Genomic DNA, 72089 nt, shown 5'->3' with positions numbered 1-72089 from the left:
TTTACAGCAAAATAATAAGTCTTAAGATTTAAAAACATCTTTAGAAGATGGAGATTGCAAACTTGAGAGAATGCTTTCTGAATTGTCCCAAATACATTTGTGTGCAAGGAAACTTTAGGCCACCAGGCCTCTGAGGCAGTAATGATACAGGGTTTTTGGACTGGAATACCCGCTGTTCCCCTGGGAAGGGTGGCTTCCTGGGATTCTTTGTCATGGGAGTCGAAGAATGAAACCATGGATGGAAGATGGAATAGCAAAGGTGGAAATTTATTGAAGAACAAGTACAGACTCCCATGTGGGGAAGGGGAAAGAATCTCACAGCACAGACTTCCGTGTAGGGAGGGGGAAAGAGTCCCACAGAGTTCCTCCTTCCATGGTTTATAAAGGCTGCAGTTCCTATGTCCTGATATCCCCTCTGATTGGTCAACATTCCCTTTGATTGGGTCACTATAGCAATTCCTGAGCTCAAATGTCAAACCTCACATGGGGCAAGTGAGGCCCTCCTTCTTTATTTTGTAAATATAGACCTTTGGCTTTTCCCAGTTCCGTTATCTTATGGAAATGTAACTTCTGCTGCTCCCTGCTTCCTTGTCTTATGGAAATGTAACCTTTGTAGCTCTGTAGCCCTGTGTTTCTTCCATGAACACCTTTAATTTTAAAAATTCCTTAAACCTGCCTTTTTCATCTCTAAAAATTCCCAGCTTTTCCCAGATGAAGTGTGGCAGACACAGGCGAGGCCCTCTCTCAGGGGAGTTTTCTGTCTGATGTTCCTACAACGTACTTTTGCCCAAGTTCCTCCTCTAAGTGTTTGATCCTAAAATTGGAGTGTCGTGTTTCATTTCATCCCAATTTTGACAGATTTGAAAATACGTTTTGTTCATGTATGAGTTGCCTGTATGATGAAATGTATTTAACATACATGTTTAGTGTAATCAAGACCCTTTTAATCTACTGATTGAGAAGTATAATATTTCAGTTAACTGGGTTTCTAGAGAAGCAGAATAAGCATTGGCCCATTTTATTAAAGGCAAGAAAATGAATTTACCACCAATGCTTTATCTTGTTTAATAGGTGGATTAAAGGATGGCTTTATCTTTTTTGGATAATTCATAAACAATTGGGGGACCAATTATGCTACAGGTCATCTTTACTCACAATAATTTACAGCAGCAAATAACATTCCTGACCCTTGTGCATTCTCCATGGTTATGATCCAGCCTTCAAGCTGGGGCAGAGTGGAGGTGCTGACAGCTCTCTCCCAGGACCAGCCTGACTCTGCTGTGGCTGCAGGAGCTTCCAGGAGAAACCTTCCACCCTAATTAAATGCATATTTATCTCCCATCCTACAGACCACTTCCTTTTCTCATAGCTGCTTCCAGAACAACGACTCTTTTAGGTTTGATTCTTTTCATGTGTGTTAGCCAACAATGTGCATTTAGTTCTCTTTCTGACCAGAGCTGCTTGGTGGGTGCACTGCATGCTCTCCCAGCCACTGTGCGCTCTCTCTGAGGACTGCTCCAGGGGAGCCTCCCATGCCTGTCACACTCTACACAAGCCCCAGAATGCCTTTCTCCCTCTTGTCCTCTGGAAAGTGTCCTTAAAGACCCAGCCTTCTCTGACCTCCCAAGGAGGCATCCTAGTCCTGTCTTTCCTGCCATGCTGGGAACTTCCTGAAAGGTGAGACTGTGATCTTTCATCTTTGTCTGCCTGCAGCTAAGACATCACAAAGACTCAATGATTATGCTGATTTACTCTTTTCTTTTTTGTTTGTTTTGTTACTCCTCCTCACTCCAAGGATATTTTTCCATTGGTCTTTAGAGAGAGTGGAAAAGAGGGGGTGAGATAGAGGGAAACATCTATGTGAGAGAGACACATCCATTGGCTGTCCTTGCATGCACCCTGACCCTGGATCGGGAATGGAGCCTGCAACCAAGGCATGTGCCCTTGACTGGAATGGAACCTGGAACCCTTCAGTCCACGGGCTGATGCTCTAACCCCTGAGCAAACCGTCCAGGGCTATGCTGCCTTACTCTTTCAGTGGTGAGGCCATGACTCTGGGAAGGCAGGTGGCTGGAGAAGGAAAGTGGAGTTATGGGCACAGGAAATATCGTATGTAATAAAAGCCTAATATAATAGGTCCGATCATCTGGTCAGCCATTCAACCAATCAAAGTGTAATATCTATACTAATAAAAGGGTAATATGCTAATTAGACCGGGAGACCAGGAGACCGGATGTTCTTTTGGACAAAGCCATGGTGGCAGGACCAAGGCAGAGGTGGTTAGGGGTGAGCAGGCCAGCAGGGGACAGTAGGGGCACAGCCAGGCCAGCAGGGGTCAGTTGGGGGACAGCCAGGCCAACGGGGGGATAGTTGGGGGGTGACCAGGCCAGCATGGGGACATTTGGGGGGACCAGGCCAGCAGGAAGGCAGTGGGGGGCAACCAGGCAGGTCGGCAGGGGGGCAATTGGGGGACGACCAGGCAGGCCGGCAGGGGGGTTAGTGAGAGACGACCAAACGACTGAACAGCAGGCTGTGTGGGGTGACCAGGTTGGCAGGGGGGGCAGTTGGGGGGTGACCAGGCAGGCAGGCAGAGGTGGTTAGGGGTGATCAGGCAGGAAGGCAGGTGTGCAGTTAAGAGCCAGCCATCCTGGATTGTGAGAGGGATGTCTGACTGCCGGTTTAGGCCTAGGATTGGGCCTAAACCGGCAGTCAGACATCCCCCAAGGGGTCCCAGATTGGAGAGGGTGCAAGCTGGACTGAGGGGACTCCCCCAAGCATGAATTTTGTGCACCAGGCCTCTAGTGTTAATGATATATTAAGGCAACTTAACCGCTAGCTATGACATGCATTTACCACCAGGGGGCAGATGCTCCAACTGGCAGATTAGCTTGCTGCTGGGGTCCGATTGATGGGGACTGAGTGGAATGGACCAGACATGCCCTGGAGCCCTCCCATGATCCCTCCCTGTCTGGGCAATCTCCTGTGTCCCTTCCCAGCCCTGATCCTGCACTGGTTGGGTCCCTCGGCATGGCCTGTGCCCTCTCTCAATCCGGGCTGAGAGACACCCCCCCACCCCAAGTGCACGAATTTCGTGCACCAGGCTTCTAATATATACGTATGTCATTAGGGGCTCCTATGGTTCCCCCATTTCTGAAGCAAACTGTGTTATTTAACCTCAGAAGGGAATGACTAAAGTCTTTTTCATTCTTTCTTAGAGGAATCCCTCCATTGGGCACAGGAGGATGAGATAATTATGGTTCCTGTGTCAGACAGAACCTAGCACTGTTCTTAGCTGGCAGGGATGCTCCGGTGTGCTGCTGTGAAGGGTCCTGGGAGAGGCAGGGAGAGCAGCTTCCTCCAGCCTGTGGGAGAGTGAATGAAGGCAGAATGGGATTCTTCCTAAGTGCCAGTCTCATGGTGTGGGGTGTGGGATATGCAGCCTTGTTGGCGCTGTTCCCTGCGTGCCAAGGCCTTCCATAGCCCCCACCAATCATCTCTTTGCAGCAAAGGTAGCTGCAGTGACATCTGTCAACCAGGGATCCTCTGCTCAGGTGGCTGCTGCTCACCAGCTAATAGGTGATTATCTAGCCTGCCCTTGTGGGGCCCAGTCTTAATAGAATTTAATACCGTCCTTATAAATGCATTTACCAGAATAAACCTGCTCCCAGTGTGCGCAAGCCCATGACTGCCCCGGCCCTCGGGGCAGCAACGAGGGCATGCAGGAACCACCTAAGAGACTGAAACAAATAAGGAACGCGAAGAACGGAGGCAAGACAAGGTTCTGATCAAGCCTCGTTTTTTTATTCGAGTGTTGCGGTATATAAGCACTCAGGAGGGGAGGGGTAGGATAAGGAGTTGCCATGGGATGATTGGTTGGGGACTGGGTATCTGTCCTAGCTGATTGGTTATTCTGATGTGGGGGGTTCTTCTGGCCCTTGGGCACATGGGCTTTCTTTGTCCTTGCTCTTTGTCCTTGCTCAATCAGGAAGTAGGGCTGACCAGGAAGTAAGACCAAATTCTGCTTTTATGGCTCCCGGCACATGACTCTTTGCAGAAGTGCATGGTCTCCGTTGGTGTTTTGTTTAAGCAACAAACCAACAAACAAAACCCCTTAAATTTATATGAAAAGCTACCCAGAGCAGCGATCACATTCCTAGTGAGGGTATGGATAGGTTGACTCCCCAGAAGCCAGCCACGAGGAGGTGATTCTAACACCAGGAAGGCAGGGCAGTCACAGGACAAAGCTGGGGAAAGAAAGGAATCCTCACTGCTATTGCCAAGGGCCTTGGAGGGGTTTTCTCATCGAATCCTTACAACCCTCTGTAATAAGTACCACTGAGCCAAGTTGGCAGACGAGGAAATGACTTTCAGAACTGACAATATAAAAAGTGAAGAAAAGAGACAATATATTATGGAGTAGGAAGTTTGTCATTAGTCCAGGAATTATTGAACGGCTTCTGACATTACATAATAACAGCCTCAGGCTGAAGATGAGCATGAGGGAAAGGGATTAGGCCAGGCCTTTGCCCGTTCCTGCCTTCCCCGCTTCCACACAGAATCTCACTGAATGTTGCTATAGCTGTTGGATGAATAGTGTCACTGGGTTGGGGTCCTTCGTGCATTGAATTTATTCCTAAACTAAATCAGCTCTTATAATAATAATTATTATTATTATAGCTCATAATGATGGGAGCAGAGAGAATCAGTCAATGTTAGAATTCAATTTCCCCCCCAGGGCTAACTTTAGACAGTTAATTCTCAATAGATCTTTTACCTGAAATCCCACCCACCCCTCTAAAAAAGTGATGTGAGCAAATGCTTTGTTTTTGCCACTTTAAAAAGAAAAAATTCTTCCTTTACCTCTTGGCTGCTTAGTAAGAATTGGACCCATCTGCTCTTTCCTGAACATAGACCAGCCTGGGCTCAGCCAACTGTGGAGAAGCCCAATGGTGCTCCCTCTGGAATGTGTCTCCACAGGACAGAGGGAATGTATGCACCCTTAGGTGACAATTTAAACAAAAATCAATATAAAGAAAATTCCTATTCTTTTTTTAAAAAATATTTTTATTGATTTCAGAAAGGAAGGGGGAGGGAGAGAGAAACATCAATGATGAGAGAGAATCATTGATCAGCTGCCTTCAGCACGCTCCCTACTGGGGAAATAGCCTGCAACCTTGGCATTACCCTTGACTGGAATCGAACTCGAGACCCTTCAGTCCACAGGACGATGCTCTATTCACTGAGCAAAGACAGCTAGGGCAAGAAAATTCCTCTTCTTTACTCTCTTGATCTCCACAATCATAAAACAGACACATAAGGAAATACAGGGAAAGCAAAAGATTTAGCAACAAGATTTCCTTTTGACTGTCTAAACTCTAAATTGAAAGAAACTTTGAAGCTCTCCTCTGGTCAAGTTTGCATAATAGGATTTTCTTGGAATTTTTAGTTATCATGTTTAAATAAGTTGAAATTCCTCTGGAAAGCCCTTTTCTTGTCAACTGTAATACGCTTTTAATTAGCTTTCCTGAGCCAGAAGCCTCAGTGCCGACACTCTAATAGAGACCACAGATATTTTCTCCAAAAGTGGGAAGCAGGATTCCAAGAAGAGAAGGGTCTGTGCAGCCACTTAGGCTGTGGTTTGTTTGTGTTTATTCCGCACGTGCTGCCAGGCCAGGACTAAGGGCCGCAGGTGCTGGGAAGGGATGACCCTCAATTTAGAACGTTTAGTGTGTCTTTGCTACTTGCTTTTTGAGACATTGGAAACTCTTTAATGGCTTGCGGCGTGACCAAGTCACTCTTCCTTCTCTGGTGTGCCCCAATGATTGGGTCTCACTGTGTGAATGGAAGCTGTCAGCCTTAGGTGAGTGAGCACATTGGCAGTTCCAGTGAAGCCAAAGCTGATGTCCTATGTCATTCGTTCTAACTCTGATGGCTGCCTGTCTGGGGCAAGGGTGTGCCCAGGAGAAGGAGTTGAGAACAGGTACTGGATAATTTATCCCAACTAAAACGGCTTACTTCCTCTCGCTCTTCCCGTCACTCCGCTATCCTGCCCAGCCTTTCTGAGTCTCTCCCCTTCTCTATTAAAGCTGAGGCCAAGGCTGTAACCGAGGCTGCCTCAGCCACCAGCCTGCTGTCCTCAGGGATAATTCATACCGTGGTTTTCTACGCTGAGGGGCTGCGGTCACATGCTCTCTGTGTTCAGCCCAATCTTGTGTAGATGAGTTAGGGGGGATGCAGGGCTTGCGTCTGAGGCCTGGCTCTTCCAGGCAGCGGCCCAGAATACAAGTAAAACTACCACATGCTGAGCATCCACTACGTGGCAGGCATTGGGTTTTCTTCTCCTTTCAATCTTCACTGTCACCCTTGTGTAAGTGCTGTTTTTGTCCTCACTTAACAGATGAGCTCACGGAGGTTCAGAGAGGTTAAGTGATTTGCCAAGGGTCACAGAGCAGATAAATAGCGGAGCTGGCACCTGAGGCCGGGCAGTCTGACTCCTGCAGCTGCTCCAGTAGCTGCCTCATGGGAAGGATGAAAACGTAGGCGCACGGATCCTACTTCTCCTGGCAGGAGCTTCGGTTTCCAGGCCACCAAGCCCAGTCCTTCAGGATACCTCCTCCCCATGGCATTAGAGCACTCATAACATAGACTAAATCTGATTATATTTATTCAGCCATACAAGTCCCTGGCAAGGCATTTCAGAATATGCTCCACCACTTCACTTCCATGGCTTTCTAGTTTTTAACCTGCTCGCACCTCAATAGCCCATGAGTATACAGTGCTGTATTGCGTGCCTGATTCACATGTGTCCCAGCTGCCCTGAAAAGTGTGTGGGCCTCAGTGGGTCTCCCGGGCCACAGGCCGGGCATTTGTTATAGAATCAGGGAAAGGAGAACACTCACTGAATATTTGATATTCTTATGGAAAATTTATTATTATAGTTTTAGTTGTGATAATGGTATCGAGGCCTTTTTTATTTAAGGAATCCTCTTTTACAGATTCATATAAAAATAATTTGGGCTGGGGCGGATATGAGACGGGGGGAATAGATGAAATGAGATTCAAGTTCTGAATCAGCAAATGTTGAAGCTGGGGGAGGCCTTCATGGGAAGGAATCTAATACACTGTTTTCTCCCCTTGTGTATGTACACAAAACTTTCTGTAATAAAATATTATTTAAAAAGGTTGAATCTGACTGAAAGAGAAACCAGAGTGGTAAGCAATGTGCTTCAGACGCTACAGTGGGGGCAACTGCAGAGGTAAGAGCTCTTTTTCCCAACAAAGACCCAGAGACACATGGAGCGCTGTGACAGGTGAAGGGCCTTTCATTCAGGCAACTCACTAAAACTTTGCTCCACAACGTGGCAAGGTCAGAAATAAGGATACAAAGCCTGAGCTGTGTCCACATTCACACATTTATTTGTGTAGAGAGACGACACAGATAAAATACTTAGATCATACACAAGTTTATGTTTGGTAAGAACAGGTTGCACATGTTTATATTTTATCCTTTTTTCTTTTAGTAATGGAATAATGCTGGGGAGATTATTCCATTACTAATGTCCTGCAGAAATACCGTTTGGGAACACTATTTGGCACACGTAGCTACCGTGTTTCCCCGAAAATAAAACATCCTCCGAAAATAAGACCTACTTACAGGTTTCCTTCTGAGTGAAATATAAGGCATCCCCCAAAAATAAGGCCCCCAGGCTCTGTCTCAGAATGAAAATTAATTTACCGTAAACTGGTCGCTAGGGCCACCCCGACTGGCGTCTAGCAACCAGTGACTTTACGCGGAGTCCTAACATCACTGCTGTGTGGAGGCGGAGCGGAGGTCTGAGTGAGCGGTGAGCGCGGGGCAGGAGAGAGGAGGAGACTTTCGCAGATGCGTGTAGAAGAACAGGAGGATTAGAGCGGATGGAACGCGGCGAAGGTGGTGAGTGCTGGTCTGTCTCTGGTGACACTACCTGATGCTCGTGGCCGCCTTCATGATGACTGAAGGTTCTCAGTCAGTGGCAGACCCTGCTCCAGCCCAGATCCAGGCCCCAGCAAGCCCAGTGACAGTCCCCAGGCAGGCCCCAGGGGGTAAATGTCTGATAAAGGGGTAGGGGGGATGTCTGGTGAAGGTGTTCAGTGGCACAGGGGTGGGGGGAGGGGGATCACTTAAAATGACACAGGAGGATCAGAGGGGACAATCAAAATGACACAGGAGGATCAAAAGGGTTACTAAAATGGTAATCCCACTCTGATTCTCCTGTGCCATTTTGATTCCCCCCTCTGATCCCCCCTGTGTCATTTTGAGTGATCCCTCTCCCCCCACCTTGATACCCCAATTCCTTTTTTTTTACCCCTAGAAATGAGCGAAAAAAGAAAAAGCTACTCCTTGGAGTACAAGAAAGGAATCATGGAAGACTCTTGGGGCCAAAATCTTACTGCTTTCTGCAAAGAGAAGATGTTGAGTATCGGATTGGTCCGAAAATGGCGAGCAGAGTATGGTAACCTCATTGAACAAGTGGACAAGGGAAATGCTAAAAAGCGCAAGTGTGGATCAGGTCGGCAACCATTATTTTCTGAGCTGGAAGACCTGATCTGTGAATGGGTTGTTGACAGGAGAGCAAAGGCTTTGGTTGTGAATAGGGCTCAGATTCAAGAAATTTGCCCTTGCAATGGCACCACAGTTTGACATAGCCCCCGAAGACTTCAAAGCATCACAACACTGGCTGGATAATTTCCTTCAGCGAAGTGAACTGTCTTTAAGAAGATCTACAACATTGTTTAGGTTGGAAGATACTCAAGTTATTAAGCGAGCACTTGCATTCAAGTCCTTTATTGATGATGCTGACTTCTCTAAATACAATCTTTCCAACATGATTGCTATGGATGAAACTGCAGTGTTTATGGGCCAATCATCTCAAACAACAATTGAACAGCGGGGTGCCTCCTTGGCTTACATTCCCTCCACTGCTTACGAAAGCGCACGTGTTTCCTGTATTTTGGCAATTCGTCTGGATGGCACTAAAATCCCACCTTTAATCATTTCTAAGGGCAAGAAGGAAAAGATTGAACGTGTTTTGGGCGTTTTTATTCTTGAAACTGAAAAAGCCTGGGCCACACAAGCAGTTATAAGGAAGTGGGTCGATTTAATGCTGCCGCTTGTTATGCGAGGGAGCCAAAGAGGTCTGCTAGTCTGGGATGCAGCCAGCACTCACCGCGCTAAAGACATAAAGACATTTCTTCACGAAAGAAAAATAGATCAGATAATGATTCCCGCAGGAATGACGGCCTATCTCCAGACTCTTGATATTGCAATAAACAAGCCATTCAAAGACAATTTGCGCATGGAAATTAATGACTACATTGAAAATAGAATGGAGAGAAATCAGCGTGGAAACTTTGTGAAACCTAAACTGCAAGTAGTTGTGACTTGGGTGAAGAATTCATGGGAGAAAATCACTGACAGTTGCTTTGCAAATGCACTGCGAGCAGGCTACCTTGACAAGAAGTACTCATTTAAAGACGGTGCTATTGCTAAACATGAGAGATTTGGTCCACTGATTCTGAAAGAAATGGAGTCACAAGAAATTCACCAGGAAATTCAGGAATTGGATTGTTATGATGATGTTCCAGAAGATGATGACATGATTGTCATTGAATAAATGAGTAAATTCTTGATACTGTAGGATTCACAGTTTGTCTGGTTTGTGTTGACAACTACCGTACTACCGTACCATATACAGGTAATAAATTTCCTTTATTTTCATTTAACAATAAACGTGTACCGTATTCTTCTTCATGGAAAAATAAGACATCCCCTGAAAATAAGACCTAGCGTGTCTTTGGGGGCAAAAATTGATATAAGACACTGTCTTATTTTCGGGGAAACACGGTAGTGAGCCTTTAGCCCAGATCCAACACTTGCATCTGTGCCACGCCAGCATGGCCAAGGGTGAACCTGAGGAGGGGCGGTGAAGGATTAAAGCAGACAAGAGAATACAGCTGGGGCTAGGTCGGATCACTGTGCCTGGATGAGGAAACAGTGATCCAGCCTGCAAGCCAAAGCTTTATTTTATAGTCAGAGCACACAAAGCAAAACAAGGGAAGAGGTCAACATGTTTACAATGTTCTGGCAAGTTTCACCTTGTTTTGGCAGCACTTGGTGGCTTCCCACAGCCCATTAGCTACCTAGGAAGGAACTAGGGAGGATTATAAGGTCAAGCTTAATTATGCTAGGAGGGCTCTGCCTTCCAAGCTGGGACTTGTTTGTGGCCCTGCCACAGGTCAGTCTGAGGCTTAACTCTTAGTGTCCCTATGTGCATCCATTTGAAATCTAGCTGTGCAGGGAGGCCTTTGTCCTCCATCCCTTAGAATACTGCTGTTAAACTCATAATCATAGAAACCTTGTCTTGCATGATGCCCATGTCACTGGTTATAAGTTTATGTATGAATATGGGGCTTCTTACTATTCATTTCCTGTCCTTCCACTTATTAAAATAACTTTTATTGTCTTAAGTCTCATGGAAGTGAAATATTACTGATTAGCTGACTATATTCTGATTTTATCTATTCCTGGTCAACCCTTCTGGCAAGTTTTGAAAGAATTGTTAAAGGTTTAGGATTCCCAAGATCTGGTTTTATGTCCCATTTCTTAAACTGTGTAATTCTCAGCAAACGTATTAAACTCTCTAATATGTCATTTCTAATTTTGTTACTAAGCAAGGCCTTGCTGCCCAACATACATAGAAGCCAATACCATTGTCATCACTTTTAACAAAAGAGTTTGTTGCCCTAGCTGGTTTTGCTCAGTGGATAGAGCATCTGCCTGCAGACTGAAGGGTACTGGGTTTGATTCCAGTCAAGGGCACATGCCTGGATTGTGGGCTCCAATCCCAGTAGGGGGCAAGCAAAAGGCAGCCAATCAATGATTCTCTATCTCGCTCCCTCTTCCTTCCCCTCTGAAATCAATAAAAAAAAAGTTTGTTGTTGTTTTTAATGTTACTTTATTTTTTTTATCTTTATTGTGAAAGCATTACACCTTTCCCTTTTCTCCCAATGAACTTTTCCAGCCCATTCCCATCCTTCTCCCCACCCTTACCATCCTATTGTCTGTGTCCACAGGTTATGCATATATGCATACAAGTTCATTGGTTGATCTCTTTCCACCTACCCACCCACCCTCCCCTGCCTTCCTGCAGTGGTTCTCAACCTTTCTAATGCCGCGACCCTTTAATACAGTCCCTCATGTTGTGGTGACCCCAACCATAAAATTATTTTCGTTGCTACTTCGTAACTGTAATTTTGCTGCTGTTAATGAATCGTAATGTAAATATCTGTGTTTTCCGATGGTGTTAGGCGACCCTGCTAGCAGTTCTCAACCTGTGGGTCGCGACCCACAGGTTGAGAACTGCTGCTTAGAGCCTAAGACCATCGGAAAACACAGATATTTACATTACGATTAACAGCAGCAAAATCACAGTTACAAAGTATCAACGAAAATAATTTTATGGTTGGGGGTCACCACAACATGAGGAACTGTATTAAAGGGTCGCGGCATTAGAAAGGTTGAGAACCACTGCTTAGAGGTTTGACAGTTTGTTCATGCTTCTATGTTTCTGGATCTATTTTTGTTCATCAGTTTATTTTAGTCATTAGATTCTACAAATGAGTATGATCATGAGATACTTTTCTTTCTCTGGTAGGCTTATTTCACTTAGCATAATACTCTCCAGGTCCATCCATGCTGTTGCAAATGGTAAGAGTTCTTTCTTTTTTATTGCTGAGTAGTATTCCATTGTGTAAATGTACCAGTTTTCTTATCCACTTATCTGCTGATGGGCACTTACGCTGTTTCCAAATCTTAGCTATTGTAAATTGCGCTGCTATGAACATAGGGGTGCATATATTCTTTCTGATGAGTGTTTTGGGATTCATAGGGTATATTCCTAGAAGTGGGATCATTGGGTCAAATGGCAGTTCCATTTTTAATTTTTTTGAGGAAACTTGATACTGTTTTCCGTAATAGCTATACCAGTCTACATTCCCACCAGCAGTGTACTAGGGTTCCCTTTTCTCCACAACCTTGACAACATTTGTCTTTGGTGATTTGTTGATGATAGCCGTTCTGACAAGTGTGAGGTGATATCTCATTGTCATTTTGATTTAGATCTCTTGGATGATTAGTGATTTGAGAATTTTTTCATGTCTCTTGTCTGTATGTCCACTTTGGAGAATTGTCTATTTAGGTCCCTTGTCGGATTTTAAATTGGATTATCTTCCTTTTGTTAAGTTGAATGAGTTCCTTATATATTTTAGAGATTAACCACTTCTTGTTTGTATCATTGGCAAATATGTTCTCCCATATAGTGGGCTCTCTTGCTATTTTGTTGATGGTTTTTTTTGCAGTGCAAAAGTTTTTTATTTTAATGTAATCCCATGTGTTTATTTTCTCCTTAGTTTCCATTGTCCTAGGAGATGTATAGGGAAACATATTGCTACAAGATGTCTGAGATGTTGGTGCCTATGTTTCTTCTAAGACTTTTATAGATTTACATATTACATTTAAGTCTTTTATCCATTTTAAGCTTATTATTGTGTAGGGTGTAAATTGGTGGTCTAGTTTTATTTTTGTGCACATCCCTGTTCAATTTTCCCAACACCATTTATTGAAGAAGCTGTCTCTGCTCCATTGTAGGCTCTTACCTCCTTTGTCAAATATTAATTGAGCATAGTGGCTTAGGTCGATTTAAGGGTTCTCTGTTCTCTTCCATTGATTTATATGCCTGTTCTTGTGCCAGTGCAGGCTGTTTTGAGTACAGTGGCTTTGTAGTAAAACTTGGTATCGGGTATTGTGTTCTTCTTGTGTTCAATTTTGTCCTTCTTTCTCAAGATTGTTGCAGCTATTTGGGGACTTTCTTGGTTCCATATAAATTTTTGGAGTATTTGTTCTAGGTCTGTGAAATATGCCATTGGTATTTTAATAATGATTGCATTAACTCCTTCGATTGCCTTGGGTAGAATGGACATTTTAATGATGTTGTTTCTACCAATCCATGGACATGGTATAGTCTTCCACTTGTTTATATCTTCCTCCATCTCTTTTTTCAACTTCCTGTAGTTTTCCTGGTATTGAAATTATATCAAGTATTGTCTCAGACCACAATGGCATGAAATTAGAAATCTGTTACAAGAAAAACACTCAAAAACAATCAAACACATGAAGGCTAAATAGCATGATATTAAACAATGAATGGATACCAAAGAGATCAAAGAAGATATAAAAAACATCCTGGAAACAAATGACAATAAAAACACAACAGTCCAAAATCTATGATACACAGTGAAAGCAGTCCTGAAAAGGAAGTTCATAGCACTTTAGGCCTACATCAAAAAAACAAGAAAAACTGGTAATGAGTTATCTAACACTACAATTTAAGGAATTAGAGAACAAGAAAAGCCCAGCGTATGTAGAAGGAAAAAAATACTAAAGATCAGAAAGGAAATAAAGGACATAGTGGAAAAAAAAAAAAAAAAAACAATACAAGAGATCAATAAAATCAGGAGCTGGTTCTTTGAAATGATAAAGAACATTGATGAACCTGTAGCCAGACTCACAAAGAAACAAAGAGAGAGGACCCAGATAAACAAAATCAGAAACAAAAGCGGTAAAGTAAAAACTGACCCCACAGGAATACAGAGCATAAAAAAAAAAAAATACTATGAATGAATGCCTTTATTCGAACAAATGGGACAACCTGAACAAAATGGGCATATTCCTAGAAAAATACAACCTTCCAAAACTCAATTAGTAAGAATCAGAAAATCTGAAAGTCCTGTAACTACTGGTGAAACTGAAGCAATAATAATAATAAAAAAACCTACCAGCAAACAAAAGCTTGGTCCAGAGGAGTTTCACAGGGGAGTTTTAAAAAATAACAGACCATCAAACTTCAGAGGGAAGGTGGTGGTGGGGGAGGGCGTAAGAGATCAACCAAAGGACTTGTATGCATGCATATAACCATAACCAATGAACAAAGACACTAGGGGAGTGCGGGCTAGAGTTGGGGGGGGAGGGTGGCGAGGGGCAGGGAGAGGTCAATGGGGGGGAAAGGAGACATATGTAGTACTATATGCAACACTTTAAACAATTTAAAAAAATATTCAAAGAAGAACTAGTAACACCAATTCTCCTCAAACTACTCAAAAAAATTCAAGAGTAAGGAACATTTCCAAGCTCTTCCTATAAGGCTAGCATTAACCCTAATTCTAAAACCAGATAAAGACACTAAAAAGAACTATAGGCCAATATTCCTGATGAACATAGACGCTAAAATCCTCAACAAAATTATAGCATATCGGATCCAGAAATACATTGAAAACATCATATATCATGACCAAGTGGGATTTATTCTGGGGATGCAAGGCTGGTAAAATATTGACAAATCAATAAATGTGATACAGCACATAAACAGATTGCAAGACAAAAATCACATGGTTATATCAATTGATGCAGAAAAAGCACTTGACAAAATCCAACACCCATTTTTGATAAAAATTTTCAGCAAAGTGGGAATAGAGGGATCATATCTCATCATAATAAAAGCCATATATGACAAACCAACTGCCAACATCATACTCAATTGGCAAAAACGAAAATCATTTCCCCTAAGAACAGGAACGATACAGGGATGTCCTCTTTCACCACTCTTGTTCAACACAGTACTGGAAGTCCTAGCCACCGTGATCAGACAAGAAGTAATAAAAGAGATCCAAATTGGGAAGGAGGAAGTAAAACTCTCATTATTCGAAGATGACATGATACTGTACTAGAAAATCCTAAAGACTCCATGAAAAAATTACTGGATTTAATAAATAAATTCAAAAATGTAGCAGGATACAAAATTAACACCGAAAAATCAATGGCTTTTTAATACACCAATAATAAACCAATAGAAAGAGAAACTAAACAAAAATTCCATTTATCATTATAACAAAAGAATCAAGATACTTAGGAATAAAATTAACCTAGGAGGTAAAAGAAAGAGCTTTTATTTGCAAGTTGACTTCCAAGAAGACAGGAGTCTAGTGCCAAATCTGTCCTGCTGGTCAAGGGGCAAGATTTAAGGGGCTTCAGCAGTAGATATTCCTGGACAATAGACACTTTGCTTCAGAAAGGGTTCTGGGGTTCAGGTTCTAGTCATATGGGTACTTTGGATCCATGGCGGGTGGAGACCAGTTACTGATGCACAAGTGTTACTTGTGAGTGATGTTTACCTGTAAGTGGTGTATCCAAGGTTTAAACTTCATTTCGAATCTATTTAGAAACAGCATAGGGCCAGTTTAAGCTGGTTCTGTGGTCACAATTTCTTAAAATGAGAATAATAATAGCATCTTCTCAAATAGTTAACTTAGCCTGACTACCTTAGCCTTATATATAATAAGCAAACAGTTACTATCAATTGATGCGTCATATCTACATCCAAAGTGAATTTCTGTTGTCTCTCCTCCAACAGCCCCACGTTGATGACAATTCCATCATTCCAGGTGTTTTGGCCAAAAGCTTTGACTCCTCATTCCCTCACACTGCACATCCACTCTGTCAGGAGATCCTGTTGGTTCAAAAATATGCGGATTCCCAAAGCTTCCTAGTGGGTTCCTTGTTCTCTTCCTTGTTCCTGCCAGTTTATGCTCAAGCAGTGGAGGTGAGACTTTTAAATGTCAGGCAGATCAGGTTTACTCCTCTTCTCAGAATCCCACAGTAGTCCCTCAATTTCACTCTGAGTAAAAGTCAAAGATTTTTAAATGGCCTACAAGACCCTATAAGATCTGCCACCTCTTCACTTTCCTATTACCTCTCCAGCCACATCTCCTGTTACTCTCTTCCTGCTCACTTACCTTCAGCCTCATGGGCCTTCATGTTCCCCAAATATACCAGGCATGCCCCTGCCTTACCGCTTTGGCACTGGCTGTTTCCTCTGTTTGGAACAGTTACCTCAGGGAGCCTCTTAACCCCTTCAGACCTTTGGTCAAATCTTATCTTCTCCATGAGACCAAGCCTTACCAACTTCTATAATATTGGAACTCTTTTCCGGCCAACCTTTGTCTTTGTTACAGCACTTTTTAATTACTAACATCTATATTATTTACTCATTAGTTATGGTTATTGAGTATTGTCTGTGCTTCCTCACTAGAATATAAATGCAGAGATCTTTGTCTCTTCTGTTTCTAGCATGTCTCATGCACCTGGAATAGTACTTGGCAAATACCACTGGAATAATCCAACTCCAGGGGAGTTTGGGACTGTTGCTAGACTTCTGGATCTGGTTTCATCAGATTTGACTGATTTCCTGCCCAGAAAACTGCTGCTAGTTCCCATGAGGAACCGGGAGGAACCACTGCCTGTCCACCAGGTCCAGAAGCCCCATCAACTGGAAGGGATTCCTGGGGCATTTCTGGGCGCTGTAGATTAAATGCAAGTCCTGTAGAATTTGAGGTCCTTCCTTGAAAACTTCCAGACAACTGTTTCTTCTTTTTAAAAATAACTTTTCTTCCAAATTATTGTCCTTTTCGTCTTTAGATAGAGGGAAAATATGGACACCAGGCAGAGGTATTGTAATTTGGCTTGGAAATTAATGTCCAGAGTATGATTATAGAGCATGAAATGGAGTAACAGAGGAAAGTAACATAGAGGAAAAGGGCTCATAAGTTTATTACTCCCAGGGATATTGTTTTTGATGGTACATGGGCAGTTCTAACAGTAATGCTAGCTGTCAAAATTAATAGAGTTTCCACTAAGAAATCTGTCATATTTTTCAGATGGTATTTCCTGTTTGCTTAACATGTGGTAAAAGGTGGAAGAGATTTAATGTCATCTTCAGACCATCAGTACCTAATAAGTTTTACAATATTTGTGTCTTTTCTGGGTATTTGGGAGACTTGGGTTCATCTCTGCCTTTAACTAGAAGAAGGATGGCCTTGAATAAGTTGCTTTAACCTCTGTGAACTTGAGACAATTTACCAGTAAAGTGAGATTATGGCACTATATTATGTCTGTCATTAAAATAGCAATTAGAGAAGGTTTTATATACCTAAGACTGATCCTATAATTTTAATACTCCCACACACAGTAATATGGCTTTATGTATAATTCCATTATATTTTAAAATCTGTTTTCTCTTTCTATTAACAGTAATGGAAAAAAGCTGCATATCAACCTCAAGTAGATGCCCTAATGATATTATTATGTTCAGTTCAAGGAACTGAATGTGTATTAACATCTTAATAATTCTAATGCCTATAAGCTTCCAAATGTACCCAAACTATCACATTTTTTAAGTCAAAAACATAACTTATTTTTAAAAAGTCTTACATTCTGTTCTGCCCATGAATAAATAAATTGTGGAAGAATGTCACTCTTGACAACTGCTTCTGCTTGGTCGTCATTATAACTAGCCAGTCTCCCAAGAGCCCAAGCAGCAGTCTGTTGAATTGTTGGGACCATGTCCAGAAGAGGCCTCAGCAAAGACATTACACCTGTGTGAAATTATGAAAGCACACACACCAGCAAAACTTAAATTAAAAAGCAAACCCTACAATTCAGTATATATGCAAATAAGACAATTAAGGGAAACAATGAGCAAAAATAATTAGTTACTAAGACACAGAATAATATAACCTGTAATTATCAAAGCAGCAGCATAGTGTGGAAATAAGAATGGCTGTGGGGCTAGAGAGGATTTTAAATGCCTGATTTGTAAATACTAGCTATGTGACCTGACAGGGCAGTCAGGAAGAATGAGGAATGAAAAGAAAGGTTGGGAAGCACACAGTAAAATGCCTAGCACCTGGTGGGGGAGGGGGCTGATTCCTGGAAGTCCACCCCAGCCTTTGCAAATCCTATCTTTCAGGGCTCAGTTCAGATCCTTTCCTCTCAATGAAGTTTTTCTTTTTGTTTTTTTCTCTGACCCTAACTGTTGGGATTTTTCTCTAATTCCAAATGTACTTAAGAGTTTATTACAGAAATTTATCAGGAACTATCTCAGGACCAGGGGAGCAGGAGGGCCATTTGGCTAGGACCTAACATTCATGAAGGGCTGCAAATCATATTTCTGACATTATCTCCAAAAAATAAAATCTTTGATATAAGAAATTGTATCGTATTATCAGGTCTCAAAAACATTCATTTTAAAATTGAATACAGAGTAGGAAAATCAATAAACGTGATATATCACATAACCAAACTAAGAGACAAAAATCACATAATCTTATCAAGTGATGCAGAAAAGGCATTTGAAAAAATCCAACACCCTTTCCTGATAAAAATTCTCAGCAAAGTGGGAATAGAGGGATCATACCTCAACATAATAAAAGCTTTATATGACAAACCTACAGCCAACATCAAGGGGCAAAAACTAAAACCATTTTCCCTAAGAACAGGAACAAGACAGGAACAAGACAGGGATGCCCCTTTTAACCACTCCTGTTTAACAGAGTACTGGAAGTACTAGCCATAGCAATCAGATAAGAAAAAGAAATAAAAGTTATCCAAATTGGAAAAAAAGAAGTAAAATTGTCATTACTCGCATACGACATGAGATTGTACATAGAAAATCCTAAAGACTCCATAAAAAAACTACTAGAATTAATAAATGAATTAGGCAATGTAGCAGGATACAAAATTAACATCCAGAAATTTATACCTTTTTTATACACCAATAATGAACTCACAGAAAGAAAACTAAAAAAAATAAAATAAAAAATCCCATTTACCATTGCAACAACAACAACAAAAAAGATACCTAGGAATAAATTTAACCAAGGAGGTAAAGAATCTGTACTCAGAAAATTACAGGATGCTGAAAAAAGAGATAGAGGAAGACATAGACAAATGGAAGAATATACCATGTTCATGGATTGGTAGAATCAACATCAATAAAATGTCCATACTACCCAAAGCAATCTATAGATTCAATGCAATACCCATTAAAATACCAATAGCATATTTCAAAGACTTAGAGCAAACTCTCCAAAAATTCATCTGGAATAAAAAAAGACTGAATAGCTGCAGCAATCTTGAGAAAGAACAAAGTTGGAGGGATCACAATACCAGATCAAGCTATATTACAAAGCCACTGTTCTCAAAACTGCCTACTACTGGCACAAGAACAGATATATAGACCAATGGAAAAAACCAGAGAACCCAGAAATCAATCCAAGCCATTATGCTCAATTAATATTTGATAAAGGAAGTGAGAGCATGCAATGGAGTCAAGACAGTCTCTTTAATAAATGGTGTTGGGAAAACTGGACAGATGCATGCAAAAAAATGAAAATAGACCACCAACTTACACCATACACAAAAATAAACTCAAAATGGATAAAGGACTTAAATGTAAGAAGGGAAACCATAAAAATACTAGAGGAATCCACAGGCAGCAAAATCTCAGACATATACTGAAGCATTATCTTTACCGATAACAGCTCCTAGGGCAGTGGTTCTCAACCTTTCTAATGCCGCGACCCTTTAATACAGTTCCTCATGGTGTAGTGACCCCCAACCATAAAATTATTTTCACTCCCACTTCGTAACTGTAATTTTGCTACTGTTAATGAATCGTAATGTAAATATCTGTGTTTTCTGATGGTCTTAGGCCAGTGGTTGGCAAACTGCGGCTCACGAGCCACGGTTTGCCGCTCTGTTGACTAATGAGTTTGTTGACCACTGTCTTATACGACCCTACTAGCATTTCTCAACCTGTGGGTCATGACCCACAGGTTGAGAACCACTGCTGTAGAGCCTAACCATCGGAAAACACAGATATTTACATTGCGATTCATTAAAAGTAGCAAAATTACAGTTATGAAATAGCAACGAAAATAATTTTATGGTTGGGGGTCACCACAACATGAGGAACTGTATTAAAGGGTTGCGGCATTAAAAAGGTTGAGAACCACTGTCCTAGGGCAATGGAAACCAAAGAGAAATAAACAAATGGGACTACATCAAAATAAAAAGCTTCTGCACAGCAAAAGAAACCATCTAACAAAACAAGAAAGCCCACTGTGTGGGAGAACATATTTCCCAATGTTATCTCCAATAAGGGTTTAATCTCCAACATTTACAGGGAACTCATACAACTTGACAAAAGTAAGATAAATGACACGACCCTGTAAAAAAATGGGCAACGGACCTAAATAGACACATTTAGAAAGAGGACATAAGGAAGGCCAAGAGACATATGGAAACATGCTCAAAGTTACTAATCACCGGAGAGATGCAAATCAAAATGACAATGCAGTACCATCTCACACCTGTCAGAATGGCTATCATCAACAAATCAACAAATGACAAGTGCTGGTGAGGATACGGAGAAAAAGGAACCCTCATGCACCGCTGATGGGAATGCAAACTGAGGCAGCCACTGTGGAGAACAGTATGGAATTTCCTCAAAAAACTAAAAACTGAAATCCCATTTGACCCAGTGATCCCAGTTCTAGGAATATATCCCAAAAACTAGAAACACCAATCAGAAAGAATATATGCACCCCTATGTTCATAGCAGCACAATTTACCATAGATAAGATTTGGAAACAGCCTAAGTGCCCAACAGCAGATGAGTGGATTAAAAACCCTTGGCAATGGGGGGATAATGACACATGTGTAATACCTTAATCAATAAAGAAAACAAACAAACAAACAAAAATATATATATATATATATATACTAGAGGCCCGGTGCACCCGGGGGTGGGGTGTCCCTCAGCCCAGCCTTCACCCTTTCCAATCTGGGACACCTTGAGGGATGTCCAACCACCCGTTTAGGCATGATCCCAGGGGGACATCCCTCTCACAATACAGGACTGCTGGCTCCCAACCGCTCGCCTGCCTCTGCCTGATTGCCCCTAACCGCTTCTGCCTGCCAGCCTGATCACCCCCTAACCACTCCCCTACCAGCCTGATCAACCTAACTGCTCCCTGGCTGCCCCGATTGCCCCTAACTGCCCTCCCCTGCTTGCCTGGTCACCCCTAATTTCCCTCCCCTGCAGGCTTGGTCACCCCTAAGTGCCCACAACTGCCCTCCCCTGCAGGCCATCAGGTGGCAGCCATCTTGTGTCCACATGGGGGCAGCCATCTTGTGTCCACATGGGGCAGCCATCTTTGACCACATGGGGGCGACCATCGTGTGTCTTGGAGTGATGGTCAATTTGCATATTACTCTTTTATTAGATAGGATATAAAAAGAATGAACCATTTGGCCATGGCTGGTGTGTTCAGTGGTTAGAGTTTCGGCCCATACACTGAGGGTTGAAGGTTCAATCCTCAGCCCTGCTGGAGTCTACTAATCAATGTCTTTCATATCAAAGTCTCTCTCTCTCTTTCTCTCTCTCTCTCTCTCTCTCTCTCTGTGTGTGTTTTTTTTCTCTCTCCCCCTCCCTCCTTTCCATTGTCTCTAAAAATCAATGGAAAAAATATCCTTGGATGAGGATTAACAACAACAACAAAAGAATAAACCATTTGAATGTTTAACTTAATTGACTATTAAGAAAAGTTTTCATAATAAAGCTTACAGGTTACTTTTTTAATTAAAAGAATAAATATATTGCAATATTCATTATCTGCCTCAATTCATATATAACTAAAGAAGTGCTTAAATTAATTAAAAGAACAAATACATTGCAATATTCATTATCTGCCTCAATTCATATATAACTAAAGAAGTGCTTAAATTAATTAAAAGAACAAATACATTGCAATATTCATTATCTGCCTCAATTCATATATAACTAAAGAAGTGCTTAAATTTAATGTAGATAACATGAAATATCTTCACTAATAAAAGAGAAAGATGCAAATTGACCGTACCTTCATGACACCCACCAGCCAATCAGGAGTGAGTATGCAAATTAGCCCAACAAAAATGGTGGGTTAATTTGCATACACCGGTGCTGACCGCCCCAGTCGCTCGGGGCCTCTGGGCAGCGTGGCAAGGTGGAAACCTGGCTCTGGCCATAGCAAAGGTGGTGCTGGCAGCCAGGGGAAGGAAGGCCCATTCTTGCACTAATTTTCATGCATCAGGCCTCTAGTTTTAAAATAAACTAAGGAATAGAAAAACCTTAGTGTTCCCTCAAGATATTATTAAAGTGCAGATAACTTTAGGATATATTTATATTCCATTTGTTTTACATTCCTTCATGAATGGAAATAGGTGGCTGTATAAAATGTCATATCAGCCCTGGCTTGAGTAGCTCAGTAGGCCATTGGTCGGAAAACTGTGGCTCACGAGCTACATGCAGCTCGCGAGACGCAGTTTGGTGCTCTGTTGACTAACGAGTTTGCGGACCACTGGGTTAGACCATTGTCCCAATGGCCAACCTTGTGGGTTCCATCCCTGGTCAGGGCACATACAAGAATCAACTTATGAATGCATAAATAAGTGGAACAACAATTCGACATTCCTCTCTCTCCCCTTTCTTCTCTTTCTGAATTTAATAAATAAAAATTAAAAATAAAATGCATATCTAAGTCACTTATACTTGAGAGATCACTTTGCCTATTAGGATTGATTACATTCCATACAATATTCTACACTGTCCACCTATGGAAAGAGAAAACCTGCCACTATTATACTAAAACATGATATTCTTTATTTTAAGGGTTATCTATACTTCCAAATTTATGTATCAAATTATTAATATAATGTCAATCAGGTTCCCCTTTTTAAAATGTCTTACTTTAGCTGTATATTGTCCCAAAACTAAAATTTATAAATAGCAAGTGTCCATTCACAAAGGGCATGAAGAGGACTGAGAGAAGAAAAAACACATAAAAAATAAGTGCATTTTAAAAATGTAATATGCTCTAATAAACTTTAACTAATCAGTCAGTACACATGGGTTCTGAATTTAATCAGAAGGAAGTCATTCTCCTAAAAACACCAGAACCAACCAATACTACATCCTGAACCTAATCAGTTCATTTAACTGTCAGTTGTGAATTTGATACCATCAGAGATGAAAGTTTGTAAAACTATAAATATAGTGACCTGAGGTAAATGTACTTAATCAGTAACCTAACTGAGATAATACACTCTACATCACCTGAAAAGTATTTTGTGTTACTTTTTCTGCCAAATAACTAATTTGATCTTTACTTCTTGAGATGAAATCCTAATAATGCACTTAACTGAAAACTGGTCTTTTGCCCTGTGAAAAATATAGGCTATTACATGGTAATCAATGACTTAAGCAACATTCTATAAAAACATAATTACAAAAAATGGTGGTGGAGTAAGTGGATTCTACACAGACATGCTCCCAGGACCAAACTGGAATTACAACTCAAATTAAAAAAAAAAAGAAAAACACCACCTTGAAAAATCAACTGAAGACTAGCTGGAGAGAACCCTGATAACCAAGGACAGAAAGTGGAGACCGCATAGAGACTGGTAGGAAGGGTAGAGGGGTGACGGGGCTGGCTGGGCTCTCACAGACAGCAGCTGAAGATCCAGAGAGATATCTCAGCTGTGGAGGCGGGGAGGTTGCCCCTGAGAATTCTGGTGTCTAAACCCCAAGCTGGGCCCCCCAGGTGAGAGCACCAGAACAGAGAAAGGTGCCCACATAACATCTGGCTATAAAATGCAGAAGGGTTGTTATCTCTCAAGGAGATATGGCAAGAAATGCAGGCACCCTCTTAAAGGGCCATCACACAAAATATCGTGAGCAGCCACTCAAATTGGGTTTCAGAAGAGAAAGGCCAGAGTGGACTGGAGCTGTGTGAGCAGAAGCCAGGGTTGGGGGCTCTGGGGTTAGAGTTCAGAAGGCAGACACATTGATTTCCCATGCTGAGTAATTCCATCACACTCCTAAGGATATCTTTCTCTGGCAGACCTTTGCTATCCAGGGGATTTTGCCTGGGGGAAGGCAGTTGCCTCATTCTATTGGAAAGAGCCTTCCTCCACACTGTGGAGTTTCTCAGGCCCATTAAGAGACTGAGAATAACAATCAGCCTCCAGACAGAAGCAATTGCCTGAGTCTGCTGAAAAAGCTCTCACCCCCACCTGTGGGTGAGAGCCTAAGGCTACTCATAATTGAATACAATTAGTCTGAGGCAGAAGTGGGTCTCTGAAGGCTTTGAGTCTTTGCCTCATTTAATTAGTCAGAAATAGCTTTTGACACTGTCCTACAATAGAGATTGGGAGGGGTAGTGGATCTACCTAACATATAGTCACAAAACCAACAGGCATCCAAAATGGAGACAGAAAACAACAACAACACCCAAATGAAAGAACAAGAGAATTCTCCAGAAGAAAAGCTAAATGAAATGGAGAAAAGAAATTTATAAGCCATAGAGTTCAAAATAATGATGGCAAAGATGCTCACAAGCATTAGAAAAGACATAGTTAACTATGAAGAATCATATAGCACAAATAAAGAACACAGGGGAATGAATATACAGTAAATTACAAGAAGCCAAGGATTGGGTCAGTGAATTAGAAGACAGGGTAAAAAAAATCAATCAATCAGAGAACCAAAATGAAAAAACAATTAAAAAACAGGAGGTCAGGTTAAGGGGGCTGTGGGACAACATGAAATATAACACTATTCATATAATAGTGCCGGAGGCTAAGACGAACAGTAGTTAGCATATCAATGCGATATTCAGCAGGGCTGAAAATCAGCATAATATTGCCCTGCTGTTGGCAAATGGCTCAAGGCAATCCCCCCCCCCCCGAACCTGATAATCCTTTTACTGTTTACCAAACTTTACCTTTGATATGCCTGTATGCATTCCTAAAGGGCAAAGTGTATTCCAGTGAATAAAAGCAAATTGGACTGAGAAGTCAGGGAGTTTCGGCACTAGACAGAGGTTTCCAGCCTGGCCCACCCAGCCTTCTAAATTTATATTTCTTGTCTAGTGCATTTGTTTGTGCATCAGCCCCTTCTCCAGATCCTGAATCCTTGCTGCAAAAGGTTGCGGAATAGATGTGTCATCAGGAGAAGAAAGTGAGTAAGGGATACAGAATGTGTTTGAAGAAATAATGGCAGAAAATTTCCCTAACCTGGTAAAGGAAAAAGTCAAAAGTCCAGGAGGCACAGACTCCCAAGCAAGAAGAATCCAAACAGGCCCACACCCAGACACATCATAATTAAAATGACAAAAATTAAAGTCAAGGAGAGAATCTTAAAGGCAGCAAGAGTAAAGCAATTTGTTACTTTCAAAGGAGCTCCCATAAGGCTGTCAGCTGATTTTTCATCAGAAATTCTATAGGCTAGAAGGGAATGGCATAGAGTACACAGGTAATGAAAAGCAAGAATATGCAACCAAGATTACTATATTCAGCAAAGCTGTCATTCAAAATAGATGGTGAAATAGTTTCACAGACAAAAGACAAAAGGAGTTTGTCACCACCAAACCAGCACTGCAAAGAAATGCTAAAGGGACTCTGTCATGAGAAGAAATAGAGAGAGAAACAGGCATACAGAATTAAAGTGGCAATAAATAAGTACCTGTCAATAATAACCTTAAATGTAACTGCATTAAATGCTCCAATCAAAAGACATATGGTAGCTGAATAGATTAAAAAATATGACCCAATTATATGCTGTCTATAAGAGACTCACCTCAGAGCAAAAGAATCACATAGGGTGACAGTGAAGGAATGGGAAAAGAATATTCTATACAAATGGAATTGAAGAAAAAATAAAAACACAACAACCTGGATTGGTAATAGTCATATCTGACTAAAGAGACTTCAAAATGAAGGCCATCACCAGAGACAACAAAGGTCACTACATAATACTAAAGGGATCGATCCAACAAGAGGGTATAACCATAAACATATATGCACCCAATATAGGAGCACCTAAATATATAAAAAATACTTCTGGGGGACTTTAATTGGAGACATCGATAACAATATAGTCATAGTAGGAGAATTTAACACCCCACTGACTTCACTGGATAGATTTCCTAGAAAAAAATTAACAAGGAAATAGTGACTCTAAGTGACACACTGGATCAGATGGATATAATTAACATTTATAGAATATTTTACCCAAAAGCTACAGAATATACATTCTTCTCAAGTGCACATAGGACATTCCCAAAGACAGACCACATGTTAGAACACAAACAAGTCTCTAGTTCAAGAAGACTGAAATCATATCAAGTATCTTCTCAGATAACAATGGAATGAAATTAGAAATCAACTACAGTAAAAACAGCCCAAAGCATTCAAACACATGGAGACCAAATAGCATGTTATTAAACAATGATTGGCTCACCAATGAGATCAAGAAAGAAATCAAAAACTTCCTGGAAACAAATGAAAATGAACACACAACCACCCCAAATCTTTGGGACATGGCAAAAGCAGTCCTGAAAGGGAAGTTCATAGCACTATAGCCCTGTCTCAAAAAACAACAAAAATTAACAATAAACTATTTAACCTCACTACTTAAATTAGCAAGAAAAAAAAGAAAAGCCCAGAGTAAGTAGAATGAAGGAAATAATAGATTCAAGCAGAAAGATGACACAGAGACTAAAAAACAATACAAAAAAAATCAATGAAAATAAGAGCGGGTTCTTTGAAAAGATAAACAAGATTGATGACCTGTTAGCCAGACTCATCAGGAAACAAAGAGAGGACCTAAATAAATAAAATCAGATACAAAAGAGGCGATACACTGGTAACAATGGACAGCACAGAAATACAAAGGATTGTAAGAAAATACTATGAACAACTATATGCCAACAAGCTGCACAATGTGCATGAAATTGACAAATTCCTAGAAAAACACAATCTCCCGAAACTGAATCTGGAAGAATCAGAAAACCTGAATAGGCCAATAAGAACTGATGAAATAAAGCAGTAGTCAAAAAACTCCCAGCAAATAAAATCCCAGGCCCAGATGGCTTCACAGGGGAGTTTTACCAAACATTCAAAGAAGAACAAACACCTATATTTTTCAAACTATCCAAGAGGAAGGAACACTTCTATGCTCTTTTTATGAGGCCAGCATTATCCTAATTCCAAAACCAGACAAAGACACTACAAAGAAAGAGAATTACAGACCAATATCCCTAATGAACACAGTTGCTAAAATCCTTAACAAAATATTAGCAAATTGGATCCAGCAATATATTAAAAAGGTCATACACCATGACCAAGTGGGATTTATTCCAGGGATGTCCACTTTCACCACTCTTATTCAACACTGAAGGTCCGGTGCACGAAATTCGTGCATGGGGGTATGTGTCCCTCAGCCCAGCGTGCACCCTCTCCAATCTGGGACCCCTCAAAGGATGGCTGACTGCCTGTTTAGGCCCGATCCCACCGGGGAGTTGGACATCACTCTCACAATCCAGGACTACTGGCTCCCAACTGCTTGCCTGCCTGCCTGCCTGATTGCCCCTAACTGCTACTGCCTGCCAGCCTGATCTCCCTCTAATCACTCCCCTGCTGGCCCGATTTCCCCTAACTGACCTCCCCTGCCAGCCTGGTCACCACTAACTGCCCTCCCCTGTTGTCCTGGTTCCCCTTAACTGCCCTCCCTTGCAGGCCTGGTCACCCCTAACTGCTCTCCCCTGCTGACCCTCCCCTGCAGGCCTGGTTGCCCCCAACTGCCTTCTGCTGCAGTCCTTGTCCCACCCAACTGCCCCCCCTACAGGCCTTGTCCCTCCCAACTGCCCCCCCCACAGGCCTGGTCCCCCCTAACTGCCCTCCCCTGCAGGCCTGGTTCCCCCCAACTGCCTTCTCCTGCTGGCCTGGTCATCCCTAATTGCCCTCCCTTGCCAGCCTGGTCACCCCTAACTGCCCTCTCCTGTAGGCCTGGTTCCCCCTAACTGCCATCCCCTACAAGCCTGGGTCTCCCCCAGCTGTCCTCCCCTGCAGGCCTGGGTCCCCTCCAACTACCCTCCCCTGCAGGCCTGGGTTCCCTGTAACTGCCCTCCCCTGCAGGCCTGGTCATCCCCAACTGCCCTCCCTTGCCGGCCCAGTCAACCCTAACTGCCCTCCCCTGCAGTCCTGGACCCTCCCACCTGCCCTCCCCTGCTGGCCATCTTGTGTCCACATGGGGGCAGCCATCTTGTGTGTTGGAGTGATGGTCAATTTGCATATTACCTGTTTATTATATAAGATAGTACTGGAAGTCCTATCCATAGCTATTAGAGAAGAAGAAGTAATAAAAGGAATCCAAATTAAAAAGGATGAAGTAAAAGTCTCATTATTTGTAGATGACATGATATTGTACATAGAAAACCCTAAATACTCCACCAAAAAACTACTAGATTTAATAAATGAATTTGGCAAGATAGCAGGATACAAAATTAACATCCAAAATCAACAGTTTTTTTTTATATACCAATAATGAATTCTCAGAAAGAGAAACTAAACAAACAATCCCATTTACCATTGCAACAAAAAAAATTAAGATACTTAGGAATAAACTTAAACATAGAGGTAAATTTACTCAGAAAACTACTGGAGAAAAAGAGATAGAGGAAGATATTAACAAGTGAAAGAATATACTGTGTTCATGGATTGGTGCAATAAACATAATTAAAATGTCCGTACTACCCAAAGCAATCTACAGATTCAATGCAATCCCTATTAAAATACAAACAGCATATTTCACAGGTCTAGAAGAAAAACTCCAGAAATTTATATGGAACCAAAAAAGACCCCAAATAACTACAGCAATCTTGAGAAAGAAGAGCAAAGTTGGAGGAATCATAATACCAAATATCAATTTATACTACAAAGCCACTGTAATCAAAACAGCCTGGTACTAGCACAAGCACAGGCATATAGATCAATGGAACAGAACAGAGACTCCAGAATTTGACCCACACCATTACACTCAATTAATATTTGACAGGGGAAATAAGAGCATACAATGGAGTCAAGATAGTCTCTTCAATAAATGTGTTGGGAAAATTGGACAGATACATGCAAAAGAATGAGACTACATAATACTATACCAACTTACACCAGAATGAACTCAAAATGGATAAAAGACTTAAATATAAGAAATGAAACTATAAAAATCCTAGAAGAAACCATAGGCAGCAAAATCTCAGACATCTCATGAAGCAATATGTTTGCGGATACATCTTCTAGGGCAAAGGAAAGTAAGGAGAAGACAAACAAATGGGACTACATTAAAATAAAAAGTTTCTGGCCAAGCTGGCTTGGCTCAGTTGTTGAGCTTCGACCTATGAACCAGAAAGTCACTGTTCAATGCCTTCAGAGCACATGCCTGGCTTGTGGTATTGATCACCAGTGTGAGGAGTGTAGGAGGCAGATGATCAATGATTCTCTCTCATCATTAAAGTTTCTATATCTCTCTCCCTCTTTCTTTCTCTCTGAAACCAATATAAAAGATTTTAAAAAATAAATACAAAGCTTCTGCACAGCAAAAGAAACTATCAACAAATTGAAAATGGAGCCCTCTGTATGGGATAACCTATTTGGTAATGATACATCTAATAAAAGGTTAATATCCAAAATATATAAGAAACTCATTCAACTTAACGAAAGGAAGAGAAACAATCCAATTAAAAAATGGTCAAGGGACCAAAATAGACATTTCTCCCAAGTGGACATACAGATGTCAGAGAGACAAGAAAAAATGCTCAAAGTCCCTGATCCTCAGAAATTAAAAATGATAATGAGGTATCACCTCACACCTGTCAGAATGGCTACCATCAACAAATGACAAGTGCTGGCAAGGATGTGAAGAAAAGGGAACCTGCTAGGGGAATGGAGACTAGTGTTGCCATTATGGAGTTTCCTCAAAAAATTAAATATGGAAAAACAATTTGACCCAGTGATCCCACTTCTAGGAATATATCCTAAGAAAACTGAAACACCAATCAGAAAAAATGTATGCATCCCTATGTTCAGAGAATCACAATTTACAATAGCTAAGATCTGGAAACAGCCCAGATCAGTAGATGAATGGAAAAAAAGCTGTGATACACTTATCCCATGGAATACTATGCACATTAAAAAAAGAAAAATCTCTTACCCTTTAAGACAGCATGGAGGGATCTAGAGAGTATTATGCTAACCAAAATAAACCAGCCAGAGATGGCCAAGTATCACCTGACCTCACTCATATGTGGAATCTAATGAAGAAAATAAACTGATGAACAAAATACACCCAGAGACACAGAAGCATAGAACAGACTGCAGAATCTCAGACAGAAGATGGGGGAGGATGGTGGTTGTGAAAAGACATCAACCAAAGAATTTATATGCATATATGCATAACCCATGGACACAGACATTAGGGTGGTGAAGGCCTGGGGTAGGGGCAGGGGCAGGATAGAAGGGGCCAATGGGGGGAAATATATAATACTTTCAACAATAAAGATTTAATTAAAACATAAAAATAAAAACAGAAAAGAGTTTATCAAGCAAAAAAGAAAAAGTCAGATTACATCCTGTACCTGCAATGCACATCTACAAGGGGCAGTGGAAAAAGATTAAAAAGAAAAAAAGCATAAACCACAATGAAGATAATTATGGTTAGCTGTAGTGAAAAAGTAGAAAAGAGAAAAGGAAACCAATATTCACTTAAAAAGTTAAAGCTATAGGAGACAAAATGGCGGCGGAATAGACAGACGTGTCCTGAGCCTTGTCCCGGAGCAAATAGAGGGAGCAGCTGAATCGAATTGGCGAAGGAGGCGCAGCTGGTGAGACAGTTTGCAGCCGGGAAGGGCAGAGATCCCCCTGATAAAGGTGCAGCAGCAAAAGCTGAGTCTGCCTACCCCATAACTACAGAACTCTGGTCATCACAGTCACGCCTTTCCAGAGCGCAGGCCCCCTGAGCCACATTACCCCGACAGACAGTTCCTTGGTGCCACTGTGAGTCGCCACTGGGCACGTGTGATTTCAATTAAGGGTGCAAGACAGCAAAAATTGGGATACTCCCCTCCACGGCTGCTGATTTCTGGAAACCGCAGTTGTGCCTCTCAAGCTCGGAGGCCTACATCAAGAGAACCCAAATAGCTCAAGTAGGGAGCTACACTAGATTACCAAGCCCAGGAGAACTGAGAGATTACACCAGTAGCACCATCACCAAAAGAAACTGGGTAGCAAAGCAATGGGATCTACAATTAAAACATTACAGGAAAACAAGGGGAGACAAAAAAAGCAATTCCCAAAGGAAAGAAAAAGAGGAATCACCAGAAAGGGAGTTAAATGAAATTGAGGCTAGCAGCTTAACAGAGAAAGAATTCAGAGTAATGGTTATAATGATGTTTAAACAGATGGATGACAAATACACACAACTCAATGACAAATACAAACAACTCAATGAGAACTATAAGGAGCTGAATGAGAATGTCACCAACATGAAAAGAAACCAAGAGGAGATGAAGAACAACATAGTTGCAATAAAGAACACATTGGAAGGTTTAAACAGTAGACTAGAAGAGGCTGAGGACCGCATCAGCGAATTAGAAGACAAGGTAGGAAAAAACACACAAACACAGCAGCAACTGGAAAGAAGACTTAAAAAGCAAGAGGAGAGCCTAAGGGAGCTTTGGGACAACACAAAATGAAACAATATTCAAATAATGGGGATACCAGAAGGAGAGGAAGAGAAGCCAGGAATAGAAAACCTGTTTGAAGAAAATAATGACAGAAAACTTCCCTGATATTGGCAAGAAAAAAACTATGCAAGTCCAAGAAGTACATAGAGTCCCAAACAAGTTGAAACCCAAAAGACCGACACCAAGACACATAATTAAATTGACAAACACTAACGACAAAGTAAGAATCTTAAAGGCTGCCAGAGAGAGAAAGAAAGTTACCTACAAGGGATCTCCTATTAGAATATCAACTGATTTCTCAACAGAAACACACCAGGCCAGAAGGGAATGGAATGAAATATGCAAAGTGATGCAAAGCAAGGGTCTGAATCCAAGAATACTATACCCAGCAAGGCTATCATTCAAAATTGAAGGTGGAATCAGGAGCTTCACAGACAAAAATGGGCTAAGAGAGTTTATCACTACCAAGCCAGCAATGCAAGAAATGCTAAAGGGACTGCTGTAAAAAGAAGAAAGAGAAAGGCAAAAAGAAACACAAACACTAAGGAAAAATATGACAACAAACATGTACTTGTCAATAATAACATTAAAAGTAAATGAATTAAATGCACCAATCAAAAGACATAGGGTAGCTGAATGGATAAGAAAACATGACCCATATATTTGCTGTCTACAAGAGACCCACCTCAGAGCAAAGGATTCACACAGACTGAGAGTGAAGGGATGGAAAAACATTTTTCAGGCAAATGGAAATGAGAAAAAAGCTGGGGTTGCAATACTTATATCTGATAAAATAGACCTCAAAGTAAAGGCCATAACAAGAGATAAGGAAGGCCACTACATAATACTAAAGGGAGCAATTCAACAAGAAGATATAACTCTGGTAAACATATATGCACCCAATGCAGAATCACCCAAACACATAAAAAACTCCTGGAAGATATCAAGGGAGAGATCAACAACAATACAATCATAGTAGGAGACTTTAATACACCATTGACATCACTGGATAAATCCTCTAGACAAAAACTCAGCATAGAAACAGCAATTCTAAATGATGCACTAGATCAAATGGACCTAATTGATATCTTCAGGGCATTTCACCCCAAAGCCACGGAATATACGTTCCTCTCATGGGACACTTTCAAAAATAGACCACATATTGGGTCACAAGCAAAATGGGACATTTTCAAAAATAGACCACATATTGGGTCACAAGCAAATTCTCCCCAAGTTCAAAAAGACTGAAATCATATCAAGCATTTTCTCAGACCACAATGGCATAATATTAGAAATAAACTATAATAAAAACATTCCAAAAAAATTCAAACAGTTGAAAGCTGAATAGCATGCTAGTAAACAATGATTGGGTGATCAATGAGATCAAAGAAGAAATTAAAAACATCCTGGAGACAAATGACAATAAAAACACAACAATGCAAATGCTATGGGACACAATGAAAGCAGTCCTGAGAGGGAAGTTTATAGCTCTACAGGCCTACCTCAAAAAACAAGAAAAAATGGTAATAAATCATCTAACTCAACAACTCAAAGAATTAGAAAGAGAGCAACAAAAAAAGCCCACAGTGAGCAGAAGGAAGGACATAATAAAGATCAGAGCAGAAATGAATGACATAGAGACCAAAAAAACAATACAAAAGATCAACAAAACCAAGAGCTGGTTCTTTGAAAGGATAAACAAGATTGATGAACCTCTAGCCAGGCTCACCAAGAAGCAAAGGGAGAGGACCCAAATAAACAAAATCAGAAATGAAAGAGGTGAAATAACAACAGACCCCACAGAAATACAAAGGATTGTTAAAAAATACTATGAACAACTCTATTCTAACAAACTACACAACCTGGAGGAAATGGACACATTCCTAGAAAATTACAACCTTCCAAAACTCACTCAGGAAGATTCTAAATATCTCAATAGGCTGATAACTATGGAAGAAATTGAAGCAGTCATCAAAAAGCTTGCAGCAAACAAAAGCCCGGGGCCAGACAGCTTCACAGGGGAGTTTTACCAAACATTCAAGCAAGAATTAAAACCTATCCTCCTCAGACTATTCCAAAAAATTCGAAAGGAAGGAACACTTCCAAGCTCCTTCTATGAAGCCAGCATAACCCTAATACCAAAACCAGATAAAGATAACACAATGAAAGAGAATTACAGGCCAATATCCCTCATGAATATAGATGCCAAAATCCTCAACAAAATTCTAGCAAATCGAATCCAGCAGTACATCAGAAAGATCATACACCATGACCAAGTAGGATTTATCCTGGGGATGCAAGGATGGTACAATATCCGCAAATCAATAAATGTGATACATCACGTAAACAAATTGAGAGATAAAAACCACATAGTCATATCATTTGATGCAGAAAAAGCATTTGACAAAATCCAACACCCTTTCTTGATAAAAACTCTCAGCGTGGTGGGAACAGAAGGATCATACCTCAACATAATAAAAGCCATATATGACAAACCCACAGCCAACATCAGACTCAATGGGCAAAAACTAAAACCATTTCCCCTAAGAACAGGAACAAAACAGGGATGCCCAATCTCACCACTCCTGTTAAATATAGTGCTGGAAGTACTAGCCATTGTGATCAGACAAGAAGAAGAAATAAAAGGCATCCAAATTGGAAAAGAAGAAGTAAAACTGTCCTTATTCGCAGATGACGTGATACTGTACATAGAAAACCCTAAAGACTCCATCAAAAAATTACTAGACTTAATAAATGAATTCGGCAATGTAGCAGGATACAAAATTAACGCTAATAAATCTATGGCATTTCTATACACCAATAATGAACTTACAGAAAGAGAGACTAAAAAAGCAATCCCATTTACCATCGCACCAAAAAAATTAAGATACCTAGGAATAAACTTAACTAAGGAGGTAAAAGACCTATACGTGGAAAACTACACGACACTGAAAAAAGAGATAGAGGAAGACATAAACAGATGGAAGAACATACCATGTTCATGGATTGGTAGAATCAACATCATCAAAATGTCCATACTATCCAAAGCAATCTATAAATTCAATGCACTTCCTATTAAAATACCAACGACATATTTCACAGACTTAGAACGAACTTTCCAAAAATTTATCTGGAATAAAAAAAGACCCCGAATAGCTGCAGCAATCCTGAGAAAGAATACAAAGTAGGTGGGATCTCAATACCAGATATCAAGCTGTATTACAAAGCCACTGTTCTTAAAACAGCCTGATACTGGCACAAGAACAGACATATAGATCAATAGAATAGAATAGAGAACCCAGAAATCGACCCAAATCACTATGCTCAATTAACATTTGACAAAGGAGGCACGAACATACAATGGAGTCAAGACAGTCTCTTCAATAAATGGTGTTGGGAAATTTGGACAGATACATGCAAAAAAATGAAGCTAGATCACCAACTTACACCATACACAAAAATAAACTCAAAATGGATAAAGGACTTAAACATAAGACGGGAAACCTTAAAAATACTAGAGGAATCCACAGGCAGAAAAATCTCAGACATATGCCCAAGGAACTTCTTCACTGATACTGCCCCTAGGGCAAGAGAAGCTAAAGAGAAAATAAACAAATGGGACTACATGAAAATAAAAAGCTTTTGCACAGCAAAGGAAACCTTCAATAAAACAACAAGAAAGCCCACTGCATGGGAGAACATATTTGCCAATGATATCAACGATAAGGGCCTAATCTCCAACATTTACAGGGAACTCATGCAGCTTAACAAAAAGAAGATAAACAACCTAATCAAAAAATGGGCAACTGATCTAAATAGACACTTTTCGAAAGAAGACAGAAGGAAGGCCAAGAGACATATGAAAACCTGCTCAAAGTCACTAATCATCAGAGAGATGCCAATCAAAACAACAATGCGGTACCATCTTACACCTGTCAGAAGGGCTATCATCAACGAATCAACAAACGATAAGTGTTGGCGAGGATGCGGAGAAAAAGGAACTCTTTTGAACTGTTGGTGGGAATGCAGAATGGTGCAGCCACTGTGGAGAACAGTATGGAGTTTCCTCAGAAAACTAAAAATGGAACTCCCATTTGACCCAGTGATCCCACGTCTAGGAATATATCCCAAGAAACTAGAAACACGAATCAGAAAGGATATATGCACCCCTATGTTCATAGCAGCACAATTCACCATAGCTAAGATTTGGAAACAGCCTAAATGCCCATCAGCAGATGAGTGGATTAAAAAACTGTGGTATATCTACACAATGGAATACTACACTGCGGTAAAAAAGAAGGAGTTTCTACCATTTGCAACAACATGGATGAAGATGGAGAGTATTATGTTAAGTGAAAAAAGCCAGGCAGAAATAAATAAATATCACATGATCTCACTCATTTGTGGAATATAATGAAAGGCATAGACTGATGAACAAGAACAGATCCAGAGACTGAGAAACGTCGATCAGCACATTATACCTCAGGGAAGGTAGGGGAGGGTGGGGGTAAGGTGGCGAGATCAACCAAGGGACTTGTGTGCATGCATATGAGCCTAATCAATGGACACAGACAACAAGGAGGTGGGGCATAAGTGGAGGATGGGGGGTTATGGAGGAATAAGGACACATATGTAAAAAATAACAATTAAAAAATTTTTAAAAATTATTAAAAAATTAAAAAAATAAAAGTAAAATATTAAATCTAATCCATACTAGTGGTCACCATAACCTTAAGAGAAATTGTTTCATGTGACCAAGATTTTTAAATGAAACTCTCTGTAGCCCGAAAATTATTTTGGAAGGAAACAAAGAGAAGTTTCCTTCAAAAGTCGTAAGGATTGTAATTGAAAGTCAATATATTTGGCCTCTTGAACTAAAGTAAGTAATTTGTGTTTTTGCCTCCCTGACAAAGTTTATATAAAGTTACAAAAAGAAATTGACAGCCAATTTGAAATTGAATTGCCATAGCCTAGAGCAAAGAATATCCTTACATGATATTATTCTACAATGTCATTATAATTTTAGATATTTTACAACAGCATATTGTACAATTACCCCAAACAAACTTACAAACTAATTCTTTGAATGTTTGGCAGCAATTTAAAAAAGGACATGAAAGGACTTAATCCCTTTCAGAAAGAATTAAGGCACTGGGAAGGCACTTGAGCATTCTATATTGGCCCCTCTTGCCTTTGTGCCAAGAGGGACCCTCTTCTCACAATCCAATTGCCCTCAGCTGTTGCCTGAGCTTTCTGTTCATGCTGAGCTTGAAGCCTCATGGTGGCTGGTACCATGGATCTGTCCCTCGCCCAATCGTGTGAGCTGGGCCCTCCCTGGAGAAGAAACCTGAGTTCCCCGAGATATGTGATCAGTGTTGGGGCCCTGCCAGCAGGCCAGGGGATCCCAAGGCAGGTGCTGGGCATGGAGCCATGGGGGCATAGGCTACCAAGGAGACAGAACTGAACCTCACATCACCCTGCTTGGCCCTGGAGGATTACTGGTTAGCCAGAGACGGGTAAGATTCCTCAGGGAAGGAACAACCTAAGACAGGCACAGTTGCAAAGCCGCCATCAGGAGAGAACTTGGGGGTCAACAGAGGTGGGGCACTGACCCTCACCCCCCTACCTTGCAGGGGCCTGAACCCTCACCCCATCTGAGGGAGGTCTCCTGCCCCCATGGCTGCTTTGCTTCCCACGCCCAGCTCAGATCGGGACACAGGTGACAGACAGTGACTTGGCCCAGCTCAGATTGAGACCCAGGTAACAGACAGAGACTTGGCCGACAGCAGCTGCCCTATATCTAAATCCAGCCTAGCACCAGGAATGCTCAGGGCCTACTCAAGAATGCAAATAATCCTTTCCACTAATATTTACAGGGTTAACTAAGATTGTTGGTAGAGTATTAAATTTATCAAGTTTTCTGATTAATTTAAATAGGCTAATTGAAATAAGTGAATATTCTAGAAAATTTAATTGTACTGGACAAAAAGCTGTTCCTAAAGTGGTAACTAAAATTTCTATTGGTAGTTCATCTCATGGTAAAATTCCTGAACATGCAATGAAACTAAAGCAGTCATATTTTTGTGCAAAAAATTAAAATTTAAAGTTATCAAGACTGCATTATAAAATTTACAAAAGCCTCCATTAATCAAAAAAAAGGGGGGATAGTAGGATATTATCATGTAAGGAAAAATATCCTGTAAGTAAATTACATCTAGAAAATTTTTACTTTACAAAATTAATTTTCATTTGTAATGCTAACAGCAAGACACCCATGAAAAACACACATGGTGTCTAAGTAAGACAAAGGAAAATCGTTTGTGCAAAAATAAAAAGGATCCCAAATCAATTATATAGAAAAGATTCCTTTATTAACTTTTGGTAGAGAATATGTTTGTATATTTTCAGAAAACAACTCCAAGACCATGTGGATTCCTGCAACAGAGAGGAACTGACAGGTCTGCTCCAACCACGAAGACAAGAGGAGAAACAGTCCAGAGATGGAAGACGCTGACGACGCCTTGCCACGCTAGTAGTCAGCAGCTGTGCGTCGAATCAAGTTGCCTAGGACCAAACCAGAGAGGGTCAGACCTGCATTGCCACCATGTGCCCACCATCCAGATATCATTGCTGACATGTACACATAAGGAACTGTTTGACATTGAAACGGGGACTCAAACATTTTTTGTTATTATATGTTTATTTCTAGTCTGCAGAGGCAAGATTTTTTAAAGGAAAGAAATGGGGAAAAAATAGATACAGAGGCAGAGAAGCATTGAACAGACTGTCAAACTACAGCGGGAAAGGAGGGGAGGTTACGGGGGGCGCTGTAAGAGATCAACTGAAGGACTTGTATGCATGATATAAGCATAACCAATGGATACAAGATACTGGAGGGGGGGCAGGTAAAGGCATGTATTGGGGGGTAGGGAAGGTCTGGGGGGAGGTCAATGGGGGAAAAAAAGGAGACATATGTACTACTATTTGTAATACTTCAAACAATAAAACAATATTTTATTAGTAAAAAAAAAAAAGTTAAAGCTGTTGGGTGTTTGACAGGTTAAATTATCTTAGGGAAAATGAGTATTTAAAGGAGAAAACTAAAAACTTTCTCCATAACAGCTAAACAGTAAAGGTTATTGGAAAACACAATACAGGATAGATATCAGAACTACCTTCTTTTTTCACTGCGGTGACAACTTTCTGAGTTTCTGACCATGATTCCACAATCTCCTTGCATATGTTAAGAAGGGAACCTTCTTCCTGGTTGGAAAAGAAGATCAATTAATTAATTTCCTAGAGAGCCCTCAACCTGAACAAAGCCTATGCAGAGGGCACAGCTGGTGATGAGAAGAAACCAGGAAGAGGGTTTGAGAGCCACACAACAGAGAGTATGTTTCCCATTTGGAGGCTCTGGATGCAGAAGTAATCCTGTGTGTGAGTCCCAGAATCCATACCTACTAGGTCAAAAGCGCCCACTCCATCCTGACAAGATCCGGAGGGAAGGATTCCCACCAACTCAGGGCAGTCTTCCTCATTCTTTTGGAGCAACAACCTGTTGCCTACGTCAAAACCCTTCTCCTCTGTGAACTCTTCTTGGGCCGATATACTCAACTCAGTATGTTCTCCAAGGTTTATCACTTTCATGTCAAGAGACTGTTAATAGTCTAAGGCAAATTCATGCCTGTCTTGATCAGCAGACATACAGCTCCAAATAATGACACCATGAAAAACAGGTCAAGGAGTTGGTACCAATGGATACCCACATTACATCAACTTCTTTTTCATAGAGTATTTAGAAACTTCCCAGCTGGAAATAAAAACGAACTGAAAATGCTTACATCCTACTCTTTCCCTTTACAACCTATAATGCCAGGGTCCAAAAAAAGAATTGATCCTACTGTGTTGTATTTCCACTGAACTTATGAGCTACATCACAAGCTGTGTTAAGGCTTTCCCAAAAATAAGCCAATCTCACCTGAGCACGTTCTGGGGGCCCTTGCCAGGAGGTCCTGGGACAGCGGCATTAGTGTTATATTGCAACCATGTACCTGATCAATAAGCTACCCTTTCACCATGTAAGTGTTAGTGGAGATGAAGGCAGCAGAAATGATGAGGAAAAACAGACAATTTGGTGACCTACTACTTAAACACAGCTTAAAGTACACATTTCTGAATTCTTGAATCTGCCTCTAAGAGGCTAAGTGCCAAGTTTATCTTTCTTTTTTAAAACTCTGATCTCTTATTCCTACCCCCCCACACACACACAGCAATGACTACTGCATTTGTGAATCCTATTCTATCCTATCTTATCCTATCGTACATAATAAAACCCTAATATGCCAATCAACCGAAAGGCAAAATTACCAGTCGCTATGACGCACTCTGACCACCAGGGGGCAGACGCTCAATGCAGGAGCTGCCCCCTGGTGGTCAGTGCACTCTCAGGGCTGGCCAGCGCAGCAGTGGTGGTGGAAGGAGCACCAACTGATGGCTGGCAGTCAGACATCTCCCCAGGGCTCCTGACTGTGAGAGGGCACAGGCCGAGCTGAGGGCCCCTCCCTCTCCGCTCCCCTCCTCCCCCAGTTCATGAATCTTGTGCATCGGGCCTCTAGTAAAGGTTAAAACAATATGCGCTTCAGTTCTGCCTAGGCATGAAAAGATCTCTACCGGGCTTACCTCTTTGGACTCCTACCTCCAAAATAGGAACCGAGAGGCTTTTGTCCTGGGTAGCCCTGGCACTGCCTCTTCCAGGACAGAGACCTCCCCTGCACTCTATCCCCCTCCGCCACTGTCAGCGGGTGGGAATGAGATTGGGCGTTAGACTTTTGTGGTAAACTCCCACGTATACATTTCAAGAGCATCCAGTGCCTTGTCCTCAGGAATACCGAAAGCCAGTCCTCTCTGTGCACCAACAACCTTCCTGCTTCCCCAAACCCTGAGAGGGCGGAACCCCTTTCCCCAGGCCCAGGACTCAGGAAGAGTACTCTTCTCCAGGAAAGGCCGCTTATCCTCTGGAACACTGGGTAGGGGATGGGGGTAAAGACCTGACAGGGGCTGGCCAGAGGCTCAAGAAATGGGTCCCGCCCGGCTTCTCACCAGGAAAGCAGAGGCAATGCCCTGCAGAGCTTCTCTTCCTCCTCCTCCTCCTCCTGCAGAAGGATGTAGGCGCCTCCAACCATCCATCCACCCAGCATACACAGCTGCTACCCTCGCCGCACCATCACCCTCTCCAAGACAGGGGCATCCACTTCACTGGGCGCCGCCATCTTGGGGTCAGGGTCCTGCCAGCCTCCAGGGCGCCTACCGCAGTGCCTGATGGGCCGGGCCGCGGGTGCCCTGCGCATGCTCACAGAGGAAACCCAGGCTCCCGCGGGTGGAGCTTAGACCCTGCAGTTCCATAGCGACTCAGGTTGGAGTTTTGTAGCTTCTACCAAGAGAGCATCTCTGCCTATGCAGGATCACGTGGTCTCTCTAGAACCCTGACAGGCAGGTATTCTTAACAGACTTTTTTACATTTGGAAGAGTCCAGAGAGCTTCAGTCACTTGGCCAAAGTCACGTGGCTAATAACTAAACAGGACTGGAATTCAACTTGGATTCCAGCGGTTGGGCCACCTCATCCCGCTGTGCACACTCCTACACAGCTTTCAAGAGGAGCCTGCTGACTGTGTCCAGAATACCGCCTTTCCAAGCTGCACTCCTAACAATACTCAGCTTTCAGGAAACCTTCCCTAATTCCCTGCCACCTGTGTGAAGACCACGCCAGTGTGTTGCGATTGCTTCTCTGCAGAACCCAACATACAGTAAGTGCTCAATAAATGAACATGCAACCTCAAGTCATTTCTTTCCGTCATTCTACAGTTTATCCTTTGCCAGATACTCCGCTAAGAGCTTTTGGTGCATTATCTCTTGTAATCCTTCCAAAAGAGGCCTGAAGAGATGCTTTTATAAACCAGAATTGAAGACAAGGAATCTGAGACACAGGGAGTCACACAACAGAGCCCTCCTGACTCTGCAAAACCCCTGGCTCTGGGCTGAAATGAATTACAGGAACCTGGGCTGCCGTCCCCTGAACTGCACAGGAGGTAGGCAGGTGACTGGCCTGACTCCTTCATTCACTAAATATCATTGGTTACTCACAGCATGTCATTGCTTTTAGGCATTGGAATACCAAAATGAATGTCACAAAAACCTCTGCTCTCAAAGGTTCTTCAGTCAAGAAGGAATAGCCGTGTTTAAACGAGTAATGACAACATATTGAGATAAATGTGCTAATGGAGCTTTTTCTAATGGAGGTTTCAGTAGGATGCCTAGAAGAAGACTTGGTTAAATTTGCCTGTTAAAGTAGGGTTGATAGCTGTGAAAGTGTGGGATCCAGAAAGGCTTGCTAGTGGAGATAGTGAAGCATAGTAGTCCCTCCTTTGAAAAAAACTGCTGTTTAAAACTGCTGTTTGAACTACTCTGTTATTCTTAGTCTCTTATTCTGTAGGTCAACTCTGTTATTTTTAGACTGTAAAATAACTTTGTTTTCAGCTTGAATAATAGAAAAGATAAACTTAATTGTCTGACCTTGCAAGCTAGCCATCTAACTGATATGCTGATATTGATGCCAGGTGTCTGTATAGATGTGATACTCAAGGTTACAGGTGTCTGTATAAATATGAAATGTACTCAAGGTTACAGGTGTTTGTTAGATATGATATGTACTCAAGGTTGCAAATTGTCTGTAAAAATAACTTACACAAGGACCCAAAAAGATACAAAAAGAGAATGCTTCCTCCTTTGGGTGTTCAAAATTTGACAGAGGTAATCTGCTCTGAACCTGCATGCAATAAAGATGACTCCAAACTAATTGGTTCATTAAGGCATCTTGTCCAGCTCGCTGATTTGCGATACAACATTTGGAGGCACCAGCAAGATAAGAGACAGGTGCGTATCGACGCCTCGGACAGACGGCCTCCCCTGCCTGGCTGCCAGGCCCTGAGGATCTCTAGTGGGAAGTACCACCTGACGAAGCTTTCCAGGGCCCCAGAGATGCTTCTCAGTGGTCTTGACAGCCAGACAGAGGACACTTGACATGCCCTTGCATTCTTTTGGAGTCATCGGAAAGAAAGCCCCCGGAGGTGAGTGAATTCAAATTCGATTAAGGAATTTTGAGTTCACTTTGCTGTTTGTTTGCTTGGGACTATCCAATTTGCTACCGAGAAGGGGCACTGGACACAATCTTAACTCCTCCGGTAGGTTCTCACTGAGACGTTGGTCGAGAATTTTGTTCTGGGGCATGGGTGCCGGGAGTGCCCCCACGTCCATTTGGGGAGTTGGGCAGTGCTTCGGTTATCTGCTCAGCTCCTGTTCGGGCTAGTCTACTGAGAGAGTGTGAGTACGGATGTTTGTCTGTCTTGGCATAATTTTCTGTTCATTAACTGGTTTATAAATATAAGTGTGAGAGCCTGTGTAAAAGCGAAAGCTAGTTTGATTTATTCTGCGCTTCTGTTGATTCGTCTGGCTAAAACGTTTGATTTATTTAAGGCTGGGTGCTCTGGCAGACTGCAAAAACCCCCAAGCAGCTGCTGGGATCTCCTTTTTCCCAGGGTTGTTTTTTTTCTTTTTCTTTTTTTTTTTTTTTCTCTCTGTCAGAGAGGGAATCAGCCCCACTTAGCTAATGAAATTTCTGTCTATGTTTGTATAAGTAAGGGTTTCAGTTTGCTCTTCCCTGATTTGTGAATTTGCTGTATTAGGTTGAAATTTTAGACTTCTAGGGCAGATTTAAAGGCAAGAGAAAAGTCTTTTCAAGTTAACTATTTGCAACAAAGTAGTAAATTTCAAAGAAGTAAATTTTTTATCTCCCCTCTGGCTGACGGAGGTTTCCAAGAAAAAAATGTGTCCCCCAGCCTGGTAGGGCAGGGCTACTGGGTGCTTCTTGGGCTGCATTGGAATGGTTAAGCAGAGAAACTTTGAAATATAATATTTTATTGGCCGCATTAAAAGGAATTAATTCTGCCAAATCCTTAATGTTACAACTGGTTTAAGTTTTAATAATCTTTAGATTAAATATATTTAACAGCTCTTCCGAATGTAATACTTAAAGAATTTAACTAAAAGGCAGTTTTATGGGATATCAAGGGCCCTGAGATAACGCAAAAATCTGTCTCTCTCTCTCAAAAGAAATATTTTTGAACTAAATTAGACCGATACAATATACTTGAAATTACATAAGGAAAAATATAGCAGTTTTTACTAGACAAGTTTTAATTTACCTGCTCTTAGTTTTATCACAGAAGGTCTAGTTATCTTTTCTTGAAAAAGTACATTTAAAGTGTGTTCATAAATATTAATCTAAAAAATGATGGCTGTTAATTTTTGATAATTATTGCTAAAAGTAAAGAATTCTAATACATTTTAAAGAATAAAAGAAAGAAAAGGTCTACAAGTTCCTGATAGTGTGACAGAAAAAAAATTAAAGATACTTAATAGAAAGTCTAAGGTATAGTTAAGCATTTTTGAAGAACATAGAAAAAAATTTTGAAGGCTAATTTGAAAGTATGAAATTTATAAAGATTATGTATATAATAAAAAGAACAGAGTAAGGTTTTAATAGGAAGAGAAAAAAAGCAGTCAAGACAGGGGAAGGCATGACTTGGGAAAAAAAGAAAAAAACAACTAAACTCCCAGGAAGAGACAGAGTTGAAGTCTGCAGCCGCCCTGGTGATTTAGAGCTGGTTACTAGGCAGACTCAGCCCCCGACAGCCAGGAGAAGGAAGGAGAGGAGAGGCTGGCCCTGCAGCCATGGGAAGAAACAGCAGCAGCAGCAGTTTCTGGTATTACAAGGGATTAACAGGAAACAAAAAATTCCCTGAGTTAAAGGGCTTCCAGTGCCTTGAACTGTCCCAGAGAATCTGAAAGATTTAACCCCTTAGACCAGTGGTCAGCAAACTCATTAGTCAACAGAGCGGCAAACCACGGCTCGCGAGCCGCATGTGGCTCGCAAGCCGCAGTTTCCCGACCACTGCCTTAGACTAAGGGGTTGGCCAAGACACCTGGTTTGCGGTGGGGGTGGGGGGGAGGGGGCAGATGCCCTGTTCTTAATTACACAGAAGCCTGTGGGAAAGGTCAAGGTCCCTGCCAGGAAAGAGGACAGGTGGGAAGGCAAGGGCCTGATGCCCAAGCCCTCACGGGAGCAGCTTTGCTGTGTACAAACTTGTCTCTCCCTGCAGCCCCGGCTGTGTTTGGCTTGCCACTAGGAACCAAGCAGTGGTGAGAGACAGGGATGGCAAGGCCCTGTAACTGATACACAGGGTTAACAGGAGAGGGTAAAGTGAAGGCACTTTCCATGGACCAGAGAGCCTTCAGGATTTTCAGACTCTCCTAGAGAGGAGGAGTCTGACTGACAGACTGGCCGAGACCCCACTGGGTTAAAAGGACTGGATGCTGCATATTGAACTTATAGACTGCAGTTTGCTAGGCAGAGGTCCAAGCCCAGTTGTATAGGGATTAAGCTGCCTGTGTACAGCAAAACAACTTTCTCTTGTGCCAGAATACATTTTAGGGAAATTCGACACACTGTGTTTGTGACTAGAAAGAAGAATCGGCCACGACGCACAGCCTTGACAGTGGCCTGCAGAAAACTGTATAATAGACTTAGATGATGCCTGTGTCTTCATAGATATGACTCCAGAGAGACAAGGATAGTTTTGCTTTGTGTGGGAAGGTCAAGAATAGACTTTAGTCACCTCCCTAAGATGTTTGTATAGCCCTACCATGTGTCATGTTGGTAGCAGATGATTTAGCTGCCAGAAGCGGCCGCAGTGCCAATGTTATTCTGCATTATGTAAATATATTATATTAACCTTTAATTCTCTTGCAGATTTGAATGCAGTTGCCAAAAGGGCAGGTGCCCAAGTGGGCAAAGAAAAATACCCATCAGGTTTTGGTCTCTATTGAGAGACAGTGGCAGCCTATATACTGCCTTGCAGGCCTGTATGGGGTGCACCCCATGTCAGGGGTGGCACAAACCTCAACTTTAGGAAACTGGAGGAGGCCTACTTGGAACAGAGGGAAATAGTGAATATCAGCCCTCTGTTATAGGAATTACAGACCCTGTGAAGTCCTGTGACATATGAGACCCTGCAAAGGGATAAAGCTCTTGTGGAAGAGCTACTCCCTTAGTCCGTTCTGAGAGGACATGTCACCCTTCCTGGAAACCATATGTAGTTTGAGCACAAGTCAAATAGGGGGAACCCTACTGCAGGGACAGCTGTGACTATTTAAGTGTAGACACATTTTAAATTGCTTCTTGCCATTTAAAGACAGTTACTGTTTTGTTATCATACTAAATATTACTCTAAGAGAGTCCATAGACAGGACTGGCAAGGAAAATCAGAAAATCTTAGACAGGTCAGTATATTTTTCTCTATATATAATTCCTCCAAAATTTGGCAATGCTTAACAAATCATGTCAATACATTTCTTTGCAAAAATTCAATAAGACCGGTTTCCAATAGTGGTTTTATTGACCAAAAACTTTGACTAGAGTGTCATGTTTTAAAAAGCCCTGTCTGAACTCTGAATACTTGAAGCTAACAAGAGTGTCATGAAGAAATCCTGGTATCCTGCTTGGGAGCCCTAAAAATAGCTCGTGTTGGAGTGTCAAGCCCATACCCTACCATCGCTGGTGGTTGGTCAGAGTAGAAGGGGAGCAATAAGGGCGCCTCTGCATCCCTGCGGGACCCCCACACACTCTAGGCCGCAAGGAGTAGGAGGGCTACTGAAATGGGCCTTAAAGCCTAGGGCATGGGCCCGGGTAGAGCCACTGCAGGTGAGGAATTGACCCATCTCAGCAGATACTGCAGGCAGGCCTGACGGCAGCTGGATGGCGTGGCTTCCTGGCCCTACGGGGCACATTAAGATTCAATCATGAAATTCTGGCAAAGATAGTCAGTTACCATTCTTATTGTGTTTATGCAAACAATCAGGCCAAATTGAATACAATATATAAATTAGTCTTAATTTAGCTCTATTAATAAACATAGGGGTAATTTTAAGAAGAAAAATTCTATTTCAATAGAAATTATTAAAACTGAAATGTTTTCTTTCCCTTCCACCAGACCATTTGTTGTAACTTTTGCTATTCTAATTGCTCAATAACACTAAATTTTTTAATACAGTGTGTCTCCACCAGGTCACAAGCCCACCTCTTTCTGTGCCCAGGCCTCTTCGTCCCTCTGATATACAGCAAGGATCTCTTGGCTCTGAAAGAAAACTCCATTCCCCTTCATCACGGAAGTAGTCAGAGGACCCTGAAAGAATTCAGAGCCAAGATCCTGGAGGTAATATATTAGGTAGTAAGACAGACATGAGCAGAGCAAGGATGATGGGCCAACTAGCGCTACCAAATGTAACTAAGTCTTTCCACGTCTACCTATGTGAGACAAGGGGACTCCCCCAGAAGCAAGAGGAAACTAGGCTGCAGATAAAGCAGCCCAGGAGGCTGCCCTAAAACCAGTGGGGCCTCTACAGATTCTAGTGACTCTTCCAGACTCTACCCACCTCACCAGCTTACACAGAAACCCAATCTAGAAAAGCTGAAATCCATAACCAATCTTTACTCAAGTTCTTACAGGCTTTACAGTCTACCCAGAAAGCAATCCAGAAGCACGTCCGAGACACTCGGCCTGTACCAACTTCTGATCTGGTTCATCCCTTCCACCCTGGTGACTCTGTTTGGGTAAAGAAATTTACCACCCAAGAACTGAATCCTACCTGAAGAGGACCACACACCGTCATCTTGACCACCCCCATGGCAGTCAAGATCGCTGAAATCCCAACGTGGCTTCATCACACTCGGCTTAAGGCAGCACTGGCAAAATGGAGAATTCAGGACTCTTTATCAGACCCACTAAAGCTAAGACTCTCTCGCATGTACTCCTGGCCCTCATTCTGGGCCCCTGTCTTATAAACTGGTTTATTAACTTTATTCAACAGAAAATTAATTCCATCAAGCTGATGGTCCTCAGGGGTCGATATAATCCCCTCCTCAACAGTGACCCACAAGAGTCAATGATTTAACTCGGTACATAAAACCAGTGGGGAATGAAGCATAATGGTCCCTCCTTTGGAAAAAAACTGCTGTTTAAAACTGCTGTTTGAACTACTCTGTTATTCTTAGTCTCTTATTCCGTAGGTCAACTCTGTTATTTTTAGACTGTAAAATAACTTTGTTTTTAGCTTGAATAATAGAAAAGATAAACTTAATTGTCTGACCTTACAAGCTGGCCATCTAACAGATACGCTGATATTGATGCCAGGTGCCTGTATAGATATGATACTCAAGGTTACAGGTGTCTGTATAAATATGATATGTATCAAGGTTACAGGTGTTTGTTAGATATGATATGTACTCAAGGTTGCAAATTGTCTGTAAAAATAACTTACACAAAGACCCAAAAAGATATAAAAGAAGAATGCTTCCTTCTTTGGGTGTTCAAAATTTGACAGGTAATCTGCTCTGAACCTACACGCAATAAAGATGACTCCAAACTAATTGGTTCATTAAGGCGTCTTGTCCAGCTTGCTGATTTGCGATACAATAGGAGATGATGTGTACATTTTTTTGAAGAATAAGAGTTCTTTAGACAAAAATACTGGAAGAGGAAGGAAGCAGATCCAGATGCAGGGAGCTGTGTGCAAAGGTTTTTTAGGTGGCCTCCAGAGAATCATGTGTGGCTTGAGCAACAGAGTTCAGATAGAAGCTGTTCAAGGGATGGCAATAGAAAGAAAGGGACGGGCTTGACTACCTTGAAAAGGGCCTCTTGAGAGAGTTCTCTCCTTGTATTATCATTGGTATAATGGAAATGAATGGACATGGGACATTGCAATTCAGTAGAAATACAGGAGGGAGCATTTAACTTGTTGCTTCCTGGCATTGTTGTTAATTTTGGCTCAAGTAAACTTAGAAAAATTCTCTAATGAAAGAAAACAAAAGAAATAGAGGATAGTATTAATATTAGCCCCATGACATCTGTGTGCTCACTGAGTTAAAATGTGATAGTAATAGAATAAGAAGCCAGAGTTAGTCCTCAAAGATGTGTCCCTGTTTCAAGTCTTCAGATGTTTCTAGATCTACTAACCCAGTGGCTGTCTCACAAGTGGGACTTGTCAGTTGACAGGCCTAGGAACCATCATAGCTCAAGGATCATGGTTGAGGTCAGTGCACAGCCCCCACAACTACAAAACTTGCACAAAATTTCAGTTAGTGTTTTTTTTTTTTTACTTTTTATTTATAAACTGGGGCCCAGTGCATGAATTCGTGCACCTTGAAAGGAATTGTGGGCCACAAGGCTGCAGTGGGCACAAGAATGGGTCTTGGCCCATCCTCTGCACCCCCGCCCGGCCCCTCATGCCACGGTCCTTGGATCCCCTGTATGCCAGCAGCCCAGCTCCCGCCACCGCCGCTCCCACTCGCTGATGGCACTAGCCCCACTTGCACCCACTGACAGCACGGAGTGACTGGATCTGGCGCCAGCAGCGGATGCAAGCGGGGCCTGCACCTTCAGCAGCTAAAAGCAGCAGCTGGTGCCCTGTTCACCCCTTAGGAGCAGGGGGAGGTGGAGAAGCCCTCGGGGGCTATTGGGGCTGGCAGCTGCCACTTGCACCCACTGACAGCGCCAAGCGATCAGGACCAGTGCTGGGTGCCAGCAGTGGGTGCAAGTGGGGCCAGTGCCAGCAGCAGATACGAACACCAGGCAGGACTGTGGCTTGCGGGTGCAAAGAATTTTCAGTAACCACCAGAGGCTCGCCCCAATGACAGCGACCAGCACCCAGCCTTGGTCTGACACCTCCGCTCACCTGATCCACCATCCCACCGCAGCCGACGCCTGCCATGTTCCATGCTCTGCCACCTGCTGCTGATGCCCACCATGTTCTGCGTGTGCCCCCTGGTAGTCAGTGCACATTATAGCGGACGATTGTTCAGTTGTTCGGTTGTTCCGCCTGTTCGGTCTATTTGAATATTAGGGTTTTATATATATGGATAAGTGCAGACTCACTGGAAGTTGCAAAAATAATACATAGAGACCTGTGCACCTTCACCCTGTTTCCCCCAGTGGTAATATATTACGTAACTATAGTATAATATCAAAATCAGGAAACTGATATTGCTACAATGCACAAAGTGTTTTTGAAGGCATCACAAGCTTCTCACAAACTTGAGTGAAGGCTCTCCAGTCCCTGCATTAAAAACAATCCTTGTTGGCTATTTTACTATAAAAAATAATTGCTCATGGTTCAGAAAAAGTCATACAAATGGATGAATGACAGAAAGCTTAAAGGAAAAATCAAAATGGCTTTTTACACAATAAAGAGGTGCTGTCACATTTATAATTTTAAAATATGCAAATTAAACTTCCGATGAGATACCATTTTTGCTTCTCAGCTCAAAATCTTATAGGGAAATGTTGGAACAAGAAATAAATCAGCACGATCTTGTTGGAGGGCAATTTGAAAAGACCCAGCATTTCTACCTCTCTGAATTTATTATAATACATATGTCTGTGAGGAATGACATATTTATAAGGATATTCATTGCAGTGATGCTTATTGTGGTAAAAGGACAGAAATAGTCTACATTCTATCTATAGGAGACTGGCTCAAAAATCCACAGAATGTACATATTGTGCAGCTGTAAAAATGGAGGAACTGCTTATGTACTGATGTGTACACATATATACCCCTGGACTACAAGGCTTCAATGGGCAACACGTTATTTGCCGCCCCCACCCCACCATGTGGGGAGGCTGAATGTCCTTGTAATAAATTTTCCATAAATTTATTAAATCTTTTGCGTAAATCTTCTGCTCTGTGACTTCATTCTTCGGCTTTGCAAGACACTACCCCAGGAAAAACCTCGGGTTGCCATTCCGGTTATCAAGACAGATCAGGTTTACTCCTCTTCTCAGAATCCCACAATGGGCCTCAATTTGACTCTGAGTAAAGCTAACGAGTTTTAAATGGCCTACGAGACCCTATGTGATCTGCTACCTCTTCACCTTCCTCTTACCTCTCCAGCCACATCTCCTTCCTGCTCACTTACCTTCAGCCTCATGGGCCTCTGTGTCCCCCAAATACACCAGGCATGCCCCTGCCTTACAGCCTTGGCACTGGCTGTTTCCTCTGCTTAGAACAGTTCCCTCAGGGAGCCTCTTAACTCCTTCAGACCTTTGGTCAAATCTTATCTTCTCCAAGAGACCAAGCCTTACCAACTTCTATAATATTGGAACTCTATTTCGGTCCACCTTTGTCTTTGTTACAGCACTTTTTAATTACTAACATCTATATTATTTACTCATTTGTTATGGTTATTGAGTATTGTCTGTGCCTCCTCACTAGAATATAAGCTCCACAAATGCAGAGATCTTTGTCTCTTCTGTTTACAACATGTCCCATGCATCTGGAATAGTACTTGGCAAATATCTTTGGAATGATCAAATCATATTTAAAGTATAAATCTAAGTACTATGGAAAAAGTAGCAGTTCCTAAATTTCATGTTCTTTATTACACTTAAAAGTCAGAGTTATAGTTATCACACTTACAGTTATCCAGTGATGAGTCTTAGTCACTTCATTAATGACTAAGATACTACTAAGTATTTCCATGGTACATAACTTTAACCATGCATACTCTACTTTGTTTTTATGCTATTTAAGTTAAAATAAGTTGTCTTTATGTAATAGGACGTTCTATTTATGACAATGCCAAGTGTAAGCAGAGATTCTAATTCCAAGTGCCAATGTACTCTAATTTCCAGTTTAACATGTTTGCATATGCATGTATATGCTCTCTAAATGCTTTCCAAAAAGCCAGCACATTCAGAATAATGGTTATGTCTAGAGAAAAAAAGAGTAATACTATTGAGAGAAGGTCAGAAGATGTATTTGATAATTTTTTACTTTTTAAGCTGGGTGATAGATATACAGATATTGGCTTTATTATTTGTTTTAATTTATATATATATCATACATCATATTTTATATATGAAATATCTATACTAATAAAAGAGTAATATGTTAATTAGACCAGGAGACCTTCCTGAGACCTTCCAGATGTCCTTCCGGACAAAGCCGGGGGCTTGGCCGGCCTGCAAACGGCCCTCAGCCCCTCTCTGGGCTGGCCCCGCCCCTCAGCAAGCAGTTAGGAATGATCAGGTAGGCAGGCCAGTGGTTGGGGGCGATGAGGCAGGCAGGCAGGCAGGCAGGCAGGCAGGCAGGCAGAGCCCCGTGATTGATCGCCTCAAAGAGGGAGACTCAGGCCACAGCCTGTGGGAGGGATGCTGAGCTGCAAAGGGAGGTGCTGATGGCAGTGGACGCTGCAGGGCGGGGCTGGTGCCAAGGCGGCTCCTGAGCGGGCATGGCGCCTGCAGCCTGGCCCAGGCCCCAGGGTCGCAGCCTCCCTCCCCACCCCCACGGCTTCTGCAGGGCTGGACTGCCTCTCCTCCTGCTATGATGCCTGGGCAGATCCCAGACCCTTCCATAACTGCAGCCTCTCTGCCAGGGCTCGGCCCCCTGACTGCAGAGGAGCTGAAATACCCTGACATCCACAACACTGGGACCATGATGGCCCGTTTGCACTTCCTGGAGGTGAACCTGGGCAAGAGGCCTCAACCTGTGAAAAGTGAGCTAGATGAGGAAGAGGAGCGGAGGAAAAGGCGCCAGGAAAAGAACAAAGTGGCGGCAGCCCCATGCCGAACAAGAAGGAGCGGAAGGAGTTTCTGCAGCGGGAATCTCAGTGGCTGGAGCTCATGAATGTGGAGCTGAAAACCCAGATGGAGGAGCTGAAGCAGGAGTGGCAGCCGCTCATCCTGATGCTCAACCGGCATCGTCAGGACCAACAGCGTTAAGACTCCCGGCTCCAGAAGACAACCCACTGCTGGAGCAGCTGGAGAAGAAGTGGCCATGGGCTGGGAGGAGGAAAAGGAGGAGGAAATGAGAGGAGGGAGAAGGAGGAGGGTCCCAGAGGGCTCTTCCTTGCTCCATGAAAAACTCTACAATGAGGCTCAGCACAGCCAGCATCGGCCAGGCTTTTTTGTGAAACTCAGATCAGCCACACCAGGGGAAGAAACCCAGGCTGATGAAACCCAGGACCAAGCGCTGAGACCACAGTAGTCCTGAGGGGGGGGGGGGGGGGGGGGGGGCTGTTCTGCCTGGGGCCAGGCTTGCAGGAGGCAGGCCAGAGGCTCTGGGCCGGAGAGACGCCCAAGCAGGCAGCTGTAGGCACTTCTCGGCCTTTCTGCCAGGGCACCCACCCAAAGGACCTCCAAGCAGCCAGGAAAAGCCATGAGTTGCAACCAAAAGTAGGCTGAGTATGGAATTCAGAGTGAAACTGTAATCTGCCTGCCCCCAGACCTGACCCTGACCTTGACCCTGATCCTGATGCAAGGCTGGAGAAGGGCACAGTGCCAGGCCCTGCTGTACCCACCCACCATGGTCCAGCTCAGTCCTGCCCGGAGTGGCAGCCGGGGCTCACCCTCGCCGGCCCTGCTGGAATTGCTGTGGGCAGGAGACATGGATGCCCTTCCAAAGCACATACTCACTGAATGTTTACAGAATGGCTGTCCTGGCAGGGCTTTCACATGTTTTTTATACTTTTTTTGGTAAAAAAGATTTTTTACAAAAAAAAAAAAAAGATTTTATACAAGCAATATATAAATGGATTTCTATAATCACTAGATTTGATACAGTATAAATATGCTATGGTTTGTTTGTTACAAACAGATATTCAGCAGTTATGGCCATTGCGTGTAACTTCTCAGTACTGTAGTCTCTGGGTGTTGGGGGTGGCAAGGGCAGGTTGCAGTGCATTCCCATCCTGGTAAATCCTTCATAGTACTCAGTTCGGTATTGCTCAGTAAACATTACTCTTACTTAAAAAAAAAAAAAAAAAAAAAAGAAAGAGGGAGGCCCAGGCCAGCGGCCAGCGACGCTGTGGCAGGTGTGCGGCTGGCCAGCGATTGCCCCGCAGAGGGAGGCCCAGGCCAGCCAAGCCATCGCACCGCACACCTGTCGCCTGCAGAGGGAAGTGTCCGGTGGCAGGGGAGGGAGGGGCAGCACTGCACAGCTGGCAAGCGGTGGCACTGGGCGGGGGGGGAAGGGGAGGGCCAGCTGCCCTTGTGACATTGATAGTCCCTGATCTCAGGCTAGGCCTAGGGACCAGATTGTGAGAGGGTACGGGCTGGGCTGACGGACCCCTCGAGTGCATGAATTTGTCTATAATAATAAAAGCATAATATGCTAATTTGACCAGACATCCTTCCGGACATCCTTCTAGGTGACCTTCTGGATGAAGCCAGGGCTGTGAGGGAAGCTCGGGTCCAGGGTGCCAGAGGGAAGCCAGCTGACAGCTGGGGGAAAGAAGGCCTACTCTTGCATGAATTTCGTGCATTGGGCCTCTAGTTTCATAATAAAAAAGGAAGAAAGAATAAATGTAGTCTACTGTTTACTTGTTCTACTACCAACCTTTTTTTTTTTAACCCTCACCCAATTATATTTTTCCATTGATTTTTTTAGAGAGAGTGGAAGAGAGAGGGAAAGACAAAAAGAAATATTGATGTGAGAGAAACACATTGATTGGTTGCCTCCTGCACGTGCCCTGAATAGGGCCCAGAAGATACTTGCCCTTGGGAGGTGGGGGAGGTCAATTGGGGAAAAAGAAGATATGTGTAAAACTTTAGACAATAAAAAAAAAAAAGATACTTGCCCTGACCAGAATTGAACCCGGGACCCTTTGGACCACAGGCTGATGCTCTATCCACTGAGCCAAACCAGCTAGGGCTACTACCAGTCTTTATTTTCTCTTCAGTTTGATATAATTCTCTGGACATAATACTTCTAGCCCAGGGGTAGGCAAACTTTTTGACTCGAGGGCCACAATAGGTTCTTAAACTGGACCGGAGGGCCGGAACAAAAGCATGGATGGAGTGTTTGTGTGAACTAATATAAATTCAAAGTAAAGGAGCGGAGGGGAGAGCAAGAGAACTGGATAGAACAGCCAGATCTGGCCCGCGGGCCATAGTTTGCCCACAGCTGTTCTAGCCAGTTTGTGGAAACACAAATGCTGTGTGAGGGAGCATTTATCCTCCCTCCCTTCCCACAACCATGTCACTGATGAGTCTGTGATATGAAATTAAATCAGAAAGATCCCCAGTAGAATTAGAAAAAATAATTATACTCACTGTTTTGATTTACTCAACCTTGCAAGCTATCGAGAGGGATTAGAATAATGATAAAAATGAAAACACAAAATTTCTGCCAAAGAAGATTATTTTTTCAAAAAACATATTAAAAGATAATAACTTCCCATCCTTCCCTTCCAGGGCTGAAGCTGGGTCTCAGACAGAACCTGCACCCTGCAAGCAGGACGCAGACCCACTCCCACAGGCACCACAGAGCTTCCCTTCCCTCGCAGGGGCCAGCACCTGGTCAGCACTGCCCACTGCAACCTGCATGAGTGCCCCTTCCTCAGCCCTCCTCTTCCCTGTCTCTGCGAGTCTGCCCCTACCCACCATCTCTCTGTTTCTCTCTCTCTCTCTCTCTCTCTCTCTCTCTCTCTCTCTCTCTCTCTCTCTCTTGCTGTCTGTGTCTTTGCCTTTGTCTCTGTCTTTCTCTCCTGGGCTCCTTACACTTGTGAGAATAAACAAGTCATCTTTTCTGTCAAAGAATAGTTTAGGAGGGGGAGGGAATAATGGCGGCGGAATAGACAGACGTGTTCCGAGCCTTGTCCTGGAGCAGAAAGAAAGAACAGCTGAGGGTCGCACAAGGAGTGTTTGTTGGCTGGTTGGGAGACAGCTGAATTCCAGAAGGAGGTGGGGGACTGCTAAACGGGGTTCCCCTGACCTGGCAGCACCAACTGCAGCTGGGTCCCCTCTGGGAGCTGCGGGCTTGGATGCGGAGTCTGCGCCATCTTGATCTGGAAAGTGGAGCTTTTCGGAAGCCTGAGAATCCACAACTGCGGCACCCAAGGAACGACTGCGAGCCCCAGAACAACGCTCCCCAATTGGCGCAAACACACGGTTCAGAGGAGCTCTACACTCCACCATGGAAAGGTCAGATTTCGCCTGGGATAAGGTGAGGTCTCTGGTCCCGGCGGGAGAGAGGAACGCGCGTTTTGCGGGAGCTGGAGGACCAGGGAAGTCTGTGCCTAGAAAAATCCGTGGCTGTAGGGGCTGGCGTGATCTGTGATTGTGGAAAGGGGTCCTCAGAGCTGCTAAGAGAAGGGCACTCTAAAAAGCAACCCATTTTGATCTGAAGTGCAGGGACACCCTAAGAATTTCAGGCAGTCCAGACTTACGCGCAGCCCCTGCGCTCCCTGGGTGCCTGGGCTTACACGCAGTCCCGGAGTTCGCACAACTGGGCTTTTTCCTCTTGAAATTCTTGCTTCTGATTACTAAGCCCAATACATAGGATCACCCAGCTGGGGACACCCTGGGAGACTGCAGGGGAAAGTTGTTTTTCTGGAACCTGGGGATCGGAGCAGGGAGTGACCATCGGAGAGTCAGCTCTGAGGCAGACCACTCCCACAAACCGGTAGCGAGGGCCACAGGGAAAAAAGGCTCTAACACTCCCTAGAGAGGCCATAGATAAACCCGGAATCCAATCCAGAAACACTGCCACCCAGGGGCTGAATCACAAATTGACTCTTGTGTAATCAAAAATAAAGGAATACGAGAAATTAAGACACACCGCCTGCTTAAAATCAGGACTGGCTTACAACACTGAAGAGCAGTGGATCGCAGGGAACTGCAATACTGTCTGGACTGAGAAACAGGCGTGCCAAACAGAAAAACAGAGGAAGTGAATGACCTTCACTACTTCACATTTTATTTTTACCTTTTATTTTTTTATTTTTTTTTATTTTCATTTTTTGCATCTTTTAATCAAGAAACTTTTTTTTCTTTTTTCATCACTTGATTTTACCTTTTTAATTATTACATTTTTATTTTCAATCCATATTATTACTACTGCTATTTTATCTTTTTTTTTTAAGTGTCATTTTATTTTCTCTTCATTTTATTTTGGGATTAGGGTTCTACATTCTATTTTTATCTTTCCTTTAGCATCGTTTTACTCTATCTCAACTCTACCTTTAGGCCATCACTCTCTTCCTAACCTCCCCCTTTTCAGTGTCCTGTTTATCTTACCCTGTTACTGCTTTAGATTTTCCCTATTCTTTCTGTTTACCCCTTGTTAAAATTTCACCCTACTTACATATCTAATCTCCAATCCCCTGCTCCAAGTCCACATACACCTCTCCCTTCGCTGTCTGAGCTTTCCATAAACTTGTCCTTCTCTCTGTCCTTTTGTTGTTGTTTGCTTGAATGTAGATTATATCGAATTTTTATGCTTTTTTGTGAGATTGTTTTGCTTATTCTTCTTTTGTTTATTTTTTTGTTTGTTTTGTGCTTCAGCTTTCCCCTGCCTCACTCCATATTAGTTGGTGTTGTAGTTTGTACTAATCCCCAGGCACTTGTTGCTGGAATTTGCTGGGACTAGTGATTGTTCTATTGGAGTTTTATCCCCAATATATATAGTCTGTTCCCCTTTCTCTCTTAGTCACTTTCTTATCTCACTTACTTTTTTTTTCTTTACTTTCCCTTTTCCCAATTTCATTTTCACACTCCTTTTTTCTTTTTTTTTCTTTCTTTCTTTCTTTTTTTCCTCTTCTTCTTTCTCTCCTATCACCTAATTTTCCTTTCTCTGGTGGTCACCTTTATTAGAGGTTATTAATATCGTGAATACATTCCAGTTCAGTGCATTGTGAGTTGTACCTGGTAGTGCTGTATTTTGTGCCTTTAAATCAACCCAGGAGAGAGAGAACTACATAACCAGACACCCAGAGAAGAGAGACCATGGGGAGACAAAGACACAGCCCGCATATGAAAGAAAAGCAGGCATCACCAGAAAAGGAAGTAAACGAAATGGAGGCAGGCAACCTTCCAGAAAAAGAATTCAGAGAAATGGTCATAAGGTGGCTGAAAAGAATGGAAGACAAATTCGACAATATGAGCAAGAACCAAGAGGAAATGAAGAAGAACCAAGAAGAAATGAAAAATGACATCGCTGCTGTAAAGAACTCAATAGAAAGCATCAAGAGTAGACTAGAAGAAGCAGAGGACCGCATCAGTGAGCTAGAAGACAAGATGGAAAAAAATACCCAAGTAGAGCAACTTCTAGAAAAAAAAAATTAAAAGGCAGGAGGAGAGTCTAAGGGAACTTTGGGACAACACGAAAAAAAACAACATCCGCATAATAGGGGTTCCAGAAGGAAAGGAAGCTGAGCAAGGAATAGAAAACCTCTTTGAAGAAATGACAGAAAATTTCCCTGATATAGGGAAGAAAAAACCCACACAAATCCAAGAAGCTCACAGAGTCCCAAGCAAAATGAACCCCAAAAGACGGACGCCAAGGCACATTATAATTAAATTGGCAAACACCAACGACAAAGTAAGAATCTTAAAAGCAGCAAGAGAGAGACAGAAAGTTACATACAAAGGAACCCCCATCAGACTAGCAACTGATTTCTCAACAGAAACTCATCAGGCCAGAAGGGAATGGAATGAAATATACAAAGTCATGCAAAGGAAGGGTCTGAATCCAAGAATACTGTACCCAGCAAGGCTGTCAATCAAAATTGAAGGTGAAATCAGGAGCTTCACAGACAAAAAAGGACTAAGGGAATTTATTACCACCAAACCAGCAATGCAAGAAATGCTAAAGGGTCTGCTGTAAAAAAAAAAAAAAAAAAAAAAAAAAAAGAAACAGGAAGCGAAGAAGTAACACAGGGGTAAAGAATAGGAATGGCGACAAATAAGTACCTATCAATAATAACTTTAAATGTAAATGGATTAAATGCCCCAATCAAAAGACATAGGGTAACGGATTGGATAAGAAAACACGACCCATATATCTGCTGTCTACAAGAAACCCACCTCAGAAAAAAAGACGCACACAGACTGAGGGTGAAGGGATGGAAAAAGGTTTTCCAGGCAAATGGAACTGAAAAAAAAGCTGGGGTAGCAATACTTCTTTCTGACAAATTAGATCTCAAACTGAAGGACATAACAAGAGATAAGGATGGCCATTTCATAATACTAAAGGGAGCAATCCAACAAGAAAAAATAACTCTGGTAAACATATATGCACCCAATACAGGAGCACCCAAATACATAAAAAAACTCCTGGAGGATATCAAGGGAGAGATTGACAGCAATACAATCATAGTAGGAGACTTTAATACCCCACTATCACCATTGGACAAATCCTCTAAACAAAACATCAGCAAAGAAACATCAACCCTAAATGACTCACTAGACCAGATGGAATTAATTGACATCTTCAGAACATTTCACCCCAAAGCCACAGAATATACATTCTTCTCAAGTGCACATGGGTCATTTTCAAAGATAGACCATATGTTGGGACATAGGCAAAGTCTCTTCAAATTCAAGAAGATAGAAATCATATCAAGCATCTTCTCAGACCACAGTGGCATAAAACTGGAAATCAACTACAATAAAAACAACCCAAAGAAATCAAACACATGGAGACTAAACAGCATGCTATTAAACCATGACTGGGTTACCAGAGAGATCAAAGAAGTAATAAAAAACATCATGACAACAAATGACAATGAAAACACTACAATCCAAAATCTATGGGACACAGCAAAAGCAGTCTTGACAGGGAAGTTCATAGCCCTACAAGCCTACTGCAAAAAACAAGAAACAGGGGTAATAAATTACCTAACCCAACAACTCAAAGAGTTAGAAAAAGAGCAACAAGAAAAGCCCAGTGTAAGCAGAAGGAAGGAAATAATAAAGATCAGAGCACAGATAAACGACATAGAGACCAAAGAAACAATACAAAATATCAACAAAACCGAGAGCTGGTTCTTTGAAAGGATAAACAAGATTGATGAACCTCTAGCCAGGCTCACCAAGAAGCAAAGAGAGAGAACCCAAATAAACAAAATCAGAAATGAAAGAGGTGAAATAACAACAGATCCCACCGAAATACAAAGGATTGTTAAAAAATACTACGAACAACTCTATTCCAACAAACTGGACAACGTGGAGGAATTGGACATATTCCTAGAAAAATATAACCTTCCAAAACTCAATCAAGAAGAATCTAAACAGCTCAATATGCCAGTAACTATGGAAGAAATTGAAGCAGTCATCAAAGAGCTTCCGGCAAACAAAAGCCCGGGGCCAGACGGCTTCACAGGAGAGTTTTACCAAACACTCAAGGAAGAACTAAAACCTATCCTCCTCAGACTATTCCAAAAAATTCAAGAGGAAGGAACACTTCCAAGCTCCTTCTATGAAGCCAGCATCACCCTAATACCAAAACCAGATAAAGACAACACAATGAAGGAGAATTACAGGTCAATATCCCTCATGAATGTAGATGCCAAAATCCTCAACAAAATTCTAGCAAATAGGATCCAGCAGTACATCAGAAAGATCATACACCATGACCAAGTAGGGTTTATCCCAGGAATGCAAGGATGGTTCAATATCCGCAAATCAATAAATGTGATACATCACATAAACAAATTGAGAGATAAAAATCACATAGTCATATCAATTGATGCAGAAAAAGCATTTGACAAAATCCAACACCCTTTCTTGATAAAAACTCTCAACAAGGTGGGAATAGAAGGATCATACCTCAACATAATAAAAGCTATATATGATAAACCCACAGCTAACATCATACTCAATGGGCAAAAACTAAAACCATTTCCCCTAAGAACAGGAACAAGACAGGGATGCCCACTCTCACCACTCCTGTTTGACATAGTACTGGAAGTATTAGCCACTGCAATTAGACAAGAAGAAGAAATAAAAGGCATCCAAATTGGAAAAGAAGAAGTAAAGCTGTCCTTATTTGCAGATGACATGATATTGTACATAAAAAACCCGAAAGACTCCATCAAAAAACTAACAGACTTAATAAATGAATTCGGCAATGTAGCAGGATACAAAATTAACACCAAGAAATCTATGGCATTTCTATACACCAACAGTGAACTTACAGAAAGAGAGACTAAAAAAGCAATCCCATTTTCCATCGCACCAAAAAAATTAAGATACTTAGGAATAAACCTAACCAAGGAGGTAAAAGACCTATATGCGGAAAACTACAGGACACTGAAAAAAGAGATAGAGGAAGATGTAAACAGATGGAAGAACATACCATGTTCATGGATTGGTAGAATCAACATCATTAAAATGTCCATACTACCCAAAGCAATCTATAGATTCAATGCACTCCCCATTAAAATACCAATGGCGTATTTCACAGACCTAGAAAGAACTCTCCAAAAATTCATCTGGAATAAAAAAAGACCCCGAATAGCCACAGCAATCCTGAGAAAGAAGAATAAAGTAGGAGGGATCTCAATACCAGATTTCAAGCTGTATTACAAAGCCACTGTCCTCAAAACAGCCTGGTACTGGCACAAGAACAGACATATAGATCAATGGAACAGAATAGAGAATCCAGATATCGACCCAAACCAATATGCACATTTAATATTTGACAAAGGAGGCATGAGCATACAATGGAGTCAAGACAGTATCTTTAATAAATGGTGTTGGGAAAATTGGACAAATACATGCAAAAAAATGAAACTAGATCACCAACTTACACCATACACAAAAATAAACTCAAAATGGGTACAGGACTTAAATATAAGACGGGAAACCATAAAAATACTGGAGGAATCCACAGGCAGCAAAATCTCAGACATATGCCAAAAGAACTTTTTCACTGATACTGCCCCTAGGGCAATGGAAGCCAAAGAGAAAATAAACAAATGGGACTACATCAAAATAAAAAGCTTTTTCACAGCAAAAGAAACCATCAACAAAACAACAAGAAACCGCACTGTATGGGAGAACATATTTGCAAATGTTATCACTGATAAAGGTTTAATCTCCAACATCTACAGGCAGCTTATACAACTTAATAAAAGGAAGATAAATGATCCAATAAAAAAATGGGCAACAGACCTAAATAGAATCTTTTCAAAAGAAGACAGAAGGAAGGCCAAGAGACACATGAAAACATGCTCAAAGTCACTAATTATCCGAGAGATGCAAATCAAAACCACAATGCGATACCATCTCACACCTGTCAGAATGGCTATCATCAACAAATCAACAAACGACAAGTGTTGGCGAGGATGCGGAGAAAAAGGAACCCTCGTGCACTGCTGGTGGGAATGCAGACTGGTGCAGCCACTGTGGAGAACAGTATGGAGTTTCCTCAAAAAACTGAAAATGGAACTCCCATTTGACCCAGTAATCCCACTCCTGGGAATATATCCTAAGAAACTAGAAACACCAATCAGAAAGGATATATGCACCCCTATGTTCATAGCAGCACAATTTACCATAGCTAAGATTTGGAAACAGCCTAAGTGCCCGTCAGCAGATGACTGGATCAGAAAACTATGGTACATCTACACAATGGAATACTATGCTGCCATAAAAAAGAAGGAATTACTACCATTTGTAGGCACCTGGATGGAATTAGAGAACATTATGCTAAGTGAAATAAGCCAGTCAATGAAAGAAAAATACCACATGATCTCACTCATTTGGGGATAATGAAAAACATTATAAACTGATGAAAAAAAAGATAGATACAGAGGCAGTAAAGCATCAAACAGACTGTCAAATTACAGCAGTAAGGTTAGGGAGAGGTGGGGGAAATAAGAGATCAACTGAAGGACTTATATGCATGTATATAAGAGTAACCAACGGATGCAAAACATTGGGGGGTGAGGCATGTATGGGAGTGGGGGGGGGCAATGGTAAGATATGTACACATATAATACCTTAATAAAAAAAAAAAAAAAAAGAATAGTTTAGACAGCCGCCATTTTGGACTATGTGACTTGGCAGTCACCATGTTGGCCGCATGGCTTGCAGCTCCCCTGGGGGCCGCCATCTTGAAACAGCAAAGACCAACCCCTCCCTTTGAATTAGCCAATCGCGAAAGACTGTGCGCCTGAGCTCCAGTCAAGAGCAAGGGACAGGTCATGTGCATCAGGGATTATAAAGCTGAGTGCACGTGCTTCCAGACCATGTGTGTGCACCCTTCTGCGTAGAAGTAAAGATGTTTGCCTTGCAAAAAAAAAAAAAAAAAAAAAAAAGATAATAACTTCACAACTGATTATACTGTCTTGTCTTTCCACTAAGAAAAACCTAACTAAACTAAGCAACTAACAAGGAGCCCTGACTAGTGTGGCTCAGTTGGTCAGAGTATCAACCCATGCAATGAAAGGGCTCAGGTTGGATTCAGGGTCAGGGCACATACCCAGTCAATGTTCATGAAATGTTTGGAAACTGGGTGATGAATTCAAGCTTCAGAAGACACACGGAGAAGGAGTGGAGCTTTGGAGTGGTGTGTCACCTCTGCCTGCTCATGTCTCAGGGTTGGTGCCCACAGGGCCAGCTGCCCTTGTGACATTTGGATGGGACAGCCCAGAGGTGGAACTGACACAGTTTCTGTACTTTCAGCAAACACTTTTGGAGTCCTAACTCTGGTGCCAGGAACGTGGCGAGGCAATAAGGAAGCAGTGGTGGCAGGTCACATCCTCTAGTCCTAGAAGCTGTCCTCAGGCCCTGACTTGTCACATCTCATGTACAGTCTAGCTCCTTAAACTGTTTGTAGGTCATTTAATGCCATACCTTAGTGCTGCTATCCTTTCTTCTCAAAAGAAATCTAATTGGTGCTTTTCTAAATATATAGCAGTTTCCTCTAAAAGCCGTGCATCTTGCCCTAGCTGGTTTGGCTCAGTGGCTAGAGCGTCAGACTGAGGACTGAAGGGTCCTGGGTTCGATTCCAGTCAAGGGCATGTACCTTGGTTGCTGGTACATCCCCAGTAGGGGGTGTGCAGGAGGTAGCTGATCAATGTTTCTCTCTCATCGATGTTTCTAACTCTCTATCCCTCTCCCTTCCTCTCTGTAAAAAATCAATAAAATATATTTAAAAAAATAAAAATAAAATAAATAAAAGCCATGCATCTCATAATTATTATAACTCTAATACATATAAACCAATCTACTATAAAACCAATATACCAATGCCTTAAATCCTGGCATTTATTACTCAAATTTGTAACAAATGCTTAAACTTTAAGTTACTTGCCAGTTAAGGTGACAAGGCTAATGTAAAATATGTATATATGTTCCATACTAAAGTATTAATCATGTTAATAAGAATTGTTCTGTTTTCAGGGACAATTACTAAGATAATTCTATTAGCTATAAAAATAAACTGATGAGGTTCTATAAAATTGATTTTGTTTTACTAGAATATAAAATTCAAACTTAGTTTATTATAAGATTTGTGGAATCACTAAAAGTGTTAGGTATAAAAATAATTAAAATAAGGTTGAAGATGAGTAGAAGTACATGAAAATAATAATGCTTTTCCAAGGTAGGATGGTTTAAAAAAATTCAAAGAGGCATATTAAACAGTAATTTATAACAATCATTTTATAAAAAGCTTATTGGAAGAATAATATGAAAATATCCAGAAAATTTTATTTTAATTGAAAAAAGGCAAAAAAAAAAAAAAAAAGAATGGGTAATTAGTATACATCCTTGGGATATAAAAACACAAAAAATGTAATGTATACTATCATCACTTAGTAAGTATTGTGTTTAAGATTTAAAGCAACTAAATCCTAGTCATCCATATTACAAAGTTATATTTCTGGAGAAATAACAATTGAAGAATTTTGAAACCTAATATTGACCTGCCCGAACTTGGGCGCATCAACCCAATTTTTCCAACAGTGTGGACATTTGCCATGTATAGGCCAGAAATTGACTGTATTCAGAGAAACAAAAAAACCTCTAAAGTATTGATAGTTCAGAATCTAACAAAATCTGTCATCATTATTATTTTCTCCACTCTTTTTGGTTAGTGATCAGCAATTCTAACTTTATCGGCATTCCAGACAGAACAAATTCAAAGAATTATAGCAATTGCCTAATTGCTATTGTAATGACAGACGTAATGTAGTGCAATAATCTCACGTTACTGGTAAATTGTGTCAGGTCCAGAGAGGTTAAAGCAACTTACTCAAGGCCATCCTTCTTCTAGTTAAAGGCAGAGATGAACGCAAGTCTCCCAAATACCCAGAAAAGACACAAATATTTAATAATATTGTAAAAATTATTACATACTGATGGTCTGAAGATTATGTTAAGTTTCTTTGACCTTTCACACAGGAAATACCATCTGGAAAACATGACAGATATCTTAGTGGAACCTCGGTTAATTTTGCCACCCAGAATTACTGTGCCATTCCAGTATTTCAGTGAGCCCAGAGGAAAATTGCCACTGGGGCTTATGCAAGGGGCAAAGGCTCTCTTCCTGAAATTTCCATTCAAAGGCCTAGACTTTAAAGTTAGAAGTAGCCTAGCACCCTGGACTTGTTTAAGCCACGTTATACCACCAGGAACAATACGCTGGGGAGTAATAAACTCATGTGCCCTTTCCCTCTATGTTACTTACTTTCCTCTTTCTCTAACAGTCACATTACATGTTCTTTTTGAACCACTTTGCTGTGAATGTCTAGGAAACAGCACAGTTAGCCTTCCACATGGTATGAATAATAAGAAACCCCTCCCCAGAGGAAAATGAGAGGTACACTGAGCAAAGTTTTCAGTGGGGCCAATGCTGAAACCCTCCAGGATATAAGGCATCTTACTAATTCCCTTCATGCTATAAAACCACACTCTGGACATTAATTTCCAAGCCACATTACAAACCTCCGCCTGGTGTCCATATTTTCCCTCTACCTTACTTTAAGATGAAAGGGACAATAATTCGGAAGAAATTTTGTTTTTAAAAAGAAGAAACAGTTGTCTGAAAGTTTTCAAGGAAGGACCTCAAATTCTACAGGACTTGCATTTAATCTACAGCGCCCAGAAATGCCCCAGGAATCCCTTCCAGTCGGCCGGGCTTCTGGACCTGGTGGACAGGCAGCGGTTCCTCTTGGTTCCTCATGGGAACTTGTAGCAATTTTCTGGGCAGGAAATCAGTCAAATCTGATGAAACCGGGCGCAGGGAAGGCCAGCCTCAGCCTCAAACACCCATGGAGCTGGGTCAAGTGCGGACATCAGTGGTGGGACCTTGGGAAGCGGGTCTAAGACAGCCATGGGCAAACTACGGCCCGCAGGCTGGATCTGGCCCATTCGGCTGTTCTATCCCGCCGCAGAGCCGAAAGAGCAGAGGGTTCTCTTGCTCTCCCCTCCGCTCCTTCACCAGCAGCAGTGTTAACATGGCAATGTCGGGAAACAGGGCCACAGCTCCTTCTTCTGAGTGGGCGGATTTATATCCGCCCATTCAGTACAAGGAACAACCTCTCAGTCTTCCAGAGGCTCCTTGTAATGCCCGCGGCGCGGACGCGTCCCCCGACATCACCCTGGGAATGCATAGACACACTATCGTGGTGATGTAGGGAGACACGCCCCTGGAGAGCACAGTATCGGAGCATTAGCTAAAAAGGAGACCAACAACACTGTTCCCACTGAAGTTGATGTTTTAAAGACCAAAAACCTTTCAACCCAGTCTACATTGCCATCTACATCTACGTCCCGGACATAATTTGGAAGTTCCACTAAAGAAAATGTTTAATTTACTGTTTACACATTTTGTTCTTTTCTATTTGTTTTAGTTTTAAATTATTTTATTATATTTAAGTTTAATTTGAAAGGCTTTTGTACCTTTCCTTTGTTAGGCAATTTTATTTTGCCTTTGCCATCTTCAATATAAGGTATGTTATTGTGCTATGATTCCTCCATTTTTTGAAGTTTCAAATTATAATAATTAGTGTTTACATTCTTCTTGTTAAAATGTTTGAAATGAATAAAACTATTGAAATAAAAAAAAAAGAGACCGTACCCTTTTATGTAATGATGTTTACTTTGAATTGATATTAGTTCACACAAACACTCCATCCATGCTTTTGTTCCGGCCCTCCGGTCCAGTTTAAGAACCCATTGTGGCCCTCGAGTCAAAAAGTTTGCCCACCCCTGGTCTAAGAGGAGGTGGGGGCGCATGTTCCTCTGAAACGCTATGTGACGCCTGGGACCCCAGGGGCTTGACCCAAGTTGAGGGGACAGCCCCAGGGTGTTGGCTGCAGTTCCCATTGCTCCCAGGCCTGCCTGCAGTGCTTACATCCAAGGTTGTCAGGGGACCTGGTGGGGGTGCAGGCAGGGTGCTAGTTGGCCTAGGGACTCCTGCTGGGTAGGCAAAGAGGTGGATGGACTAGGCTGCACCCGGCTGAGATCCCTGCCCCGGGGAGAAAGTGGTGTCAGCGCTGCATCTCATCCTGGTACAAGGGGGACACCTGGTTGGAGACACACCAGGAGAAACGCAGATGGAGAACCACTGGGAAAAATCAGAGCTGATCTGCCCTCCTCAGTGGATTTGTACCTATTTCCTCTTACTTGCCCCCTCTACACCACAACCTTGATAACCTTGAAGAAAAGAGGTGTTTTATTCTTGTTTGTTTGTTTGTTGTTTTAAAAGTCTAGTAAAAGTTGTGCCTTCCTGGCTCATCCCTCCCTTACTTGCGCCAAGCACCCCCTTCTCTCAGGAGTGACCCCTGGTGAATTGCCCTTCTTTGTCACCTCAATATATTAGTGGAAAATGGCAAAGGGATTTGGGGCCAGAAGATGGTTTGACCACAGCCTGAGGACCAGATTTCTTTCTAAAGTGTCTTTCTAAGTGTTTACTTCAGCCCTTTCTGTGCTTCCTCAGTCTGCCAGTTGTGCAAATGCCCCTTTCTGGCTGTGCGCATCCCACTGGGGCAGGCAGCATCAGAGTGGGGAGGGGAGCGGCCCATGCATTCCACCTGTGAACAGGGTGGGGACTCACCTGCTGTTCCTCTGCCCTCTGTTTGGAGTTCAGTTTGCCCTTGTGGGAACCCAGGAGTGGGTGGAGGAATTGGAGTAGGGGTGGGGACAGGTGCACTCAGCAGAGGTCATTATTTAAGGATCAGATTGACAACCTTCTCACCCCCAAAGCTTAACCACACTCAGATGGCAGGTGAGGCTGTAGCCTCTCACACATTTGGTGGAAATCCAAAATGGTAATGGCATGAGCACTGTGGGTGGGGGTGGAGGGATTGGGGGTTGGGGATGGAGTGGTGTTAGGCAATAGCTATTTAATTTACATATGGACTTACCCTTTGACTCAGAGATCACATTTCTAAGAATGTATTCCAAAGAATAAGTAATGAAGAGAATAATGCACATGCACAGGGCCTTTCTGGGCCCTCCTATTTTTAATAGCCAAGGACTGACTGGAATAACCCCAGTGGCCTTGGGGAGGGGAGTCTCCTGAGAGAACATGGGGAGATCTGAAAATATAGCAGTGAAAATCCATTACCATTTGTAAATAAGGTACAAATCCCCTATACAGCTGCCTTCAAGTATTTCTATGTGGAGAGGTGGTGGATACATAAATATATAAATTAGAAATATAAGTTAGGCAATTTCATAGTTCAGTCATTTAGTTAATGAGAAACTATTAAGCATCTACTCTTCTGAAAGCAATGAAGATAAATAGTGAAGAAAATAATTACTTTTCTCACGGATGGCACATTCTAGTTGGGAGAAAGTAGACAATAAAAAAATATTTAACAGGTCAAGTGTGAACAAAAAAGTGACCACATACTAAACCTGACAAGCTCATGGGAGGTGCACAGCAGGCCTTACAAACTCTGAGACCTAAAGTAACCACACACTGTTATCAGTGGAAGTGGGTTATCCACCCGTGGAAGTGGGTATCCGCTCCCCCACTGGGTGCTTGACTTGGGTCCTTACAATATCTGGAGAAAAATAAATTTCTGAGACTCACACAGGAGGAGGAGTGATTTACATCCCTGGGTTTGCAAAGTCCCATTTCCCTTCATCCAGGCCTGCAAAATGTGCAGCTGGGGACTCAGCGGAGCTTGAAGCAGAGCCAGTGCCCAGAGTTTGCTTTCCATGGTGGAACTGGGTCCTGCATAACATCAGGCTACTTGCAGTCCATTAGTCCATTGTGTGTGGGGTCCACATGGCCTTGGCCTATGTGGGCAAATGCAGGAGCATGAGAATCCACAGGCCAGGAGCGTGGGCCTGGCAAGAGAGAGAACTCCTTTATTTAGGAGGTCAGTGTCTCAAATCTCACACTTGCTGTGGCCACAACTATTGTAACCAATGACCTGTTCCCAGGTGTTACTGACAGTCAAGCACCTTCCCTATTTCACTGAGACATGCATCTATTCCTCCCCTGTGCAGTCCCCCCGCTGCCATCTGCAGGGAATAGCCCTGGGAGTGTTAAATTGCAGTTTCCTGGCACAGCTGCACAAATGACATGCCTATAAAATTTGGCCTCCCCAGTTATTTATACTGGGTTTATTACAGCGGTATCACTGATGCAAAAAGAAGCCGACCACTTATGGATGAGAACAGAAAACTTCAAAACCAAAAACATAAACTGAGAATTTAATGCACAGGAAAGTGACATTTTAAATTAGGCGAGAAAAGGTGGTCTGTGACAGGTGAATAGCCCTTTATTAAGAAAAAGTTCTTAAATGTGAACACCATGCTCCAATATAAATCCTTGATTGATTAAACATTTATTTTGGTGAAACAAAACGTAAGTGTAAGAGGTGAGCCAAAGAGGAGATTAAGAGGAATGTAGAAAGGGGTTTCATTTCATCAGGAGAACAGGCACTGGTTTCTCATAAATTTACACTTGCAGACATATATTGCCATAATCTCTGAAGCCATGAAAACATCCTTCTGTTCTTGCATCAGGTACATTCCCTGGAGCTTGGCTAAGGCACAGAGGGATAAGGAAGAGAAATAAACTGAGTCACAAGGAGATTTAGAGATGTTTTTAAAGGGAGTTTGCTGGGGGACCAGACCTTGAGCATCCTGAAGTTCCACACCACCCTAGGCCTGGTCTTAGGTAAAGACTGCTTTTTCACTGTGGTGAGTAACCTTTGTAAGTGTCTGGAAACACTTAGCCAACTCCCAGGGATGTTTGAACAGAACCCACACCTGCCCACAGGCAGTTCCTGAGATTTGAGAGGCTTGGGCCTTGGGCATGGGCTCTGGCTGCCCTTGACCACAAGGCTCTGTGCACATGCGCAGTTATGTCAGAGGCTGTTGCTTGGTTACTATGACTCGGAACTGGGAGATGCTAAACTTCCAAACTGCCGAACTGCCGAACTGCTGAACTGCCGAACTGCCCTGCTTGAATGCTGTGGCGTGAGGTGGTGGTTGGCTATAGAGCTAGTTTTGGACTCAGGCGGCGCGACAAGCGGAGGGAAGGTAAAGCTTCTCTAAAGCCTGGACTCTCCACCAGGAAAAAGATGTTCTTTTTCCGGAGGAGAGCCAGCGGGGAGATCATAGTCACCCCTACCAGCGGGGCCAAGGTCTCCCCTGCCAGCGGGACTAAGGTCTCCTCTACCAGCGGGGCCAAGGTCTCCTCTACCAGCGGGGCCATGGTCTCCTCTACCAGCGGGGCCAAGGTCTCCCCTAGCAGCGGGAATAAGGTCTCCTCTACCAGCGGGACCAAGGTCTCCTCTACCAGCGGGGCCAAGGTCTCCTCTACCAGCGGGGCCAAGGTCTCCTCTACAAGCGGGGCCAAGGACTCCCCTACCAGCGGGGCCAAGGTCTCCCCTACCAGCGGGGCCAAGGTCTCCCCTACCAGCGGGGCCAAGGTCTCCCCTACCAGCGGGGCCAAGGTCTCCCCTACCAGCGGGACCAAGGTATCCTCTACCAGTGGGACCAAGGTCTCCCCTACCAGCCGGACCAAGGTCTCCTCTACCAGCGGGACCAAGGTCTGCCCTGCCAGCGGGGCCATGGTCTCCCATACCAGCGGGAACGTGGTCTCCCTTACCAAGCGGACCAAGATCTCCATTACCAGCGGAGCCAAGGTCTGTCCTACCAGCGGGGCCATGGTCTCCGATATCAGGGGGAACGTGGTCTCCCCTACCAGCGAGGCCATGGTCTCCCCTACCAGCAGGGCGATGGTCTCCCATACTAGTGGGACCATGGTCTCCCATACCAGCCAGACCAGGATCTCCATTACAAACGGGGCCAAGGTCTGTCCAACCAGCGGGGCCATGGTCTCCGATATCAGTGGGAACGTGGTCTCCCCTACGAGCGAGGCCATGGTCTCCCTTACCAGCGGGAACGTGGTCTCCCCTACCAAGCGGACCAAGATCTCCATTACCAGCGGGGCCAAGGTCTGCCCTACCAGCGGGGTCTTGGTCTCCCATACCAGCGGGAACGTGGTCTCCCCTACCAAGCCGACCAAGTTCTCCATTACCAACGGGGCCAAGGTCTGTCCTACCAGTGGGGCCATGGTCTCCGATATCAGTGAGAACATGGTCTCCCCTACCAACGAGGCCATGGTCTCTCATACCAGCGGGACCATGATCTCCCCTACCAGCGGGACCATGGACTCCCCTACCAGTGGGGCCATGGTCTCCCATACCAGCGGGACCATGGTCTCCCCTACCAGCCAGACCAAGACCTCCATTACCAGTGGGGCCAAAGTCTGTCCTACCAGCGGGGCCATGGTCTCTGATATGAGTGGGAACGTGGTCTCCCCTACCAGCGAGGCCATGGTCTCCCATACCAGCGGGACCATGGTCTCCGATATCAGTGGGAACGTGGTCTCCCCTACCAGCGGGGCCACAGTCTCCCCTACCAGCGGTGCCATGGTCTCCCATACCAGCGGGAATGTGGTCTCCCCTACCAAGCGGACCAAGATCTCCATTACCAGCGGGGCCGAGGTCTGCTCTACCAGCGGGGCCATGGTCTCCTATACCAGCGGGAACGTGGTCTCTCCTACCAAGCGAACCAAGATCTCCATTACCAGCGGGGCCAAGGTCTGTCCTACTAGCGGGGCCATGGTCTCCGATATCAGTGGGAATGTGGTCTCCCCTACCAGCGAGGCCATGGTCTCCCATACCAGCGGGACCATGGTCTCCGATATCAGTGGGAACGTGGTCTCCCCTACTAGCCAGACCAAGATCTCCCCTACCAGTGGTGCCATGGTCTGCCCTACCAACGGGGACAAGGTCTGCCCTACCAGTAAGACCACGGTCTCCCCTACCAGCGGTGCCATGGTCTCCCCTACCAGCGGGGCCAAGGTCTGCACTACCAGCGAGGCCAAGGTCTGCCCTACCAGTGAGACCACGGTCTCCCCTACCAGCGGTGCCATGGTCTCCCCTACCAGCGGGGCCATGGTCTCCCATACCAGCGGGACCATGATCTCCCCTACCAGCGGGACCATGGACTCCCCTACCAGTGGGGCCATGGTCTCCCATACCAGCGGGACCATGGTCTCCCCTACCAGCCAGACCAAGACCTCCATTACCAGTGGGGCCAAAGTCTGTCCTACCAGCGGGGCCATGGTCTCTGATATGAGTGGGAACGTGGTCTCCCCTACC

General features: G+C 42.7%; 1 pseudogene across 1 annotated transcript; it reads left to right on the top strand.

Annotated features, from left to right (window-relative positions):
• The first annotated feature begins 52045 nt into the window (after positions 1-52045).
• LOC308241444 (jun dimerization protein 2-like) lies at positions 52046-52532 on the top strand (annotated as a pseudogene). Its single transcript has one exon. The product of its transcript is annotated as a jun dimerization protein 2-like (transcript).
• Positions 52533-72089: the final 19557 nt, after the last annotated feature.

This window comes from Plecotus auritus, assembly GCF_963455305.1.
Source record: "Plecotus auritus genome assembly, chromosome: 1".
Classification (NCBI taxonomy): domain Eukaryota; kingdom Metazoa; phylum Chordata; class Mammalia; order Chiroptera; family Vespertilionidae; genus Plecotus; species Plecotus auritus.
The sequence above is the reverse complement of the archived record's forward strand: the minus strand, read 5'-3'. Positions and strand labels throughout refer to the sequence as shown.